Source organism: Citrus clementina, unplaced genomic scaffold (genome assembly GCF_000493195.1).
Source record: "Citrus clementina cultivar Clemenules unplaced genomic scaffold, Citrus_clementina_v1.0 scaffold_2, whole genome shotgun sequence".
In the NCBI taxonomy this organism is placed as follows: domain Eukaryota; kingdom Viridiplantae; phylum Streptophyta; class Magnoliopsida; order Sapindales; family Rutaceae; genus Citrus; species Citrus x clementina.
Window position 1 is genome coordinate 14190181 of NW_006262688.1, and position 72089 is coordinate 14262269.

Here is a 72089-nt window from a genome sequence, read left to right on the forward strand (position 1 = left end):
AAGTATACCACATAAGACGAATAAGAAAGCGTATCAAATATGATTTGTTGGTGATGATTCTAGGAGTATCCATAAATTTGATTACATAGACTCCACAATCAAAACCATTAGGTTACCGAAGAACTCCTTCACCATGTGTGACTCCAAACAGTAAGAAACTCCAGGCTACTGGATATGTAGCTTCCACAACACCATGAAGTATAACATCTAACGAGTGTAACTATTTTCAAGTGAAATTAACATCAACCTTTAATAACATAATACACACAAAAGTCAAAATGCCTTTGAGCAAAAGTTGATCATATTTACAATGGTGTTGGCTTGGATTTCCCGATCTCATATTTGGCACGCATCCAGTAGTGGAACCCAGATCTCAACTTATTTTTCTTTAATTTTGACGAATAGTAGAAACCAATGGTGGCCAACATCATGCATGGAAACAAAGATTTATTTAAGAACATTAATCAATTATACCATACATGACAAAATGATAAGATAATTTAAATGAAGACACACACTACCTATTGGCATTGTTGCAAATCTTACATATAACATTTGCAATATTGGGAAGCTGCCTTGAACCCATCCAAGTGTGCATTTGGTATTTTAGTAAATCGCTAAAAATTTATGACATAAAATTCAAAGAAAATAATAGTTAAATTATCGTAGTTACTTATAAGTAAAATGATATGAACTAAAAAATAGACAAGTGAGAAGCACTAACTGCCTATCTCATTGGTAAGAACCAACTGATTAGTTGCTTATGGCTTTTACAAGACTCACGCCGTGTAAGGTAATCACTCATCATGCAAATAATCTAAACATAAGAACAATTATAGTTCATTTTATTAACTAAAATCAAGCAAACATGAACTTTCATGACAAATATCACCATTCATCAATACAGTAAAATGAAGAACAAACCTCCTCATCAAGTAATGCATCATACAAAAGTGATAACAAGCCTCGGAGTGATATCCTCATGACTTGATTATACAACTATAGTAAAGCACATGATATATTAACACAAATCAAATAACTATGACAATTTATTTGGAAACAACTTGATGTGGGAGCATGAGAGCTTCGTTACTCTAGGCTAGCATTTTTGTCGAATTTGTATTGGAGCATTTTCAATTAATCGACGGTCACTGGCTCATTCATGAAAAAAGGTCCTGCTCGATATTTTGGCTTTGGACCACGTGATACTTAATCATATAGGGACAACTTGTACCACTCTTACTTTCGATTTTTGTATAGCGAGGAGGAACTAAAGACAACGATTTAAATTCTTCAGATTGTTGAAATTTTTTCACTTGCTGCGTGGAAGACTATAAATTTATTAAAGACAAAGAAATAAGCAAGATTAAATGTAAATGGTTTCAGTAAAAGTTAACAAATCATTAGTGCATGCATACCACCTCTTCAAGTTCAAGTACTAATTTAGGCTTCATCATATCCTCCAATACTCTTGCTAGCTTTTCCTTTAGGACAACCTCTTCATCAGTGAATGTGTTGGGGTACACAGCTTTTCGAACTTGAACTTTGACGAGTTGACACTTTTCACGTACTAGAGATAAAAGTGTGACAACTGTAGGGATGGGCGGGTGCATCTCCATATTTGAAGAGGAAATGATTGAACCATTAGCTGCCTTGGCACCATTATAAGTAAAAGATGATTTACTATTATCAGCCATATACTCGTTCTAACTTTTCTACCTTAGTAAGAGAGTCCATTTTCAAGGCTATTTTTTCTAAGACTTTATTACTTCTTTTCATATGTTCCTCCACTCTATTCAATACTGCCAATATGGTATGTAATGAATGCTACATTGCTACTTCACCACTGTCAATTTGTCCATCACTTTGAGCAACTGATGTGCAACAACAGACTTCTTATATTGGAACCTACATAAACTATAAAAAACCATCAATAATATATTCAATTTAATAACATAATTACAAAACAACATACAATTATTTAAGAGAATTGACTATATTGCTCTCAAAATCACTATACTTTTGTTGCTACTTGAGAAATCTTTTTATCCCACTACTAGTCCATGCACTGAGAGGACATCCATTCTTAGTAACAGAAAGAAAGCTAAAACTTAGTTGATGACATGTAGAACAGCTGCAAACAATAACAAAGTTAGTTAATACGTGTTATAGAAAATATAAAATAGTCAATAAAGCAAAAAGTGATGCCCCTCAGGAATAGGGAGCGGGAATTATGCTCCACAGGAATAGGAAACAATAGAATCATGTTCCTTCAAGAATTGGGACTAAGAATTATACTCCCCCAAGAATGAGAGCAGGAATTATGCTCCCTAGGACTAAGGAGTAGCAGAACTATGCTCCGCTAAGAATGGGGAGCAACAGAGCCTTGCTCCCCAAAGAATGGGAAGTAGGAATTATGCTCTCCCAAGAATAGGGTGCAAGAGAGTTATGTTCCCCAGGGAACCGAACCATGGTCCCCTAGAAATGGAGTCCATGAGTGGAGGATGGAAAAAGTCATAGATCTAGGGGGCCCTTGACCCAGTTTTAAATTATGGACCGCATAAGAAAAGCCAAGTCTAAAAAGAGGAGCTATCGTTGAATCAAGCCCAGCAAAATAAAAGTCGACAATGAAAGGACATTGCTTGGTCCAGAAGAAAATTAAATAGAGTTTGACATGGATACAACCTATAAAAAGGTAGAAATATTTTGTAATTAAAATCCTAGAGGATAAAGGAAAGTTAAATAGAGTTTAAGTTAGAAAAGAACTTTATATATAGAAAGTTATAAAAGTAGAGGTCTCTCATAATATAAGGCACCAAAAAAAAAAGTAGCAAATGGAGGAAAAATTGAGTTGTAAGCGTGATCTTAATAAAATATTTATTTTTCTCTACCGTGGACGTAGGCCAAAGGCTAAACCACGTTAATTCTTTGTGTCTTTATTATATCGCCCCATCTAATTTAATTCTCTAGTTGACTAGAAATTTGTGTCAATAGTTTGGCGCCACCTATGGGGAGCGGTAAAAAGACTGTTACTAAGGTTGCTTCAAACCTTCGGTAACCATGAGTCAGCGTAGTTATCGTAGCCACAATAGTAAGTTGCCCCTAGTTCTTAGTCCACTAAGAAGGTAGTATAATAACGCTGGGTCACATCTACCACTCGCACAACAAATGGTTGATTTAATGCAGAATATGGTCAGGGTTCTCCAGTATATAAATAACCAGGAACATAGAGCAAACCCAAATTTGCCTTTGCGGGAATAAGAAGAAAAAGGGTCGTAGAATGACTTGCAAGATGCTTTACAAGATAACAATAATAGCTCACAACGGGTTCGTCAGAAAAGCAACCCTACTAGATCAGCCAAAAGAGCAGAGACTCGTGCAAGTCATACTAATTACCTAAGAGACCTCCGACATGTGCTGGAAGCCAAGTAGGATTTACGCTATAAGCTAAATTCAAAACATCAATATAAGAAGCATAATTCAGAGGCTCTAGTGCTAGTTCTGGGTCGACAAGTCTTGAAGCAGAATTGACAAAGCTTAAAAAATGAGTGGATGGGATGGAGAAAAGTCTTGCAGAACCACTCTTAGAGGAGGTAAAACCACTATTCACTAAGGATATAATAAAGGCCCCATTGCCAATAAAATTTAAGAAGTCCCAAATAAAGTTATATGGAGGGGAATAAGACCCAACTAAGCATCTGGAGACCTTTAGGTCATGGATGAAATTACAAGGGCAACTAAGTGTAAGGCTTTCTCATTAATGCTTATAGGAGCAGCACGTAAGTGGTATAGAAAGCTGAAGCCTGGTTCTATCTCTTCATTTACCTAACTTAGTCAGATGTTTATTAGTCAGTTTGTGGGAGTAAGAGACCATCAGCTTCCCCCAACTCACTTGTTATCAATGAAGTATGGGAATGATGAGTCATTGAAGGACTATATTGTTCGTTTTAACAAAAAGACAGCGTCCTATACATAATTGATAACAAGCATCATCAATCTTCTAGAAAACAACAATCAAATTGAGGGTAGCAGTTCTCAATCATGGCTTTAACCTCGGCACCACCTTTTAAAAATTCTTCATCAAGGATATTCTCAAATCAATAGAAGCTTTGAACTCTTTAACAGTTGAAGCCCCTTCATACTTGGAATTTGGAGGTTCAATTGGCCAAAGGAATTGGACAGTTCTTGAACTTAGGAATGAGACTGAGCTAATTCTTCTTTTACAACATTAAGTTCCAATTTCAATTGCACCACAAGAGCTTTCTCTTCACTTATAAACTTCTCCAACTCATTAATCACTTTCCTAGAAGTTTGGCCCGACTCAAGTAAAGCATTCCTCTCCAGCGTTAAAGACTTTATCTTTTATTTGATATTTGAACAGCACAACCAAGCTATAGGAAAATGAACATAGTTAGAACCCAACTTTATATCAATAATAGTAGCACAAAAGCAATATTACTACTACATGATAAACGTTAGTAAGCATGGCTTCAACAGGATCAGGGTTCTTCATTTGCCTCACATTATTAGCAGAGACAAACTGAGGCCAAGATTGAGGGAAAAAGCTCAAATATGCTTGAGAAAGCTCTTCCCAAGTGAAGTTCTATAAACCATCAAATAAGGGCAGAGTTCCTTGGCTTGGGCCTACTGAAAGAGGTGTAGACATATGAGTGTTAGTGGAATCAGATGCAGAGCCAAAGCCAACAGGTTGTGGATATGAACCCTCATGAGTGAAAGCTGGAAATAAAATTTCTTGTTGCAATCCTGGAGCAATTACAGGTGTTTGGTGCGACCCTTGAGCATGTGCATTAGTGGAAACAGATGTAGAATAAAAGCCAACAGATTGAGAAAATGGAGTTTCATGAGTGCAAGATGGAAACAAAGTTCTGGTTGCAACCTTGGAGCAGTTTAAGGAGTCTGGTGCAACCCTTGAGCAGTTTCAATTTTTTAGGAGGATGATTCCACAAACTGAAAGAATAACTTATCCCTATATTTCCTCATAATCTTTGAAGATGAGTATTTGTCTATCTTCTTCTTTTTCCGTGCGGCGACTTCCCTAAGAGCCATAACTAACAAAAGATAGAAAAAGAAAAGCAAAACAAAGTGTTACAATCTCCTAATAGCATAAAAAATATTATGCTTAAATAAAACTCACTTGAAGATTGAATATTAGTAGAAGTAGAACGGATAAAGCCAAAGGCGGTTAGAAAACCTGGTTGAGAAAGATATTTGTAGGATTACAAGTCTATAAGATCTTTAAAAACTTCATTGATTTGATGTTGCTCAGTAAGATCAATAGAAGTGTAGCCTCATGACACTATAAAAAAAAAAAGACAAAGAAAAAGAGTAAGTACACTAATAAAAAAAAAAGCACATCCTTTAACAATTTCTTATGAAGCTATTTGGAGTTGAAAAATGGGTTTGAACCCGATATCCGGGTACATATTAAGAGAATTTCCTAACTCCCAAACCCTAAGGGCAAAAAGGTAAAAATCTTTCCAAGAATCATCATGAGATTTGCCCTAAATGATTAAAGGGGAAGATTTAACCTAAGCATGAACATAATACCAACCCTTGAAATGGGAGTCTTTATCATCTGAAAGACTTATTAGTTGATAAATTCTCTGAAACTGGCTAAATGTGGGATCTAACAAACCTATCAATTTTCAAACGATGTACATGCCAATTATAGCACATCAGACGTTGGGGGAAAGCTATGTTGGGGCATAGTTCAAGCAAATTAGCATATATCTCAAAAAGGGGTGCAACAACAACCTAACACCATGGCGAAAAAAATCAAGATGAAAGTCAACGGTCTCAAGGGGGGCTAGCTGGAGAGCTCACCAATTTGAGGCTTCTTAAGTTCAACTAAACTTAGAATTTCATACTTGACTCTAAGAGATGGAATGGATTTATTAGAAATTGCATTCTCCACCCTATTGATGGACCGGTTGGGTTGGAGGTTAGTTTAGCCATCAAGGTCAAATGATGCAAGAGAAAAATTTACAGTAAGAGGTATATGGTCGGAGGATATATGACAGTAATCATCATCATCATCTTCAAAGTACTTATGGTAAAGAGAGTTAGAGTTATTTTCAGATTCAGAAGACATCGAAATTGCTAAAAATAAGGAGAATGAAGAGACATTCACTAAGCAAATGAAAACCAAAGGGTTGAAACTCCATGGGGTAGGCGAATGGTGCAAAAGATGGTTTATATAGAAATGAGAAGAGAGAGAAATAACTTGAGCTCTTATGCTTCTGTTGGAACAAGAAGCCAAGAGTTGGGGGAGCAGCAGTTGTAGAAAATATAAAATAGTTAATAAAGCAAAAAGTGATGCCCCCTAGGAATGAGGAGTAGGAACTATACTCCATAGGAATGAGGAGCAACAGAACAACAAAACCATGCTCCTTCTAAGAATGGGGAGCATGAATTATACTCCCTCAAGAATGGGGAGCAGGAGAGTCATGCTCCCAAGGAGCAGAATTATGCTCCCCTAAAAATGGGGGTAGGAATTATGCTTCCTAAGAATAGGGAGCAGTAGAACCATGTTCCCCCAAGAATGTAAGAATAGGGAGCAGGAGAGTTATGCTCCCCAAGGAGCAAAACCATAGTGCCCCAGCAATAAGGTCCAATAATGCAAAAGTCATAGATCCAGGGGCCCTTGACCCAGTTTTAGATTATAGATCACACAGGAAAAGCCAAGTCCAAATAGAGGAGCTATCGTTAAATCAAGGCTAGCAAAATAAATGTCGACAATAGAAGGACATTGCTTGGTCCAGAAAAAAATTAAATAGAGTCTGACACAGATAAAACCTATAAAAGCAGAAATATTTTATAATTAAAATCCTACATGATAAAGGAGAGTTAGATAAAGTTTAAGTTAGAAAAAAACTTTATCTATAGAATGCTATAAAAGCAAATGTTTCTCATAATATAGGGCACCGAAAAAAAAAGTAGTAAAGGGAGAGAGAATTGAGTTGTAAGCGCGATCTTAATAAAATGTTTATTTTTCTTTGCCTATGGACGTAGGCCAAAGGCCAAACTACGTTAATTCTTTGTGTCGTTTTATTATATCAGCCCTATCTAACTTAATTCTCTAGTTGACCAAAAATCTGCGTCAACAATACGAAAATAATGATAAATAATACCATAATCGTTTAACTAACAACAATACAAATATAGTAAATAAACCATATTAGTAAAAATATAATGCATCCGCTCATTGAGGAAACTTGATTTTCATTGAACTTGAAACTCTTTCCCACAAGAAGTTGAAAGACCAATTAGCCCAATTTTTAGCGTGAATGTTATTCACATCTTTTAAGGCATGAAAGTATGATGGGTTGATGTATATGGTTGGAGTTGGACACAAAATAGTTCCAATAGTAAAAAGACTGAATAGAATACATAAATCCTCATCTGCAGAGCTATTTGTCTTTAATTTGTCAACTAGAGTACCTATTAAGATGCCCCTTCTTTCCTGTGCAGTACTTGGCCCATAAGTCAATTATCTCATTATCATCTCCAACAAGCACAATCGGCGTTCCTCTGTCGCCAACACCCATAATGCTTGTAAAAGTTTTTAGGGTAAGCTTGTATTCCATTAGATGAAATGTTATAGACCACCTATCTACGTTACATTGTTTAACTAGTAATCTACATAAATATTGCCGAAGTCGCCCACATCTTAAACCTAAAAAAGTTTCAAAACCAATTTCTCTCACAACATCTTGTTGTTCAATAGATAGAGAAGATATAATGTTGAAGAATTGCAAAATGCTGCATCGAGATAATGATTACCCTTATTAGAATTGTTCCCACTATTGGAATCGATTCATTTAACAATCCGCTAGGGCATCTCGTGTTATTTTCAGCGTTTTCATTATAATTGTTAACAAATTCGGCTTTTTCTTTCGAGCTAAGTTTCAACCTATGTTTTCACGACAAGAAAACTGATGATAGATGACATATATTTTATGATAGATTTTGAGAAAAATGGCATACATCATAAAAGCATGATCGATTTGTGATTAATTTTTTGTCTATTATGTATTCATGACTGATTCGTGATGGACTTGTGATAGAAATAAATTTTGTCAAGAAAATATGATGTCTTTGGAACGATGACATTTTGCACAAAAATTTAAAATATTAAATTTTTAAATTTTTTTAAAAACTTAAAGCGCACCATTTTGGTGCTGAGATAGCCTTTAATCTTTAATTTTTCATAAGTATCAACATACAACTCATAAACATACAGACAGTAGGCTAAGGCTAAAACCCTCGATTCTGACTTCTCTTAATCTCTCATACTAACTTCCTTTTTGCGTTATCTTACTGAAATTCCGGCCATCGTCATCTTGCCATTGTCTTCCTAACATATTGGTTATCGATTGCATTGTGAAATTGACTGAGTGAAGGTGCATTTCATTGTATCGCCATCTTCTTCTCCGCCATCATGTTCCTTGCCATCGTTTATCTATCCTCATCTTGTTATCTTTCTTACCGTCATTTTTTCAAAGCCCTTGGTATGATTTCTATTTTATCTTCATTTTGCATGTTGTTTATTTATATTTTCTTTTCTTTTCCAATATACTGTATTTGTTGAATATCGAGTGAGATGGTTACGTGTGTGCTTGTAAAAATTAATTTAAAAAATGGAATTGCAAATCACCCAGTGAAATATGTTTAGCCCATTTTAAAAAAAACTTTTCGGCATTAATGCTTGAATTATTCGTAGGAGTGAATAAAACTTAATATAATTATAATTTGGGCAAGCCACCAAAAAACACTACTGCTGCCATTTTGAGGAAAAGTCCAAGATTCAATCCTTCAATCCCAAAGGATTATGCAAATGATGAGAGGAAAAGAGTTGGAAGTAGTAAAAAGTAACTGGATTTTGACTATGTTGATGGTATAGCTGATGGTATATAGGAGATTCATCCTGACAGCCTAACAAAAAAGCCACTTTTGAAAAAGGATAAAGCCAAAAAAGTTGTAGTGCAACCTATGAGGAACATAATGAGTGCAATATTCAAGCACCAGAACAGACATCCTATGTTGCAACTATTTGGGAAATTGTGAGAAATATCTGCCTGATGAAAATGATGGTGTTCTGACATATATGATTGATGATAAGGTATTCCAAAGAAATGCTTGTGCTTATATTGGGAAGAAAGATTGCAATGAACTGTTGTCAATGCAAGCACTAAGAGTAAATGTTATTCAAGTATATATGGCGTAAGTGGTTTAATGAGTTTTCTTTATACTATTTTATATCAACTTAGTATACTTTTTTATTTATGCACTTATTTTCTTTTCAGGATGTTGGATTCTACCATTCTACCAACTAGAAAATGAATAAAACCATTTGAATTCATGTGTCCAAGTTTGGTTTTCCCAACAAATCCAAAAGGCGCCAAAATAATTTCGCTCGAAGAGAGTTGAGCATATTCACAACCGCTTGAAAAAAGCCAAAAACGGACAACTCATTCTCATGCCATACAATCCTTCGTAACTTTTAATTTTCATTTAAAACTTTTATAATTGTTTATGAATTTATATTACTTTTACAACTGTTTATTAATTCATGGTTTGTTTTTTTTTTTCAATTGCCTTCTCCTATTGTATCTACCATTGGGTGTTAGCTTTGTTTGATGTGGTGAAAAAAAAAGTGTTTTATGTAGATCTTGTGCAGTCCAATTCTGATACTGATTTAGAACAGCTCCTTAAAATGTATGTGTGCCAGTCCATTTCATATTTTAACTTTTTTCAATATGATTAAGATATAATAGTTTAGTTTTTTTTATAGCATCATGACACTCTTCACAACAGAGGATAGTAAGGAAAAATGGAATTATAATACCAAGATGAGAATTGTAAAGGTAAAAAAAGTAACCGTACAAAAACTATATGTGCCTATTGATTACGTAGCTTAACTAAAATGGATGAGTTTTTGTAAGATTTTTTTTTTTTTTTTTTGCATAAACAGGCTCCGAAACAAAATATCACAAAATTGGAGTGTGGCTATTATGTGTTAAGGTACATGAAGGAAATAATGGCAAATGTTAGTTTGTTAATGAACAATGTAAGTTGACAATGAGATTTCTTAACTTTCTTTTATTCCATATACGTGACATTGATTTTTAAATTTGACCTCTTAATAATCTTGTGATTAACAATTTCATGGAAAGAAAGTATACACTCAGGATGAATTAGAGACATATACGTGACATTATCTTTTAAGTTTGACCTCTTAATAATCTTGTGATTAACAGTTTAATGGAAAGAAATTATACACTCATGATGAATTAGATGAGGTTCATTTAGAGTGGCTAACTGTTTTTCCAACATCCTTATCGCATTAGCAAAACGGTTAGTATGAGTATGAACTATAAATATTAGTTGTTAAAATTTTTTGAAATTGAGTTATAGTGTCAAAGGGAAATTTGTAACCTACCCCCAAATAAATTGATATTTTGCACTGCGTCCCTAACAAATTTGACTTGTTGCACCGCACACCCAAAAAAATTGACATTTTGCACTACGCCCCCAATTCTGTTAATTTTTCAATTATTTCTAACGGCTCCGCTAATTTTTGATTGAATGACAAAAAAGCCCCTCTATGTAAAAAAACAAAATTTTTAGCTCATTTAATTTTTTTAAGGTTTTTTTTCAATTGCAATAAAAAATAAAATTCTTCTTACATGTTCATTGTCACCACTATTATTTTTCCTTTAATTTTTTAAAGATTTATTTTCAATTTTAATAAAAAATTCTTGTTACATGTACATTTGTCACCACTATTATTTTCCTTTAATTTTTTAAAGATTTTTATTTTAATTGCAATAAAAAAAATTTCTTGTTACACATACATTGTCATCACTTTTATTTTTTCTTTAATTTTTTAAATATTTTTATTTCGATTTTAATAAAAAAAATTCTTGTTACATGTACATTTGTCACCACTATTAGTTTCCTTTAATTTTTTAAAGATTTTTATTTTAATTTTAATAAAAAAATTTCTTGTTACATGTACATTGTCATCACTATTATTTTTCCTTTAATTTTTTAAAGATTTTTATTTTAATTGCAATAAAGAGAATTCCTATTAAAATTAATTTAAGGAATAAACTTCTAATTTTACCCCTCCATTGTTAAACTTAACTGAGAAAATAACGAAATTGGGGGCGTGGTGCAAAATGTCAATTTTTTTGGGTGTGCAGTGCAACAAGTCAAATTTGTTGGGAACGCTGTGCAAAATGTCAATTTTTTTGGGGGTAGGTTACAAATTTCCCTAGTGTCAAATTATAGGGTTAATTTTGTCCTGCCCCCAAATGTTTCAACAATATTCACTCCACACCCAAATCCGTTATTTTGACCGTTAGACAAAAGGTAAATTTGGAAATTCATATCCTAAATATTATTTGATAATGATAAATTAAATTTATTTGATAATTTAATTGATAGAATTATTATTAATAACCTTTAAATAAAATTTTTTAATGTAAACATTAATTATTAAATTAACATTTTATCTCATTTTATTTTTCTCTAATTCAAGATAAGGGGTATTTCGAATATTTACTTAAATTTCAAATAGCTCTGTTAAACATAACGGTCAAATTAACGGAATTGAGTGCGGAGTGAGCATTGTCGAAACATATGGGTGCGTGGTGAAAAATGTTGAAACATTTGGGGGCAGGACAAAATTAACCCCAAATTATAATGGTTACTATTAATGATTATAGTGTACATGTTGTGTATTCGACAACAATGGGTATTTTGATTGATTCTGAATAAATTGGTTTGTTGGGTTTGTGTTGGAATGTTGCTGGGTATACGTCTGGAATACCAGTGGTGTATGAAGATGCTAGGTTGGAAGATGTTGGGTTGCTGTTGAATGTGTGTTGGAGTGCTGTTGGGTATGTGGCTATTGGACTATCGGCGCCGAAAGATGTACTGGAAGTTTTGTTGGCTTGGTGGCTAAAATTTGAATTTATTTTCTTGAAGTTTAATTGGATGAATGTTTAAAAAAAAAATTGGGATGTTGATTATGTATTGGTAGTGATGACAATTTTGGATACTAGATGTATTTATTTTGAAATTAACTTGTTGGAATGAATGGATGTTAATTAATACTAATTGCCTTTAGTTTTTTTTTATGATATTCATTTTTATTAATTAATTAAATTTGTAAACGAGAATTCACAAATAAATTATAATCGTAATTTTTAAAAATATATATATAACTTTATGACGGGAAATACTCATCATAAAGTCTGTCATAAGCAATTTCCCGTCAAAATTGAATAATAAATTCACAAATGACAATATAATTTCCCGCCAAAATTTTAAAAAAAGGTCTCAAAAAATTTAAATAAATTCAAATTTTAATTTAATTATTTTTTCACATTAAAATATTGCGTGATTGATATATGACTGTAAAATATTACCGTGAATTCATGATGGAAAATATTCTGTCATAAATTAATGACAGTGACATAGATGATGGATGAACTTTCGGTCATGCTCCCCTTTTTATGACAGTTATTTCCCGTCATCTATTGCTTGTTTTCTTGTAGTGCATGTATACGCCCTTTAACCTACACCCAGAAAAAATATTCATTGATCAGTCTGAAATACTAACTAGGCAATCCAAGAGGGGGGGATGAATTGAGATTTTAAAAATTAAGCTAAGCAAACCACACACAAATCCAACCTAATGCCTTAATAAATTCGAAAACAATAAATTCAATGAAAGCACGATAATACATGAGCAAGGGAAGAGAAAGCAAACTCAAGGATTTTTACGTGGTTCGGCAATCCCCGCCTACGTCCACGCCTCCAAGCACACCGGACTTGAGGATTTCACTATCCAATCCTTTCCAAGGCTTCAAACGTTTACAATTGACTTCCAGGTGTCAATGAACTTTTACAACAAAAGATTCTCTCTCAAATCTCTTCACTCCAAGTGTTTCTCACACTTGTACACTCACAAATTGATAAGAAATGAAAAATACAACAATGAATCTCTCTTTAAGAGTGGATATACAAATTGAAGAACAAAGATGATTTAATAAATGATGAGTTACGAAATTGAAGCTCAATATATGTTGTGTGCACTTGTTTATGCTTGATTGGATTACCAAAAATGAATTAGTTTTGAGTTTATATAGTTTGACCCCAAAACTTTATAAAACTATACTATGGCCCAAAACGTTATGAAAGCTTTTAAATAGGTCCAATTTTAGAATTTTTAAATAATACTTTGTCAATCCCAAAACTTTTTGAAATTATGATTTCACCCAAACTATGTGAAATTATAGAATGACCCAAAATATCTAAATAGTTTCAAATAGGTCCAAATCCGAAATTTTAAAAACAATATCAAAGGTTTTAAAATACTTTCATTTTAGTCAAAAACACTTTAATTCCATAACATCATTTTTCCATTAAATATGAAACCTTTATAATTTGAAAATAATGATTTATTTAAAAAGAAAATAATTTGAGCTTAAAAGATTAATCATTCTTAATCTTGTTTGTTATCATCAAAATCAATATTATGAAAGCATATATGTTAACAATCTCCCCCTTTTTGATGATGACAAATATTTCATGTATTTAAGAATGATTCCACAAATTGCTCCCCCTAAATACAATATTCTCTTACAATTTGCCAATTAACTAAATTAACAGATTTAAATACATAGATTTTTCTCCCCCTTCATCATTAAAAAGAAAACTTAATTGGCAAAGAAAAAGAGTAGTAAATTTTTATAAATTTAAAAACATGTATTCTTCTCCCCCTTCATCATCAAAAAGAAAACTTAAAGGAAAAGAATAAAAGTAGCAAATTTGTTACCCATGTTGTCCGAATAGAAATTTCGACAAAATCTCCTCCTAACAACAAGCATCACCTCAAATACAATATTAGTAATATTACATCCAAATTATTATAGATCATGATAAAAGCCAACTCCATACACAAATAATCACACTAAAATATCATGAACCATTATTCCATCAATTACCAAGTCAACAACTCATAACATAAATTTATCATATAAAACACCCATGTAATCAAATCGTCATTATATCTCAAAATCATCACCATAATCAAATATCATCAAAATCATCACCATAATCAAATATCAATCATTAAAAGAATACTCAAAGTGCATATTATTCTCCTCCTTTTAACAACATCGAAATGATATATTACTTTGTCTCCCCCTTTGGACAATAAAATAGTTCAAAATGCATATTATCATATTATATGCTCCCCCTAAATATATGGCCAGTTTAAAATTTTAACCAAAATGATTTTATCCAAAAACAGATCATATTTGTCTCCCCATATCAATCATCAAAACCTCAAATCAAGCACATTAGTTCAAAATTATCCAAAACGTAAGTAAATAACATAACATATAACTATATCAAATCCATATAATTCAAAACAGACATATAATCCAAAATCACAGCAAACATCCATATAATCCAAATGCAAAATAAAATAAAAATAAAATAGTAAATGTTGGTGTGTTCAAATACAAGTATAAAGGATTTGAAGTGAAAAAGGATAAGATTGATGATTTTAGAGAGATATTGCGTGAGAGAGGAAGCGGTTTTTAGTGAGAGAGTAACTGATTGACTGAATGAAGGAGAAGAGAATGAACAAAATATCAATGCCCGAATCCGGCTTGCCGGATTCCACTAACCGGTTAGCCGGTTAGTGACCAGAATCATAAAAGCCGAAAACGGCTTGCCGGTTTGCTTAAACGGCTGGCCGGTTTTGAGACAGAATGTGGGCTTCACGAATTCGGCTTTCCGGATTGACTTTAACCGAAAATTCGGTTATGTGCCAGAAAGATCTTCACTCGAATCCGATTTTTCGGATTTGAAGAACCGGCTGACCGGTTATGAGGCAAAGAAGAGGCTTAGCAAATCCGGTTTTCCGGATTGAAAATTCGGTTATCTGAATGTTGTCCCGAGAGCAACCAAAGCTAATCTGGTTTAGACTTGAAAAACCTTTTGTCTCTAATTGAATATTGGCTAGCTCTTATACTTGTATTACACTCACCATTTTATTTTTGGCTTTTAAAATTGATTAATTTTAAATCATTTTGAGATTTAAAACTTTTCAATAAGCCATTTAATACATGAGACATAAATGCATACAAGACCAAACATATGAAATCGTTTCAAACAATGATGCAATTTTATAAGTGAATGATGATATAACACAATTAACGACACAAGAATTCACACATATAATTCATTCACCATGTATATATTTTACACAATCATGAAACATATAAGCATTCAAAGATTAATAATTGAAGCATATCATTCATTTATCAAGCTTAGGCATTACATAATCATCAAAATCAAACAAAGCTATCATGATGAGTTGACAAGCTATCATCTTATATATATAACCATGCATCATGATAAAGCACTCAATGTTAAACACAATGATAATTCAATCATGTAAACATACAAGTATACTTTCACAAATTCAAGCTATTATCCATTTATCATGATCCATTCAACAAAATTAATATGGCAAGAATTATTACCAAAATAATTAAATCATCTTGCCTCATCTTTTTCTCCTAGATCATGCTCAAATGATTATCCTCACAAACTTCATCAAGGAACTCTCCATCATTCCTTGTTTGTGGTACCTACAAAAACTATTCAAGTTGTGTGCTTTGATACCCAAATATTCTTGGGTCCTTGAGTGTTAGCAATGGTTCCTTTTGGAACCCAAATACACTTGACTCCATAATATACATTTCTCTTAATTGGACATCTAAAACTCATATGACCATTTCCATTACAATAATGACAAAATAATCTTATGATCACTTGTGGAGGTAGCCTTAACAAAATAATTTTTATAATATTTTTGTTTCAAGTTAGGCTTATACCCAAGTCCTTTTTTCTCAAACACACATTTTTGAGTGCTTAGTAATTTTTCTAAGTTCTTTTGACCACTTGTAAATTTTAACACAATTTCGTTGAGCTCATTACTCTTTTTCTTAAGTACTTCATTTTCTTTCATCAATTCATCAACATGTGATTTTTCATGCTCATATGAAGTACTTTGTTTGCATTTAAATGATGCAATTCTATCATGCAACATTTTATTATCTAACTCTAGTCCTTTAATCTTTTCATTTAATGAACCATTACATTTTTGTAAAGCATCCTTTTCATTTTTCAAGTCATCTACATATGATTCTAGATGCTCATGTGAAGTGCTAGGTTTCTCATTTGATAATGCAACTCTATCATGCAATGTTTTATTCTCTAATTCTAGACATGTAATCTTTGCACTTAGAGATTTATTTTCATTTGTGAGCTTTACCATTTTCTTTTTAAGACATGCATTCTTTTTACCAATTTTTATCCAATTATCATGCAATTCTTTAAAAGCATCATATAATTCATCATAAGTAAAAAGATCATTTACCTCATTAAGTTCATCATCCGATTCATCTCCAATTGCCATGAGAGCTAGATTTGTCATTTCTTGATGCTCTTCATAATCATTTGTTTCCTCATCGCTATCATCCCATGTGGCTACCATTGCTTTCTTCTTGAGCTTGTTGAGAAGAGGGCATTCCGTTCTTATATGGCCATGGTAGAGAAAGAATATGTATCCTTACAAAAATAAATAAAGGATAATTATAAAATTATAAAATTTTATACATAAACACATTTTTATACCATATGTAAAGAGAGATTTAGGTTTAGTTTGATAATGTTGTACCTTTTAAAATAATTTTATTAGTTGTGCTGTAGAAATCATCAGCTGTAAAGAAAATCAGTTAAATATTTAGTAAAATATATTTTAAAAAGTGTTGTGAGTTTTAAAAGTAATTATCTATGTTTAGTAAATTTTACGGTCAAAATGTTCTAATAATGTAAATAAATAAATTGAACGTAATGTTGAATAACATTTATTTAAACATTTATAAACATGTATATAAAATATTTTTTATTGTGTACCTACAATAATTTATAACTAAAAAAAATATTTTATACCACTAATTTTATTTTTTATTTTGTTATCTCAATATTATTGATAATAATGGTAATCTCTTTAAAGTTAATGATTTTATTTCCTAATTAATAAGAATAATTTTAGATTTTTATAATATATATAACGATATATATGGAATTGTATTAAGTACAAAAGTGATTCTCAAAATCTAATTTTGAAAAACTACTTCTTTCCTGCTTTTCAAGATCTGCTATAGGATGAGACGATTTTGCTAAAAGTAATTTCTAAAAAAATTTACCAAACACTAAAATTAGTTTTTAACTTTTCCATATCACTTTTAGGTCTCCCAAAAACAATCCCAAATGGACACTTAGTAGGTTCAAGTAGCCTCACCGAAGGTAAAATAATCAAATTCAATCTATATTAAGAACACCTTAGTAGTTGAAAATGGTTAAGAGACAATAATAGCAATAATAATATTAGGTAATTTTTAGGGATCTCCCATAAGGTTTAGGTACTTGACACTTATATAGAATGTATTGATGTAATTACATATACCTCCCTTGCCGTTAGTATAAAAATACGTATTGCATTAGTATAAAAGGGTAAATGTGTAAAAGTATATTTAAAATCTAAAATAATTTAAAATTAAAGCGATATTGTATTGATGTCTGAGAAATATTGGCTGCTACACCCTGTTAACTAGTGCTATACAATAACCAGTGGAAAAAAAGGAAAAATTCATAACATCCACTTGGCTTTCTCTTTCACACAAGCAAAAGCCAACACCAATTTCATCCTTCTAAAGCTGTGAAGGAGCTCCTTTTGCCCGAAGCTTTTATCAAGATTAAAAATATATTTTAGCATTATTTATGAACGGGATGAGTTTTGATCGTGGCTCAAGTCTTTCATGAAGCGAGTACCAACGGCGAATGGCTTCAGCCGTGACTAGAATTGGAGCAAGAAAGAAGTTAGTTTTCATTTATCTAGTTCAAATATGCGAATCAGATGTAGTTAATTGTTTGTTGATTCTAAGTTACTTACAAATGAAAATGGGTTTTTTGTATTTTGAATTTTTTTTTTCTCTGCATGTTGATTTCTCTTTGTTGATGTCCTCAAGGTCTAAAATTTTTATCGCTTATGCAAACATTTCTTAAGAAGAAAATGAAGAATAGATTTTCTATGGTGATTTGTTGACTTGCAAAAGCCTCCATAAATAGGTGTTGCTGCTCAAAATATTATTGTTTATCTACAACGGTAATAAATGGCAGCTTTAGTTCTATTTTAGTTTTTTTTTTTAAAAATAATGATGGATAATTTGATCTTTTTGGATGTTTTGTGATTCCAACAAATTTTATGACCCATCGGTTCTTAAAGTTTTATTTAATAAGGGGGGTATTTTAGCAACAAGGGGTATTTTTATAATTTTAATAGTCCACTAACAGTCAAACTAACTATAACTAACGGGTAGAAGAAGTATATGTAATTACATCAATACATTCTATTAAACTGTCAAAATAATAATAATTACCCTCATAATAATAATTGGTTCATTGGAATTTAATGAGAATTTAATTGTTTGATGGTTCAAATTTCTTATTTATTCAAAATTGTCGAAATAATGTGAACGTGAATTTTTTGTAGGTAAACATTCATTTAATTTATATATTTTTAATTATATGATCATTTAGTTCCTATATTTTAAAAAAAAATATTTCAAAGCAACTACTAATTTTTTTCACTTCTATCCATGCTTTTTCTTTATTTTTATAATAATGCCCTTGCTACAATACTCTTACCTTCTTTACAATATTAACAAAAAGAAAAAGAAATATTAACTTATTAAATTAACCTTAAAAGTAATATAAAAATTTTATAAATTTTAATCTTGTTATTTTGCTTTTAAGACTAATATGGTAAATTAATTAAATTCTAAAAGATAAATTAATTAATGTCAATAATATTACTTCAAGGATATTATTGTAAAAATAAAAAAATATTTTCAAATATCATTTAAGATATTGAAATTAAACACACTTAAAGACAAAATATAAGAAGATTAAACAAACATTTACCCTTTTTCGTGATTATATTTTCGAAGGTGTCCTGACACCATTTGAGGGGCTCTGATGAGTGATGAGAGGTGAAAATATCACCCACCCCCTTGTAATTTCACAATAGGAATTTGACAAATTCGGCTAGACACCATATTTTAAACAATCTCGACTATCACCTGATTAAATGAGAAAGTTCACCTTGTGTGTCTCACACTGCCGGAATAATACATAAAAGCCATTGCAGGGCAAAATACTAGGGAAAGTTGGCAAAGATAAGTTACACATGACACCCACTTCAAGTGAAAAAAAGAAAAATAATAATGATAAACTATTTTAACTAACATGACCAGAGGAGGGAAAGGGGCTTCCCTTTTTTGCAAGCAGTGACCTGATCCAACACTATCTCTTTCAGCTGCTTCTCAACGTCTTCTATAGATTGACAGGCATCTATTATCTGCAAGCAGTGTCTTACATTTAGCTATGAGTATGGCGACCGTATCCGTTATCTCCTACTAAAAGCAAATTGGATAATTGAAAACAAGCTCAATGGTATAGCAGGGTTGAGTAGCTCAGAAAGAATATCCACTCAGCAGTAAAGTACATGGGAAAACATTGGAAATTGATTTCAAATTCCAAAAATCAGAAACAATTAAGCAAAAATTTAGTTCCAAGTGAAAAAAATGGTTCAGTGCAGTGGAACTAAGGCATCATTATCCAGAAAAAAAAATGCGGACTATGAGGCCTCACTATTGCCATGTAACGGCTAAACAAACCAAGGAAAATGTTACCTTCCAGGAGGAATCACGAAGCATCTGATAGCATTGAGCTACTTTCCTTTGAAACTCTAGATGTTCATATCTCTCACCACCATAGCCTCCTCTTTCTGCAGCTTTCTAATAATTTGGAAGTGACACCAACATTTTAAAGTTTATCATGAAGAAGGTGAAAACTATAGAAATAGGATAAAAAAATGCATGTTTAAAGAAGCAACTTAACGAGCTGAGTAAATAACAAAATTGTCTATTAAAATATTGAGGTAAATGTTCGTTCATTTGAAAAACAATATTGAAGTATCCCTTAGCAAAAAAGGATGATTCAATTGCCATTAGTTTGTGAACACTAGTGATGTTGCCCCCAAGATGTTTGTTTTGCCAACTCTTTTCTGACTACCCATTCACCTACCTACTTGTTTACAGAGGACCATATATTGCTATATATCCTTATGCAAATCTATAAACCTATATAAATTATCACAACAGCTAGATAGATGGTTTCCCATTTTTCTTCTTAAATAATTAAGAAGAAAATGCAAGGTTGTGCATAAAAGGCCAGGAATGCATACAGGTGAGTGAACCATATAAAAAGGACAAAAAATCCTCTAGTTTCAGCAGGGTGTTACTGTCAGGTACTAATATAAATGACCTAATTATGAATAGATTGTCACGCGTTTCTAACAAAATGGAAAACCAGAAAATTAAACACAGAAATTTCTTAAGGTCAACTGATCATTAAGCAGGATAGTTCCTTGCCTGCCTCGAACAATATTTCAGGAAAACCTAAGATCTAGCTGTTGGTTGGTAACAAATCAGTAAAAGCAATATACAACCAGAGCAAGGTGCCTAGCCAAACGCAATTGGCATCTATGAAACTTATATTAAACAACTGACCTCCGGAGGTATGTCAAGATAAAGTACCGAATCTGGAGCCAGCAACCCAATCTCTGGTGCCTGCAAAAAAAGACCTCACTATATACATATACATATATTGTTTAATAAGCAGGAGACCTCACCAAATTCATTAATGAACAGCAAATAACAAAAATTTCACTGTCAAAGCATTTTTTAGCAAGTATTCACCTTACACCATTCAATATCGATTCCTTTAGCAGATGAGAAAGCCACCCCAGAATAAGAATAACGGTCAACAATGAGGGTAGTTCCAGCTTTCAGTTTAGCTTCCATCATTGACCTGCAAAAGCATTGGATAACTTTTTACTTATTTCATTTAAAAACCAAAAGAGAACACACAAACTTGCTCAAAAATAAGTGAAATCATAAGATTTCCCCTCATGATTATCAGCCTATCAGTTTATCCAGATAACTTTTTACGTAGTTGATTTAAAAACCAAAGGAGAACACACAAACTTGCACAAAAGATAAGTGAAATCATAAGATTTCCCTTCATATGATTATCAGCCTATCAGTTTATCCAAAGTCTTAGGAACCCAGACTAACCATCAAGCCTAAAGGGCTTACTCTAACAATTAAGATCCAAATGACTCAAGTGCTCAACCATACCACTATGTCCCACAACCATCATACAGAGCTACAGGAACTTGGCGATGTTATTACAACAGCCACTATGCCTACCTTGGAACAAAACTCCACTCACCTGCAACCCAAAATAAATGGTGTATGTTTATTATCTTGATAACGCATCAGGCACTCAGGTTCCCTGGTCATGCTGTGCATTGCTGCAACATGTCATGTAAAGTTCCACAATGAACAGTAAGGAAAACCAGACACTTCATCTCAAAGTTTATATTCCCATATCCTCTATAAAAGCCTACTCAATGGGTCCATTGCAACTCCATAGCATGGTCCAGTCCAGGAAGAAACCACAGAATCAAGAATCTCAATTCAGAATTTTGCACACCCACCTAATATTTCTCATCTAAGTCATACTCAATGTGTCAGTCCTACCTAAGCATAGGAATAGCAGAATGTTATCCCAGTCCAAAATCCACACATAAGGAAATTAGGATGGGATTTACGAATCTCTAGATCCATGTGTTAAGCTAGAAGTTTAAGCTTCAGGAATTAGAGGTTTATCGATAAGTAAATGAAGTGAAACATACATGTTTGATTAAATTAGTTTCTCAAATCAACTCAGGAAAGATGACTCTGAAATTGCCCAAATCCCCCAAAGCTGGGTATGAGTATAGTGCATTTGATCTATCACATAGAACAATCAGACGCCCTAAATTACTAAACAGCCAAGCAAACTCAGGTTACATTCAAAGCAAGACAGAGCAAATCTCATATGGCAATAATTCAGACCTTTTCTCCCAGCGGTTTGCACTAAAGAGCAGATGGATTGTGTGATCATCCAAGTGTGACTCATTCGAAAGATATGCAGATATCATTTGCCCTACGCTAGTAGTTCTGTCAGGAAATCGCCATAACTCAACCGAATGGCCCAAACCCTCCAAGTATGAGAGCAGTCGACTACATTGAGAAGTCTTCCCACATCGATCTAAACCTTCCAGAACTACTAATGCACCTCTTGAATCAATATTACCAATTCTCAGGCTACTACTACTTTCCATCCGAAATGGTGTACAGGAACACTTTGGCAGACAATTCAAGTGAAACTTTGACCGCCGCACAAATAAAGCTCCAAAATTTCTAGAATTCAACAACTATATTATTAGAAAACAAGACCCGAGTATGACATATTTCAACAGCAATTAACATCAATTTAGTTCCACAGCTGAAACTGAGTCAGAAAACCATAAAAAAATATTTTTGATCTATATTAAAAGAATCAAATTATATTTCATCATTTTAGAACATCTACAAGTAACTTAACTTTCCATCAGCTGATTTTTATAGAACTACATTGTTTAGAAGATCTACGTTCTTCATTTCTGAACAAACACAATACACCACGCCAACACAAATTGTGAATCAAAGCTCTAGGAATAGAAAAAATATATAAAAAATGCTAAAAAAGAGAATATACTTACAAAGCCTTAGAAAGTGTAAAAGAGCAAGCATGTGTCATGTGCCTTTCCGAAACTACAATAAATCAAGAAAATTGGAAATCAATAGTTTCATAACCAAACGATTTAGCCCCTAAACTGGGTTTTATTTATTGTACTTATAATATAAATAATAACTATTGAAAAAAATAACTACCTACTACTGCTAATAATAAATTTTAAAAAATAATAATAACTAACAAATCGAACCATTGACAGGGACAGGGGACAGGTTTTGTCCAGTTTAACATTGAACATTCATAATTTTTTCATTTTCTTATAAAAAAAAGTATTGGAAAATCAAACAAATTATAATTTTCAAATTTCACTAACAAGTCTACTACAAACGATTAATTATACTAATTAACAATCTGCAGATGAAAATTTCATTGTCCCTGAAAATTGAAACAGCGTAATAGCAGGAAGCCTGTGTCCAACAATTTTCAATTTACAAAAGGCAAGTACGAAAAATCATTCAGTCAAAAGAAAAAACAAAAATGAGTAAAATCACCATAAATTAATTCAAGTAATAGCACAGATTCTCCTATTCTTTCAAAGACATAATCAAATTAGAAGACAAGTTTCGAACTTCTCCTTACTTTTTGTTTCCTGCCGTTTCTCAGCAGCTAAGCTAGCAGCAATTAAACTCAAACAAAGGCTTGTTGACTCAATAATGAGTTCGTGACTGACCTGACCCAAACACAAAAGCAAGACAATGATGCCCTGAAATTCTGCTGAGATCTGCAAAACCTAGAACCTCATTTTTAGGGCTTTTCAATCGGACAAACACGAAGAAGATTGCAAAGGACACAGCTTTGAAAAGAGAGGGTAAAGTAGTTGGTTCAGTTGTATTTTAATACCCTTTAGGGTATTTTTCACAAACCTTCTTGTGGTTTGATAAAATCACTCAATTAAAAAACCATATAGGTTTTTAACAACCACCTTCCATGACCATAGGGATGGCAAATGGGCTGAGCCGTCAAGCCCTTTTTCAGATTTATAGTCTCATCTTATAATGTTATGACATTTATATCAATCAAACCAATAGAAATCTGATTGTAGTATATTATAATTTTTCTCATTTACGTGAATAGATAATTATAACATAATTTCAAAAAATTAACTTAACAAGTAACAACAGCTTGTCAATTCCTTTTCACAAAATTCAGAATAAATCCAGTTCATCAATCACTGAATAATTCACTTCTAAGTTATAAAACAAAAAATGAACCAATAAGTTAAAAAAAAAAAAGTAGCAGCTTAATTTAACAGAGCTGATCGGGGCTTTTAAAAGTTTAACTCCTTTATGTTACAGATGGCAGTAGCCAGCGGAACAATGTCAAGATTAATAGTGGTCGCCGGTGTCAGGAGAGAAGGCAGAGCCGCAGCAGTCACCAGATTGACGTGTGTTGGCCGGCGTTTGGCTGTTTGGAAAAGTTTTGTACGGAAGGCGACTGTCGGCTGGTCTGGGAGAGTATAATTTTCATTTTAGATTTTGCAAATTACAAGTTTACGTTTACTTTTTAATTTAATTTAATTTTTCATAAGGGCTGAGCCAAAGCTCATGCTTTTTTGTAGGCCCAACCCGGGCTTAGGGTGTGTTTGGGATTGAGGTAATATAGCTTTTAAGCTACAGTTGCTTAGTATTCAAGTAATGAGCTTTGATTTCACTTGTTTCAGCTTGCGCTTTAGAAATAGCTTCCGCACAAAATAAGAAAGGGCCCCTCCAACGCACAAATGGTTGAGAGTTCACGTTCTCATCATCTTTGGTAATGCCAAGTCCATCACGCAAAAATTAATAATATGTAGTAAATATATATTTTAAATAATAATTTTGACAAAATTATTAAAGATATAATAGATTTTCCATGATACAAGTGAAAAACCACATCCACATAACTTTCAAGTTACAGCAGCTAGTGTTTACCAAATATTTTAGTACTGTAACTTTAAAGATACAGCTGCTCAACCTCAATCTCAAACACACCATTAGCCTTGGACGAGTATTGAAATTTGAGGTTAAGAGGCTCGCGCTTGGGCCATTTTGCCATACTTACGGTAGTGACAGACAATTTAACAAATAGATATAGACGTATATATAAACATTTATTATTGAGGATTATGAATATTAAGTTATTGCATTCAATCTACACACTAGTGGGTAGGAAGGAAAATTACGAGATATTAGTAGTAAATTGTTAAGGATTGTGATTAAGTTAATTAGTTCTTATAGCTCTTTGAGTAGCTGAGTTGTTCTTTATTTTATAACCGTTACACTCTGTCTCAACTTAATTACAAAATAAATAAAAAATAATTAGGAAAGGATGTTTAAAAATTAAAAAAAAAAAAACCTTAAAATGGACAAACGAAATAATAACAAAAAACACAAAATTTACATGATTAAGCTTCCTTAGATATATCTCTACGAGGACAGACACACTCTATTAATAGGGTTGGCAAAAATCCAGATCCGGATCCGGATTACAAATCTATATCCGGATCCGGATTTACAAATCTATATCCGGATCCGGATTTACAAATCTATATCCGGATCCTGCATCCGGATCCGTAAATTTTAATATTCACAACGGATGCACGCGGATATTCCGGATATCCGGATCCGCAAAATTAAATTAAATAATTTAAAACATTATTTAAAAATTCAACAATTTAAGTAATAAATTCAAATAAAATTCAATTATAATCAACAATTACCAATTTAACATGAATAAAATACAACATCATCATAAAACCCGCAAAATTCAAGTACACAACCATTAAAATCCGCAAATAAAAAACACTACAAATCAGAAACTACATTTATGCATTTATGCTTATACGTATTAATTCACTTAAAATCAGAAATTGATTTGCTGGAAATTCGTGCCCACCTTTTGTGTTAACAGCGACCAACAGTGGAAAGAATGGACAAGGCAGCCAAATACAGAGTGTTTCACGCGAGCCAAGATGCAGCGGGTTGCCGACGTTTGATGACGGCGAAGTGCACTGAGCGAGGCGAGGCAGGGCAGCCGGCGCTCAACCTTCGACGACAACAACGCGTGCTCAGCTCAGGCGAGGCATTCGGTGTTCGATGACAGCGACTGCAAGCCGGACGGCGTTCAAGGGTTAGGGATTTAGGGTGGTTTTCGATTTCAAGCGCTTGTGAGTGGTGGAGGTGTGAGGCGTGAACGGTTTGGTGAGTGAGTGATGCTGTTGCTGTCTGCGCTTTTCGATTTAGGGATACTGGATTTGTTTTTGTTTTTTTTTCAATTATAACTTATATATCTTTAAAAAAAAAAATAGATTAAATTAATATTATAATTAAAATATCTGGATCCGGATATCCGATTTTTCCAATACACTTGCATCCGGATGCGGATCCGCTATAATACTTAAACTCCTGATCCACATTTTTTAAAGTGCAGATCCGAATTTTTTCAAATTCAGATCTTTTGGATCTTTACGGATCCATGTCGGATCCAAATTTTTTTTACCATCTCTATTATTATTATTAAAAAAATAAAAATATATAAAAAAATCTTTCACCAACTATAAATAGTGCTCATAAATTAGAAATATCAAAAATATTTCATCCACTTTATATGATAAATTTAGCTTAGTTTTCCAATTTTGCGAAAATCTCTGTCATCTTTTGAAAGTCGTGTCAAATTCTTAAAAATCTCACTTGAAATAATTGAAAAAAAGGGTTTTTTTTTTTTTTTTTTCTTTAGAGACCTCCTATAGTTTTTAATTAATATTACACAAATCGGACTATAATTAAACAAAATTCTAAAAGGTATAATTATTGTTCAGGGTTCACTGGTTGTCTGGTTCTTACTTCTTACCATGGATCGCAGACCGCGTACAAGCTCACAATCGCCACGTGACACGAAAGCCGCAAAGCAGCTTTTGCTGGTAGAGTTTAAATTACACCCGTACCCACGGATCAGATAAATTTAAACCAATCAAATCTAATTGCGTTCAATGCTTTTCCACTCGACACAAATTGCACCCAACCACATTCAAGTAGCCGCCGCTATGCTTTTCCACATCAAGCGTTAATTTGTCTAGAAGCTCTCTTTTGCAAATTACAATCATATCCGTCAAATCCAAATCTAACGGCCAAACGATAACTAATCCAATCCGTCCAATTCTCTGGATGTGGGAATCGAACGGTCCACATCTGTCGAACCGTGGCTGTAAAAGGAAGGCGTTCGCCTTTAAGTAATGGGACTGGAGAGGAGCGAAGTGTAAACGCTCATTCTCTCTCTAAAATTTGCTTCTTTCTCTCGGTTTCAAAGTTAAAGCTTCGTCATTTATCTAATAAGTCTTCACCTCTCCTGTTCGATTCGGCCCAGTTCGTGTTACCCAACCACTTCAGGTCTCTCACCAAGTTAGTTTTTAAAATTTCTACGGCTCGGTTCGCCCCAGTTTGCGTATGCACTAAGTATTGATTTAGGGTTGTGTGATTCAGAGATGGTTGCAATTCCAGTTTCCAAGCTATTTTTACCATAAACTGAAGTTCCTAAGAGCAAGAAATTTTGCTACTATGGAGAATTGTTTTGGCTCTGGTCGCAAGTAGTAGATGGTAATTGACTTGAGGCTTTGGGTAATTTCAAGATTTAATATTTTTTGTCTTGTACGCGTTCTTACATATAATTTAATGTTTTTCCATTCGGTCTCTTGTTTTTTGTTGTTATTGCTCAATTTTAAGTATTCAGATTGAGTTTTGGATCTTGAATTCTTATGTTCTTGAAGCCCAGTAAGTGTTCTTGCAGTGAAACAGTATGTGTTCTATTGGGGTTTAATATTACCAAAGCCCGAAAATTTACATTTAGAACTATAGGAAATTAGAAATTTATCTGTAAAATGAAATTTAATTGACCTAATTTTCATTTCGAACTGAATTTGTGAAAACATGAAAGAAAGGATGTGTCTTGAATTAGTGAATTTGTTGAACATAATGGTTAAATCAAGTTTATTGAGTTAGTTGTGTTACTGGTCAGTAGTTTGACAGTTGTTGCTAATATTACTTTTAATGTTAACTGAAATCCGGAGGGAATAATGTCCTCCTATGATTAAAATGTGCAGAGTTTGGTTATTACTGGTTAGACCAACATTTGTTGTCCTCTTGATATCTGGACCTTAAGATAAAGCTCTGGCAAAGATGATGGGGAAGAATGATAGGTTCTCAGGGGGGTATTACCGTAGTAATGCGTTTGAGACCACTGGTGAATCGGAGGGGTCTGGTAGCTCGGGACGGATTGATGCTGAGATCACTGCTTCTGAAGATTCAAGTGCACCAACAAGAAAATGCATTAATTTAAATCCTGACAAATGGGATGCCTTTGGTGTCCCTTTACAAGTCCTTTCTCTTCCAAATCTGTCGCGGTCTGAAAGAAAAGATCTAGTGCATAAGTTGACATCAGATCTGGAACAGATAAGGATACTTCAAAAGAAAGTTGGGGTGCAGAGAACAAATGGGGTTACAGTGTCTTCTTCTAGTGATATTCTTAGTTGTAGCAATGGACCAAATAGACCTCAAGTACAGAACTCCAGAAAATCGTTGGTGATGACTTGTGGGCCAGGGAAGAAAGTAAATCCTGTGAGTAATAACAGTCGCGGATGGAATCGGGGTACTTCAGGAAGGTTTGAATCTGCAGGAAAACCAACTTCAACTACAGGCACTGGAAATGTAATTTTGATGAAGCAGTGCGAGACATTGTTGAAACGATTAATGTCTCATCAGTATGGTTGGGTTTTCAACACCCCTGTTGATGTAGTTAAGATGAACATTCCAGATTATTATACTATTATAAAGCATCCAATGGATTTTGGAACAATTAAAGAGAAGATGGCATCAAATGCATATTCAAGCCCATTAGAATTTCTTGCTGATGTGAGGCTTACATTTAGCAATGCAATGACGTATAATCCACCGGGGAATGATTTCCACATCATGGCAGATACTCTTCGTAAGTTTTTTGAAGCAAGGTGGAAAGCTATTGAGAAAAAATTACCAGTAACCAAGCCCCAATCCCTTCCAGAAAAGTCTGCCCCACGTGCTAATGTTGAAACAGCTAAGGCAATCCCTCCCGCAAAAAGGAAAAAAATTGAAATAATGTGTCAGGAAATTGTGCCGACGGCTGTTAAACCAGTAATGACAGATCAAGAAAAGCACAATTTGGGCAGGGAACTGGAGTCTTTGTTGGCAGAAATGCCCGTTCATATCATTGATTTCTTGAGAGAACATAGTTCCAATGGAAGAGAAACTGGTGAGGACGAAATTGAGATTGATATTGATGATCTGAGTAATGATACTTTGTTGACATTGCGGAAGCTTTTAGATGACTATTTAGAAGAAAAACAAAAGAACCAAGCAAATGTTGAACCTTGTGAAATAGAGGTAGACCACTTTGCTGACCACCCTAATTTTGAATTTCTGTTTTCTCTTGCATGTGTCAAGGTATTACATATTCTGTGTTTTTATCTGTTGCAGCTGTTGAACGAATCTGGACTAAGCAATTCATCCATGCAACAGGGCAAAGGTTATTTTCTAGTTCATTTGATGTCTTAGGGTTGTATTCGGTATTGTTGTCCAATTGCTGCTTTCATGTGAAAAAAGGAGAATGAAAATCTATGTGATCGGTGTCATTTTCAAAAATAACCTTGAAAACAAGAAAAAGTAGAACATGTTTGATAGGAATATTTTAAATAATTATCATTGGATTAATTTTCATCAACTAAACATTAAGTAATAGTTGATCATTTTAATTATTTAATGAATTTGATTATTTTAATTTTAAGAATACATTAGGTAGTCTTCTTAATTTTACTTGGATCAAGAAAAATGATAAACTATACATATTTGATTTTAATTAATATATCAAAACATAAATATTATAATGTATTAAAAAAAAGGAAAGACTATTGTGAGGGAGATTGTTTTTTCAAGATATAACAACAACAACAACAATAATAATAATAGATCTGTGCAGTTTGCTTGTACAACGAAAGATAGACATCTATTCTTGCTTAAGCTTGTCTCCAGGGATGTTGCTGTTGAAGCTTGTGACATAGGGCCTTTGCTTATTTGCTTGAGTTATCGGCTGCTTGATTTGGCTTCTTTTTTCTGTTGGCTTCCTTCTTTGTTTAGCTTCTTTATTGGATTCTCTCTTATTGCCTTGCTTCACTTGAATTGATGATGAGTGGTTGAAGAAGTTATGTTTGAGTGGCTGTTGGCTTGGCTTCTTTACTGATTTTTGAAAGTCAGCTTTGCTTTCTATACTTCAGTTTGCCTTGGCTTCATTCTTTGGCTTCCTAGCTTCTTTATAGCTTGCTTTTTCTTCTTCTCGTTACTTCTTGTTCGATCTTATCCTTCCAATTGAAGCAGCCTTGTCCTCAATTATAATTCATTTTGGTCGTTTTGAATGGAATCGGTGTGTACTTGTTGTATTCTATACTCAAGTGAGCGTAGAGACTTTTACTTAAATATATTAAATCACGTGTACTGGGCCAACCCACTTGGGCTTTTTAACTAAATATTATTATCCCCCACATTTCCCCCTTATTAGGTTGTCCTTTGACTTTTTGTCAAAGTGCAATTTCGGCTTTATCTTCTCAACATGTCAATATCCCTTGATGCTTTATAGCAGTTGCCAGATGTTCGATATTTGATTATTTCATAGAAACAGCCGCAAAAATATCTGTTTAATTTTTATTGTCGATAATTGGCTCCTGTTTTTTGTAGCTTTGGGAAAGTACATGTGAACAATAAGAAATCTTGCTATTAGAAGTCATGAAAGACTATCAAATTAATATAGTTTTATAATAACAATTTGTTCAAAAGATTCTTTTGTCTGAAGATTTTTCCATGGCTTTTTAATGTTTTTCAGCGATGGTGTGCCTGAATTTTTTTTTTTTGGGATGCCTGAGGATTTTCTCGGGGCCGTTGTGCCTGAATATTATATCAGGGCTCTATATATTATTATTGATTATGATGTTATTATTATTATTATTATTATTTTGAGATATGGTTGAAGAAAGTTGTCATTTTGGAAAACAAAGAAAACAAGAAAAAGTTATTTTCATAATTCCTTTTTTAAAAGTGTAATATGAATTTTATATTTCCTAATTGAAAGATGATCTAACAAACACGTATTTGGTGCTTCATGAATCCAAAAACCAGAAAATAAGATTTGAAAACAATACCGAATGCACCCTTAGTGCTCAAGTTATTTAGGATCTCTTTGTGACTTGTTTTTCCCATCTTGCATTTAGGCAATGACTTACCTGATGAGGATATTGATATTGGTGGAAATGAGCCTCCTGTCTCAAGCTACCCTCCCATGGAGATTGAGAAGGATACAGCCATTAAAAGCAGTAAACGTGTGAGCCCAGGCAGCTCCAGTGGTAAACTCTTCGTGGATGCTACAATTTATCTTTTGTTTGATCTTTAATATTCTCTTTCCACCTAAGGCATGTAGCGACCTAGATCTTGAAGTTCTTTATTATTATTTGGTATTGGGATCAGAAGAATATGTATAATCGGTTTTGACTTTTGAGTACCAAAGATGCTGATATATTATAACAAGCTGATGTGATTAGCAAAGGGTCTGTATATACTTTTTAACTTCATTATTTATCCTCCTGTGTTGCCTATTTAGCTATTATAGTTGAACCTATGGGCTAAATCAATTGGTTCATTTGTTTGATTGTTTTCATATCAAGGTGATATCTGATATGTGTTGTTATCAACTAATCCTACTGTTTGTACGTCACTCTATATGTGTGTGTTCGCGTGCACGCGCATGTGTGTGTTGTGTTGTCAAGCATCATTATAATGTTAGTTTCTCTGAATTGAATTATTTATTGATTTCCCGTTGTATCTTTTGTATGCTTCACAGGTTCAGAATCTAGTAGTTCTTCTGACAGTGAATCTGATGATGTTAAAGCGTCAAGTCCCGTTAGCGCATCAAAGGTGTGTGCTCATTTGATCTAGCTGTCAATGATAAATAATTGGAATTATATGTTCCTCTTGCTTTGGTTTTTTAAATTGACTGCTATGGTTTACTGGATGCCCATCTTGTTCGCAATGGTTTTCAACCATCATTCTATTTACCCAGTTTCTCTTTCAGGTGCCAAAAGTCTCGGGTCATAAAGATAAATTAGATGAAAAGACTGGCAGTGGTGATCCTCTAGATGTAAATCGTGAGTATTCTGTTATCAGATCTGTCCTTTTGGATTAGGTACCAGCAATTAAGAACTGTGTAGTGTCCTTATAACAGTAATGAAAAAGAACTTACTGGCTGGAATTTTTTCTTTTGCTTTATGACGTCCCACTGGTTGTAGATGGCTATTATATGCTTGCTCTACCTTAGCATAATCTAAGCTGAAATGATTTACAGTTGAAGCTATAGCATTCCCCATCTTTGTGAGAATTTATTTATCTGTGGTCCTTTTCAGAGTCGGTGAGTGGATTGGATCAGCTTGAACATACTTCCCAGCAGAAACCAAGTTCTGTAGAGTCAGATTTTCGTCAAGATGGTAAGTTGACAAATTGATAGTTTATCTGCTATTAATTTGGAGCTGCATCACATGGTTCATCCCTGAAAAATTTAGGGGAAAGTGCGCCAAATGAGAGGCAGGTGTCTCCTGACAAACTTTATCGAGCTACCCTTTTGAAGAATCGATTTGCTGATACCATTTTAAAAGCAAAAGAAAAGACACTTTCTCAGGTTGGTTTCGATTTTGGCCCTACTTGCAAAGTTATTTTAATGTCTTGTTCATTTTGTGAGCATTTCAACTGAATGTGATCTGGTGCAATTTGATTTGGCTGATATCAGGGGGACAAGGGGGATCCTGAAAAACTTCGTCGGGAGCGAGAGGAACTTGAACTGCAGAAACGGAAAGGTTTGACCTTTACCATTAACCTTACATATGCTAATTTTCTGTGAATTGCTGAATTTCGTAAGGGTAGAGCTTCCCCACCTTTTTCTTCCTGAAAGTTTTAGTAGTGCATCATTAAGTAATGGTTTTCGCTTTTATTTTTCCTGTGCAGAAAAAGCACGGTTACAAGCAGAAGCCAAAGCTGCTGAAGAGGCTCGAAGACAAGCTGAAGCAGATGCTGCCGTTGAGGCTAGACGAAAGAGGGAGGTTGAAAGAGAGGCTGCACGGCAGGCATTGCTGAAGGTAAACAGTGTACAAATGGGTTCTCACCTATTCCTCCCACGCTTCTTGTTTTGGTTTTCAACAGAACATTTTTCTGGTGTTTGTACAGATGGAAAAGACCGTTGAAATCAATGAGAATTCTCGTTTCCTCGAAGACTTAGAAATGCTTAGAACTGCCCCTGCCGAACAGTTACCAAGCTCTGTCGATGAGACAAGCCCAGACCACTCTCAGGATGGCTTGGGTAGCTTCAAGTTTGGAGGTAGTAACCCGTTGGAACAACTAGGTTTATACATGAAAGAGGATGATGAAGAGGAAGATGCTGAACCACCAAGTGTTCCAAATCCTCTAAATGATGTAGAGGAAGGAGAGATTGACTAGTTCTATGCTCATGTAACATTGCACTAGTCAAAAAGGAGCTACACCACAGTACTTAATCAAAAAGGGAAAAATAAAATGCAAAAAAGAAACTGCAAGAAACCTGGTTCGGGCATTCATCAGTTCCATTCTATAGCTTTCCAAAGGGGACGGGGAAGCATGGGACTGCTGAAAGGTTAGGAAATTACATATACACAGGCAAAAGGAGGAGAAGCATATGACAATCAATTTTGGGTTATTTTATACTCTTAAGCTTCAGAGTGTGATGTGGCCTAACGTGTGAGGGGCAGGCAGATCAGTAAGGTAAAGCGTTCTCAATCATTAGGTGCAGCAAGAATGCGGGCCACAACTGTGCTTTGAATGAATTATATGAAATGCTGATGTTGTGAAAAGAAAGTGTACATGAAAATGTAACTAGGAGTTGCTAGTCTAGCGAAGCTCAAGTTTAGTACATATATTATCATCCATCATAATGCACCGTTTAAAATTAAAATTGTAGAAACAAATGACCACCCGAGATTGCAGCCCCCCGCAGCTCAATTCCTAAACTATGACAACTCATAGGCCACACCACAAAGATTTTCCTAGCCAGGCTTCACCAATGCAAAGGAAATTGTACAGCGTCTTGCGTTCTGGATGCACCTCCTAAACCTTCGACTTCTTTTTAGGCTTGTCTTCATCTTCATCATCAACCATATGATCTATCTTTCCTCCTGAATAGCTTTCCCAGTAAATCGTGAAGGGGAATCTTGTCTTTAATTGTTAATCCAAATCATTTGTTTTTCATAGCTCTTTAGCTAAGGGCGGAGCCAGGAATTTTTATTAACCTGTGCAAATTTATGAATTTATTTTATATATTTGTGTGAATGTGCAGAGAAGTAAAGAAAAAACACACGTTGAGCGATGCAGCATAAAAAACTCTTAATAGAGTTCATGTACTCAGCAAAATAAAAGACAACTGGGCAACAAGTGGGTTTATAATATAAATTTTTAAAATTGTAGTATAAAACATTATTATCAATAATTATGAATAACTTTCATAATGAATAACTTGATGTAATAAAAAGAAAAATACACTTCTGTATGGTGGCACTCTATACATGAATTAATAATTATGAATAACTTTCATATAGTCATAAAAAATTATGATCCTAATTTAGCCTAACTACAATTAAGAATAAATTTCACATTATTATAAGTTATAATTTTTTAAAATCTCATCTTTAAAAAATTGCCTTTGTATTGTAATAATTATTTGTATATTACATAAATTATAAAGTGATGATAGATTTACAAGTTCTTGTATAAAATATTGTGGCTTAAATTCGTTAGTTAGATTAAAATACAAAATAATAAAAATAAATTATGTAGGCCAACAATTATTTAATCTAAGAAGTTGAATTACGTTATGTACAAGAGTTTGTAGCGCTATCTTTACTAAAACAAAATATATGCTATGTTATATTAAAGGTTTAAGATGGAATAAAGTTTTTTTTTTCTAAAATTATTTAGGACAGTGGTTTGCGTTGTTACTCTATCTCTGAACTTGCAGGTACGTAAATTACTTGGCATAATGGATACCTTCTTGTTGAAGTCAAAATATTTCTAATTTATCTATTAATTAATTATTAATTGCATACTTTATCTTTATAACACTTGCACTAAGATTAACCAAGTGAAAACAATGATTTTTGTCGCTAAACCTCTATAAAGTTATAACTTCCTCATAATAATATATTAATTTGGTTCTAACATTATAACTATAAAAAAACTTTTCGTGTGGAAAGTATAATTACAAAGGAAATAAATCATTAAATTATGAAAATATTCTTAATTGTAACTATAAGTTATTCTGTACCTTTTAGTCTCCCAACTATTTCAATTTATTAAATACATATATAGTTTAATCATTTTATAAATTAAGTCTCTAACTCTAATTTAAGAAAAATAAAAGGATTGGAGGATCGGGATTTTCTCAATGACCTCATCTTCTATCGAGCAAATTTGATTCATGTGATTCGTAATTAATAAATTAAAAAAATATAATTAAATCTTAAACATATAATATTATTAAAAGATAGATGGCACAATATTTTAAAAAAATCAAAGAGTTCAGATTAAGAGAGGATCCTAATCAAAGAATAAATTGGAGACATATATGAAAATGAAATAAAAACTAGTTATTATATATGAGAATTAGAAAAAAAAAAAAAAAACAAGGGGCACTAATGAATTTTCCCAAGGTCCCGCCAATGTCTTTAGCAGTATCTATATCAATGTAGTGCTCGGAAACATACAATTTTAATAATTGGCTGTGGCTGATCATTCCATGGTACCGACGAAATGACCCTACAGCTTCCACAAGAATTGGCTCAGGATTAGGCTTCATGAATTATTAGGCTTGATAAGTCGGTCTTTCATCCAGGTCCTGGTTGTTAATTAGATGAAAAATCTAGCACTGGTGATTAAGAACTTTGATTGTATTGTCTTTATAACAGTCTCTTGCTTTCGTCAAGTCCCACTAATGTCAAAAAGCTATTGTGATATGAGCTTCCCCTACCTTAGCACAGTCTAAATTGAAATGATTTTATGGCTGACGCTGTAGATTTGTTACATTATGAATCAATTAGAGGGAGAGATGCAAGTTGCAACTCTGTGATTTTGTTTTTAAAATATGCAACAATGTAAATTAAAGTCAAAATAAATTCACCAAATTTTTGCTACTAAGTTGATGCTTTCTCTGCGGATCATATTATATTACATTGACCAATTCCTTGGCTCTCATTTCAACTAAGGTTGGAGATCCATTATCAGACTAAGTGAAGCTGACTCAATAATTAACATTTCTTGTTATATCAGAAAGAAAATCAGATCAAATGAAAAAGGTAGTTCTGCTCACAAAAATCCAACCTTCCTCTTGTTTGATTTTATATAAAGGTGGATAAATCAACCAAAATTATTGTCCACTTTCTATATCCAAATTTATCATTGAATTTTCTTTTTTCTTTTGCTCTTATGTTGTAAATGATTGTAATTAATATAATATGATACTTGAAATCTATTATGTGCACAGTATTTATTAATAGATATAGATATATTTTATGTAGTGTAAAGATGTATCTAGATCATCTCAATCACCATTACATGAAAAATGTTCAAATCTAATTAGATTATAAGAAAAAAAGAAAAAATAAGTTAAATATCTACATATACATGTGGTGTGGGTGTGAGACTACATGAGAAAATAATTTAATTTTTTTAAAGCATTAATAAATTTGTGACACAAAAAAGTAAAAGAAAAAGCTGAATAATAATGAAAATAATGAGCGTGTTCTTTTGCTTAAGGTCAATCAATCGTAGAGATAGAGAGAGAGAGAGAGAGAGAGAGGAAGAGAGAGAGCTCTCTCTTCCGAGCTCTCGACTCCTCGGGAACTACGATTCTTGTCAGTTCTACATTCAATCTTTCCTTCCACTTTCACCCACTGGTCACCCACCAACTCTCTGGACTGGCTCTTTAAAAGCGAAACCCTAATAATAATAATCATAACTCGACGGTTGACAGTTACAGTCACAATGGAACCCCAGTTCTTTATTTTGTTCTTGTTAATGTTCTTCACAATCTACCTCGTCGCTTACTTCGTCGTATTCCGAAGCTGGAGCCCCAAGATCCGACCCGAAGCGTCCAGCTGCCTGATCTCCATCTTCCACGGGACCCCCGCGGTCGTCTTGGCCACCTACGCTCTGCTCTCCAACAAATCCCGCGGCTTCTCCTCGCCCAACACCCCTCTCGAGAACCTCGTCCTCGACTTTAGCATCGCCTACTTCGCTACCGATCTCCTCCACTACCTCGTCTTCTTCCCCGGCGACGTCCTCTTCATCGCCCACCACCTCGCCACCCTCTTCGTCTTCCTCACCTGCAGGTGCCTCGTCTCCCACGGCGCCTACGCCTTGCTCTCCCTCCTCATCCTCGCCGAAGTCACCAGCGCCTGCCAGAACGCCTGGACCCTCGCCTGCGCCAGGAGCCACGACTCCGAGTTCGCCGGTAAAGTTTATCACATACTCTCGCCGCCCTTTTATGCGTTTTACAGCGTTGTTAGGGGCGTTCTGGGGCCCATGTTTGTGTATGAGATGTGCGTGTTTTATATGAGTGGGGCCGCTGATCCTGTGATTCCCAAATGGGTTTGGATTTCCTGGTTGATTGTGGTGGCCTCGGCTATCTCTGTTAGCATTTTGTGGGTTTCTAATTTGTGGATTCAGTTATTTAGAGAAAGGAGAGGTCTTTTTTATAAGAAAGTTACATAAATATACATATATGTATTTTTCTACTCATGATTTGTCAATTTGGTTTCTATTTTGATATAATTTGCCAATTTAGTAGTATCTCTGTCCGATGGGTGTTTTTGTTTTTATTTGTTTTCTTTTTGTATTGTAGTTACTGGTGCATGCACGATTGTAATTCGTGGGAAATTTTGTTTCTTCTTTTTATTATTTCAATCAAGGAAACTGACTCTTAAAGAGTTTTGGTTCTTTGTCTTACCGTTACTTGTAGCCAGTCAGGCCTTAGGTACTATCTGCGTTGGTGCCTCCCTTAGTTGATCATCCTTCAGCCATTGTAGTGTGCTTGATTTGATTTGAGTTGGGCGTTCATGCCAATTATATATTCCGTCAGATCTTCGATTGGCCAACTATGGAATCATGCAAAGGGAGTAAACAAATGTGGCTCAATTGATGGTATTTTATATAATACAACTTATGTAGTCTATTTTCTAGCTGCTTAGAAGAGGCTAAGCCCTATTGGTATAATTTGTGAACTGGCAGAACTGGCCCAGAATTTTCTAGTTCTACAAATTTGGTAGCACAGTTGGGTCTGTTTGTTCTTCTTTCATAGCTTGTGAGTGAGTCTCCAATACCAGCACCCAGCTGCCCAGAGTGGCAGGCTGACTGACATTTTCAGATTCTTGTGCTAACATACTCTTAGCTGAAAAAATGTAGGTGAATATTAGATTTCCACACATTTGGGGGAATTGATTACGTGGTGGGAATAGTTGGCCTGGTGAAGGTTAATAACACCATTAACTGGCTCATAAAATTATTTTTGTTCTGTAATGGTGCATCAGCTTTAGCATATCCCTCTGCATATTAGAACTACATAGTTGAAGACTTGGTCGATTTGTGAAAGATTAGCTCGGCTGTAAAAGAAACTTTATATGATCAATTTTTCTTTTTTTGGGGGTGGTCTACTATATGACAGGTTCTCCTTCTCTTATTGATTCTGAATGAAGTCCCACTTTGATCAGTTTTGAGATTGATTAATGGTTCCGATAGTTTAGTATTCTCTTTCATTATTCTGTAGGAATAGGGAATGGTTTTCATGCAATGTTCTTTGCCAATAATACTCGATACTGGAACAGTCTCCTAAACATTAGGAACCCGGTTTACAACTGGAAATTGAATCAACGAACACAATACATTAGTGTAACAATAGTTAGGCAGTTCACAAAAAAACAGAGATAACATATGCCACATGCATCTTAGCCTACAATCAAGGGATTTTTGGCTGAGTGCCATTTTTGACGCTTGGATAAAGGTAGTATGATATGGGGCACAGACATTGAAAAGCTTGAAAGAAGTTTGTAATACGATCATGCAGTTAAATGGACATACATAATAGTCTTCAGAAGATGTTCCTCCATTTTTTCAGCTTCCTGCTCCACAGATGAGCAATTTAATCAAAGATTTGAGAGACATCCTATTGTTGTATACATAATTTCTGCTGGAATTATAATCGGCATCGGTCCCTTGCAGCATGCAGCGCTAACAGGAGCAATTAATTAATCGTCTTATTTCACAAATGTAAACATACACACTAGTTCAACACATGCATGCTTGGACCATGCATAAAGCACAGAGGAGAAAGGACAATCACATTAAGAGTAGAACTTGTAGTGCTTTGCATTTCTGATGATAGTCCTTAAGCCTCCAATAGGTGATAGAATGTATCATCAACAGGAGATAAGTCTTCAGAATCACATAATAGTCTTCAGAAGATGTTCCATTTTTTCAGCTTCCTGCTCCACAGATGAGCAATTTAATCAAAGATTTGAGAGACATCCTATTGTTGTATACATAATTTCTGCTGGAATTATAATCGGCATCAGTCTCTTGCAGCATGCAGCGCTAACAGGAACAATTAATTAATCGTCTTATTTCACAAATGTAAACATACACACTAGTTCAACACATGCATGCTTGGACCATGCATAAAACACAGGCGAAAGGACAATCACATTAAGAGTAGAACTTGTAGTGCTTTGCACTTTTGATGATATTCCTTAAGCCTCCAATAGGTGATAGAATCATCAACAGGAGACCGAGTATGATGCAGATCTGAAAATTAAGAGGCAAAACTAGGTTAGTGTAATATCTTTAAAGCACACGAGGATACATTGAGTGAGATCATTTGATAGTTCATTAATATTCAAAGTGAAACATACCCAGTTTGTACACCAAGATAAGCTGAACTTCTTGGGTTTGTAGATGGCAAGCCACATGATGCAAGGTAGCTGAAAAGTGTTGAAGAGAGATATCAGTATTTGCCATGATAGTAATTCTACAGAACCACAATTTTTTAAGAACAGTGTATTGATTTCATCTGGGGGAGGGCAAGGAATTTTGACTTACAAAATATGTTGTTGGGGCAAAAGCAAATCCTCCAAAGAATCCAAGAAGACCACCAAAGAAAGGAAAGGTTATAGCTACAAACATGGTGAAAGCTGAAAGAAAGAGATCGTTTCTTAAGAAAACACAACCACTATGTGAGATAATTAACACAAGAACATGGTGAAGAGAGGGATTTACGTACCAACATATAAATTGCGGGTGATGAAGCGAAGCAATCCGCTGGGTTTGAAATGCAATTTGGTTACCATCACAGTTTCTATCATGTCAAAAACTGGCATGGCATACAGCTGCAGACAGAAAAAGTTCACTGAATTCAATAAAACCTTACGGTCATCAGGGAGCAGAAAACAAAGACTCAAACAAACCTAACCTGATAGCTGCCGATAACATGAACGACAACAAACATGTTTGCAGCCACAATAAGCCATGTCGGTTTGTCTAGTGAAATGAGGATGTTGTCTTCAACAATATTGCCAAACACATAATAACCAACAAGTGCAACTGGGAAGTAGCAAAGTGCCACAACTATATAGGCAATGACAACTCCCCTCCACATTGGTCCCTTGGATGGCTTCTCTGGTGTAGAAGGAATTGTTGCTTGAATCTCCAGGACTACGTTGTGGCCCGCATAGGCAAAAGCTACGTCTCCTAAGGCAGTAAAGAAGTCAAAGACTGTCCCTGATGTCGTTGTGGCTTTGTAGCCGTATTCCACGTTTGGCTGCTTTCCCTTGTGGACAGAAGCTGACCAAGCTATGGTAGAATAACTGCATGATAACCATGATATCATTCGAAATTCAAAATTTAAAGCTGTTAAAACTTAAATACTGCTGTTAATACCGGCTTAATTAACATCCTACTGGCTTGTGAAAGTAGCATATAAACAGCACACCTTAGAGACATGACTGCTGCAGCCAAAGAAACACCAGAGATGGAGTTAAAGTTAGGGAGGTGAGCGAGAACGAAGTGAACAGACGCGAATATCATGATGAAGTAGGTTGTTTTAATTGGCTTGCGGCCGTTGCAGACTAAATCATGAACCTTCTGTAGAGATTTTCCACCAGTAACCATATAGACAATGTCCACACCAACTTCACAGATGAGCTGTTGAGGCACTACTATATAAAGGCCAAGCTTTTCACCGAAGGCATGCTGACCCAGCTCATGATATCGATCAAACCGTTTTCCAGGAACCATTTCATGCATCTCTACCATTTGCCATAGAGTGTAAAAAGTGATTGTCCACGATAAAATCAGAATCACTACACCAGGGCCCCTGGAATTTAATACAGAAAACTTCGTTCAAAAAATCGGTAAATAAAAATCCTAATACTTTTTGTGTAATTGTGTTTGGACTTTGGACCCTGTAAAACTAACGTATGCAGGAACTGTTGCATTAGCAAATAAGATTTACTGGCGGAATTAGTTATTGATGATGATCGCAAATTCTGTTAGGCTGACGGATAATTTTATTTTCAATTTTTTTTTTCTCTCACAAGTACGATATTTAAGAGCTGAGGTCTGATCCTTTTGCGCTGAACGTACCATCCAAGGTTTGACATGGCATATGGAAGACTGAGGACACCGGCTCCAACCATGGCAGTAACATTGTGGAAAGCTGAGTACCACCATTTTGCGTTCCTCGAAGAAGTGATAGGAAGCCAATCATCAATCGCCTTCTGCTTCTTCAGTTTCTCATCTACCTGAAAATGCTAATTAATATCACACGTCAGTCAAGTTAATGACTAACAATTTCTCAGAAATTAGCTTAAAGACAATCACCAACCAGCATAACATCACGAGCCTTATAATTTTGGAACAAACGTTGAGTGTTTCAATGTTTTGTCCAAAAGGGTAATCAAGCGTGGTCTTGGGAGTATTAGAGGGGAGAAAGAGGGACTTACATCGTGGGAGACATGCTCTTCTTGCCCACCAGTTTGAACTTGATCACCCATGATTCTGTCCTCTGAAAATTTCTAGACAGGGGCGAACTGAAGCCTATGACAAAGTTGAAGATGATTGTATATGCAAGCAATATAAACTAGGAAACATCGAAGCTTGTCAATGAGATCTCCGTTTCTCATGCTCAAGACAAAAACATATAATTGACAAAATCCATATAATAATTCCCACTTGTAAGTTCTGTTTGTCAGCACTATGCCAACGGCATTCAGGTTGAACTTGATTGAGGCTGAATACATTCTTTAATTTGTAATTACCCTCAAATACGCCAAATGCAGGCATTGAAACAGTGAAATAATTTAGTCCCACATTTAGCTACAGACATAGTTATTGGTTGAATACTGTGGCCGGCCTTTTGCAACAGTTAAAATTGTGTGTAAGTTTCATTAGTTAGTTGCACACCTCCTCTTGATTTCTCTATATATTTCCAGACTGCCCATCTATCTGATGAGTGATGAAACAACACTTGACTGGTAATGAGTTTACAGAAGAGTATGCTGATGATATAAAGTGATATGGTGATTGAATTGGTCATTCGTTGTATTTCATATTTTCTTGCACTTACGGGTTAAAATAGCATCTTCCGACTATAACCGTGCTGCCAACATGAAGGAGCACTGCTGACTGGTGTCATCATAGTCGCGGCATCAGATTGTGAGGTATCAAAGCTTTTATCGTTTCTTTTCTCACTTGATTTTACTATTAATTTACAAGGAAACTAAGAGTATAGATAATTTATTTCCGTTTCTAGTATGTCTCTAGGAAGCGGTATCCTAGTCCTACAGGATTTTGCCACAGCAGGCAAGCGAAGATGCTAACGCAGTCTCCACATCTACTTATTGGTGAGCAATAAAAATTTTGTTCATCGTTCCCCGGATTTTACATGATGTCTTTAGTTATTTGATTTTCCCTGGACACACAACATTTTGCTTCCTCGCCGTCAACTTGGTTTACTTTTTTTCCTGACAGTGTCCTTCAAATGTTTATTTTATACCAACAGAAGAAATGAGATAAAGATGTATATACAGCAGATTGGCACCCGAAATGCATGTCGAGTAGGGGAAAGTGAAACAGTCACAATGAACATTCAAAGATAGGAAGAACAGAAATTCAGCACTTTCTTTAACCAATAAAATCATTAAGAATACACCCTCTCGTATATGCAAGCACAAACTCTCTTTTTATTTTGTGTAGTTCAAAAAAAGAAAGAAAAAAGGAAAAAGAAATAATTAAAAGTAAAGGCCTCTAGGAAATTCCATTTTCCTTAGTTCTGTGGCAAGAATCCCAAACTTCCACAGGCAAGCAGCAAGCCAGTACTCCATAGACAACATATCTGAGTCCGGATATACTTTCTAGAATCCTATCCGGATGTTAGTCTTGCCCACATCATCTGCATGTTTGCTTTCATCATTATCAATTCATGCCTCACGATCACCCACTTTCTCTAGTATTGCGGGTAGATTACCTAAGAGTAGAACTTGTAGTCCTTGGCTTGAAGAATGATTTGTCTCAGTCCTCCGATAGGTGATAAGATCATCAAACATAAGCCAAGTACAATGCAGATCTGAAAACCAATGAAGTCATGTGAGATCAACTGAACTTATATACTAGAATTAAACGAAGTAACACTAGAGGTTATGAAGATAATCACTTGAGACTTACCCAGTTAATGCACCAAGATAAGCTGTACTTCCTTGGCTTGTAGATGGCTAGCCAAATGATGCATGGCAGCTGAAAATTAATTAAAACAAAACGTTAGATACGGAGACTTGGTATAATATATCAGTTGTTGAACGGTGCCAAAAAAAAAAAAAGAGAGAAAGGAAAAAGTTTTTGAACTCTGCAGAGGGAGAATCTGGCTTACAAAATATGTTGTTGGGGCAAAAGCAAATCCTCCAAAAAAACCAAGTAAACCTCCAAAGAAAGGAAAGGTAATGCCAATGAACATTGTGGATGCTGCAATGAATAAATGTTACATTAAATTAATTCATAACAGATCTCATGTAGAAATATCAAAATCTTGTTTTAATATAACATGACAGTGTAGAGGGGAGTGCTTACCAACATAAAGATTGCGTACAACAAAGCGAAGCAATCTGGTGGGACTGAAATTCAATTTCTTCACCAATAAAGTTTCAATCATGTCAAACACAGGCATTGCATAGATCTGTATTAATGCAAATAAATGAGAACTGATAAGTAAACTGACAATAATAGTCAATCTGAGGTACTTTATTAACGCAAATACAAGAAACCTTCAGAAAGTTCGATTCATACCTGATAGCTTCCAATAACATGAACAACAACAAAGAAGTTAGCCATTACAATAAGCCATGTTGGTTTTTCCAAGGAAAGGAGGATGTTATCTTCAACTTTATTGCCAAACATCCAATATCCAATGAGTGCAACAGGGAAGTAGCACAATGCAACGACTATATAGGCAACAACAACTCCTCTCCACATAGGCCCCTTGGATGGCTTCTCGGGTGTAGATGGGATTGTTGCTTGGATCTCCAAGACAACATTGTGCCCGGCATATGCAAAAGCCACATCACCCAAGGCACTAAAGAAGTTAAAGACTGTCCCTGCTGCAGTCTTAGCTTTGTATCCATACGCCACATCTGGCTGAACACCCTTGCGGACTGAAGCTGACCAAGCAATTGTAGAGTAACTGTATATATATGAACGTAAAAATCAAAATTTCTGTTAGAAACTCAAACTCCATAGTTAACATGTGCAATGGCAAGTAAAATCCAAGAGAGAGCAATTGTACCTCAAGGACATAACTGCAGCTGCCAAAGAGACACCGGCAATGGAATTGAAGTTGGGGAGATGGGAGAGTACAAAGTGAACAGAGGCAAAGATCATGATGAAGTAACTAAGTTTTATTTCTTTGCATGGTTCTTTGCATAAAAGTTCATGGACCTTATGCAGTGATTTGCCTCCCGTAACCATATAGACAATGCACACACCGACTTCAACAATAAGCTGTTGTGGCACCACGATATAGAGACCAAGTTTTTCACCAAAAGCATGCTGCCCCAGTTCATGGTATCTGTCAAACCGTTTTCCCGGCACCATCTCGTGCATCTCAACCATTTGCCACAAGGTGTACAGAGTGATGATCCACGACAATATCAGAATGGCAACACCAGGACCCCTGAGATGAAAGAATAAGCAAAGTTATGTTAATTCAAAAGAACTGATAAATAAATATAGTTGCTTCAGCTGTATGAGTTAAACATAAACACACCATCCAAGTTGAGCCATGGCATAAGGGAGACTGAGGACACCAGCTCCAACCATGGCCGTAACATTGTGAAAAGCTGAGTACCACCATTTTGCATTCCTTGAGGAAGTAATTGGAAGCCAGTCATCAATTGCTTTCTGCTTTGCTGCTTGTTCTTCACTCTGCAATTTATATCGTCGTCATAACAAAATGTTTTTTATTAGCTTAGAAAGAAAAACGCATTACCAATTCAGCTATTTTGCACTTTATAATTTAAAATTTAATAATAGAACATGCCTTTATTAGAACTTACAGGGAAAGTCATGATATTTCTTCATAATCTAGATTCATACAAAGTAAGTGAATATAGATTATCTATTTAGAATCAAATTTAACCAGAATTTCGATGTGTCCATTACTTATAGCTAATCTGATTAATTTTATTTTTTATTTTTTAAACACACATATAGTGTCCAATTAGGAAATCCTGACCATATTAAAGTTTGGGATAAGTTAGAAGACAAAAAAGACAAAAAATAAAGATTTTAAGATAATTTTTTTTTTTTATCTTTTAACTTATCCCTCACTTTAATATGGTAAGAAAATATAACCATATTAAAGTTCGGAATAGATTAAAAGATAAAAAAAACAAAAAAAAAACACAGATTTTGGATAAATTTTTTCTTTAATATGATAAGAAATTCATGATTATAATATTTCTATACATACATATAAAACAACTCTTACTATATCTATTCATAGCCAATTAATTTAAAAAATAAAAGCAAATGATCAAAGAACAATTTTAAAAAATATATATATATTTGATCGGAGAATAATTTTTAAAGTTGCTTGCAAATTAGAGATAAGCGTTATGAGTCAAAATATAGAAATTGCGAGACTTATATGTCACATGCAAGATGGTATGCCCTAGACTTCATATACATAAATAAAAGCAAATGGGAACCCATTTTGAGTGGCACAAACGTAATCTTCAGATTTAAATATTAATAAATGGAAACGTAAAAAACAAAATTAAATATATATAAATAAATCCGTCAGTTTTAAAATTTTTTTAAAAATTAAAAATCAGCCAATTGGTTTATTGGTCTCAGATTCAAAGCTACACAAAAGACAAAGGCCTCTTTTTTTCTCCCGTCAACAGGATTTAAGGCTGGCCTATCAAAACGATTGAAGGTCGGCTAGAACAGTGTTGAAAAATTGGTGCCGTAACCAGAAGGTTAACTTTTTTATTTTTTTTTAAATTGATCATACAAAGGTAATATGAAAAGGGCTCAATTCGATCTTGTGAAGTAATTAAATATATATATAATTTACTTTTATTTTTTAAAACAGGAATAATGGCAATATAAAACCAAAAAAAAAATTAAAAGAGACAACAGGAACAAGAGAGCAAATTTTACGTGCACAATAATTTAATTAACAAGTTTTAAGATCATGCGGCTAATGAACGGAAAGAACCCAGTTCATGAATCATGACGGAAATTTAAAACACGCCCGGAAAATTTTTTTCTTTAAAAGAAAAAATTAAGGAAGACAGAGCTCCAAAAGTTTTGGAAAAGTGATGCCAAACAGAATCAAAATCTATAAAAGTAAAAAGACAAGAGAGAGAGAGAGAGATACTGACGGTGGCATGGTTGTAATTCTGATCAGTTGTTGCTGGCCCTTGAGTCCCCATGACTTTTTTCTTTCTCTCTCCTTTCTTTTTTTTATTTAATATTTGTACTTCAAGAAAGAAAAAAGAGTTAAAATTTGCAGAGAAGAAAGCTAAGCGAAAGGGGAGACGAAGCGAATGCAGTTAACGCAGGTGAATGAAGGAACTCACGAACTGGGGGCCTGTATTTATAGACTTGTGCCGTGGGCTGAGGAGCCGGACATGTGACGTTTTTTAAGTTGAGTGTTGACTTCGGTAAGTTCTTTGAAACTACCGCCCGATCGGGGACTTTGTAAATTTTCAATACCAATTGTAATATTGCTGGACTTTCTTTCTAGGACAAATTCTTTATATATATATATATACATAACACAAAATAATATTAATTATCCAAATAATTTGTAATAAGAGTTCGTGTATATTATGGTTTGACTTTGATAGTCCGAAGATATCGTCTTACCCTCTTGTTTGATGATAAAAAAATCAACAGAAATTCGAATTTATTACGGTATCACAATCTCATGTATCCAGTAAATGATAAAAACAAAATTAATCTAATCTCCCTTTATTGACTTTGTGAGCTGTCGCCTCGAAAATTCCATGAAACTATCTCATCATCTGATTTGATTTTATTATGCTGAAATAGTAACTTAAATATAAAACCACAGAAGTTTATTAAATTTGTAAGATTTTTGTTTCTTCTATCTTTAAAGAAAGTTTAAATAAAAGAGAAAACTACTGGTAAATTGATTATAAAAACATTACCCATATGGGTGAAGATTTTTTCTACTCCACTATTTGTATAAAAACATACCACATGAAAATATAATACCAAATCTACCCCCTTTTTTTAATTTTGATACTTAAAAAAAAAAAAAAGCTCAGTCAAAAAGGAAAGCATAGTAGGGTAAGAAAACTTCCCAAGTTTCACAGAACTCTAATGCATGAAGGAAAGAGTATCAGGAAACTACTGCACCACAAGAAATCCTACAAATAGTTTGATTAGCAACGGCTAGAAAGAAAGTTTGGGTGAAAAAAAAAAAGATGGAAGGTTTGCAGCAGAGTAGAGTGGGAGAAACTGACTTACCATCACATTACTCACATTGGTTAATAACATCTAGGTTCTTAAGTTTTCATAAATAAAGATCTGAGTTGTTCATTTTTATCAAATAGATCGTGATCCCTGTTGAAATTGCTGTGTTTACCCTTGTCATATTTCTACTTTAAAGGGCATTTTAATAATTTCAATATTGGCTTTTTATTTTTTGTGTTTGTGTGTAAAGATGGCCAATAGGCCAGACGGCTCATAGCATGGCACATGTCTATACACACGACGCGGCACAACGCGAGCATATTTTGGTGAGGCACGCGGCACGACACAGCACTCACGCGGGCTAGGCTAGGCTTAGAATTTTAGGCACGGGGGATTTAAGAGCATGACATGATTAGTGATGGGTTAAAACACATAACGTGAAAAAACCCGCAATAAATACGTTTGACTTTTTAATGAAAATAAATTTAAAATTTTATGATTTTACAAATAATTTGAAATTGAATCTTTTAAATTCATTTAATTCTTAGTTTAAAAAAACTATAATTGATTTATGTTTATAATTTGTTAAATAAATAATTGATATCATGATTTAAATACAATTTTTATAAATATCATGATTTTATAAATATATATTAATATTGTTGTGAACTATGATCTATGACTTTATATAAGTCTAAGATAACAATTAAGTTATCTCTTAACAAAAATTTATTATTATTGTTGTTGTTAAGTATTAAAAAAGAATTCTAATACCATAAGGTCAAATTTAGTAATAAATATTACATTATCTTATTATTATTCGTTTATTATTATTGAGTATGGACTTGAGTTTTAAATTTTCGATTACATTAAATTTGAATAGAGGCACATGGACTCACAAAAGTACATAGAATTGGAAAAAGTGCACCGACAACTTGACATGTGCTCTTAAAAAAAAAATTTATCAGGCTTTTTGTCTTAGGCACGACATGGCACGAGTGAGCACAGCATGTGTGCCAGGTTAGACCTAAGCAAAAAAAAAAAAAAAAAATTGAAACAGCATGAAATACATAGTGGGCTGAGCACGGCACGACACGAACATGAGCACACACAGGCCTTCCATTGCCGCCCTGGCCCATTGGCCATCTTTATGTTTACGTGGACATTGAATAGGGGTTAAGTTACTTACAATAAATCAATAATTGTTATTGACTACAAGTTGAAAACAACATGACAATACTACAAGTTGAAAACAACTTGGAATTGTCATGGCCAAAAGAAGAAGATAACATCACCTTGTTATTTATTAGGTAATCTTTGCTTTATGTTAATAAATTATTATTTTTTAGGTTAATGAATAATTATATATTACCATTTGCCAGCTTGAGCCAGATATATACGTTTCTAAATTAGTAATTTTCTAAATTATTTATTTACAAAAATTTACGGCAAATAAAAATATATTTTCAAGACGTGGTCACAATATTTTCCTTAAAGAGCCTGGAAAATTTTCATTTCCTTGATCCAGTTGACAAACTTAAACCCATATAGCATTTATTGAAATCACTCTTCATTTGGAAGGATTAAATTTTTAACAACCGGATTTCAAAAACAAATCACTGTGTAATGTATATAACACATATATATTAACGAAACATTTATCAATTATAGATTCAATTTTAATTTTTTCTTTCACCTTTGATAATGCTCGATCCTGTTTGATAATGACTTTTCCAAATTTATTTGGAATGTTACAAGGGAAAATAAATATTCTTCCAATGCAATCATTAATAACAAAATTAGCAAAATTTTTTACTGGATAATATGAATGTAGAATTCTTTTGTTTACAATGGCCGGTCGAGAACATAATTAAAAATTATTTTTTAAAACCTTTATCAGATATTAATTAACGATCATTTTTTTTTATTTTGGAAAAGTTCTTAAAAGGGCAATTAGATATTCAGAAAATAGAAATATGATTTTTAAGGAAAAGTATTGTTGAAAAAAATACGTTTAATTAGCTGTACATGATCTTCTTCTGATTTGTTTCTTTATTTGGCTTTTTCTGGGTAAATATTTTGAACTCAAAATGATTTATAGAAAGTTATTCATATATCATTGGGAACACGGTATAAGGTTTACAAGAGTATCGTTCTTTACTAACTAAAGCACTATTAGATAATGAGATTTTATCGACTATCTGACTATTTGGTGACGTCCAAGATGTGGTGTATATATATACACGGTATCCACTACAACAAAAACAAACTTTAGCAACGAATAGTTTAATTGCTAAATGCTATAGCGACGAAAAAATTTCCATTGCCCTTTCGTCGCTATATGAGCATTGCCTTAGGTCTTTAGTATCAAATTTTCAAACTTGATTGCTAAATGCGTATGTTTAGTGACGAAATAATTTTCGTAGCTAAAAGTATTTTTAAGCGACAAATTTTATTTTGCCGTTAAAAAAACTTAAAAGTTCTTTTACCGATGAATAATGTTTCATCGCTAAATGAGTACTTTTAGCGACGAATAATAATTTTTGTTGTTAAAATGTATTGTTTTTCTACTACTTAATTGTTATTACTATTGTTCCAATAAAGAAAATTGTTACAAATCAATATAAATTTCTTGATTATAAATGAAAATCTAATCTATTTGCTTCATTACTGATTTATATTATAGGTAGGGGTCCCGCCTAATCTCTAACCTTGGGCTTTAAAAAAATGAATATAAATTTCTTGATTTTCTTCATCTTGATATAATTTATCTTCAATATTCAATTTAAATAAACACAAAAGAAATTAGTTAAGACCAAATGCTTTCTAAGACAAAATATTAATATAAGTTGTAATAAATAAGGTAAATTAAAAAAAAATTACACCATGTTAAAAATAAAAGACAAAAGAAGTAGAGATTAAATTAGAAAATGAGAATTATATATTTAGAGATGAGAGAATTAAAAAATAAAAGTAAGGGAATAAGAGAATAAGAGAATGAGCAAAAAAAAAAGAATGAAATAAATGATATATAAATAGGGTACTAGAGTTTTTAGCAGCGAAATTTAAAATTCATTACTAAAACTTAATTTTGGCAGAAAATAATCAGCCAAAATTTATTAAATTTTCACATTTTTTTTAGAAATGTACATTTAGCGATGAAATCTAAATTTCATTGTCAAAAGTACACATTTAGTTGCGAAATTTAGTTTTATCGCTAAAGATCTTAAATGTTGGTGGAAAATCATCTGCCAAAATTTTTTAAATTTTCACATTTTTTAGCCATGAAATACAAATGTTGTTGCTAAAAGTGCAGATTTAGCGACAAAATTTAATTTTCGTTGTGAAAAGTACACATTTTGGTGGAAAATTAACCACTTTAAATCTTTAAATCGCTAAAAATACTCATTTAGGGACGAAAGTTAAATTTCATCGCAAAATGTCTCAAATTTTGACATTATTTTAAATATTTAAATGAATATTTATAGCGAAGAATTGAAATTTCATCGCCAAAATACACATCTAGCGACAAAGTATAATTTTCATCACAAAAGGTCTAAAATTTTGGCATTATTTTAAAATTTTTAATAATATTTTTAGTAACGAAATTTAGATTTCATCGCTAAAAGTACACATTTAGTGAAGAAATTTTGTCGCAAAAATTTTAAAATTTTGGCATTATTTTTATATGTAAATGAATATTTTCAATGATAAAATTTATATTTCATCATTAAAAGTATATATTTAACGACGAAATTTAGATTTCATTGCCGAAAGTACATGTGTAGTGATGAAATCTAAATTTCATTGCAAAAGGTCTAAAATTTTGACTTAAACAAATATTTTCAGCAACGAAATTAAAATTTCATCGTTAAAAATACATATTTAGTGATGAAAAAGAAATTCGTCCCTAAAAATTCACTGCTAAAAACTTGAAATAGGTATTAATTTTTTCTTATATATTTGGGTGACGAAATTATTTTATGTCACTAAAACATACATAAGGCGACAAAAGAAATTTCGTCGTTAAAAAGTTGGATGCTAAATACCTAAACTCTTATGGTGATCTTATTCATACCCACAATTTAAATTCTTTATCGAGAACTGTTTGGGGATAAATAGAGTATTGAAAATGAAGCGCCACGTGTCGATGCAAAGTGTTGTGCAAATTTTAATGTACTCACAAGCGTACGAATCTATTGTAGTATAGATTAATGGTGACGAGTGTCAATCCCACGAGGAGGTGGATTTTAATTGTGTACAATTAATTTTGTAAATGGGTGATTGGATTTATGGTGGAAATGATTTGGAATATGCTAAAACTTAAATTAAAATGGTGAGAATAAATTCTAAAATTGGTATTGAAATGGCGAGAATAAATTGAAGAGAATTCTATTGAAATGACGTACTTGGGTATCTGGATCCGTATCAACATGCATCATGGGCTAAATAATCCGTATTAATGCCAATTAAATCATAGGGGGGGAATCCACACCTCATGAACCACGCTCTAATCAATATGGTGCTAAGGGCTTATCGTGCCAAATAATAATAACCTTGTACTAGAGGGCCGGTGAAACCAAGGCGGTACTAGACAAGATTAGTATTATTTGTCGATGAGAAGTCAAAACATCCACAAAAACTAGAGGGGAAGAGAAAATAAATTTACCAAATAAAGCCTATGACACATGTTGATACTTCACCTTCAACTCAAGCTTGAAAGAAAATTAGCCACTCATAATTGAATTAGGGGCAAAATGGGAATTTATTAAAATACGAAGAAAATATAAGATGGAGAAGGAATTACAGAAAATGGATCCCAAAAATGGATTCAGAGATATCAAATTAGGGGGGGAGGCCCTCTTTTTATAGATACATGGAGTAAATTATGGCCATCGGATTAAAAACAGTTTGGACGCTCAGGATTGCGTCACGTCATCAGTCAACAGTCCACGGTTTGACCACGCGGATGAACAGTAACACGGTTTGACCCGGATGAACAGTAACGCGGTTTGATTGAAAATAATCCTGTGTGATGCATGCACCCTACGCGAGATTTTTCGTCCACTGATATGCTGCCACGTCACCATCAACAGTACATAAGAATTTTAGTCCAACAGGATCATGACACCTCATCAGTCAATGCCACATCATCAGTCAATGCCACGTCATCGGTCCGTCTATGTGAACAGTGCTGTGAACAGCCTTTCCTGCTACGCCTGCAAAATTACAACAGAATTACAGAGGTACGCGGGACCACTCCACTACGCCCAGCACGTGAATACGCCACAAACTTGCTCTCCACTGATATTTTTGAAACGTCTAAGCTGCCATACGCATGAAAATAAGAATATTCCTGACATGACAGCAGGGAATGCCACTAAAATAGCGCCAGGTGGCACGGCGACCGGAGTACACCATATAAATACTCAGGTTTGAATTTTATCAAGGAAGTGAACAACTCACCAGAAAAAAACTATGGTTTCTTTAACCTCAAAACCTCTATTACCGAGAGCTTGCAAGCTCTCAAACCTGAGATAACCCAGCTCTGACTTGAGCGTCAGAGTGTGGTCGCCGGCCACCCCCAGCTCCACCTCTGACCACTTTTTGGTTGTTTCGCAGGTTTAAGGCGAGTTTCACCAGTTCTCCGCATCTAAAGTCAGATTCCCTCCATAACCATCGTCATCTCAATCCTCCTTCACTCCACAAAAAGCCTAAACAGCTCGCACGTGCCGAACAAGCGAGGTACCCCGCTCCCCGACAAAAATATAAATTTATTACTCTTGGGTTGGTTTTGTGGTTTTGATTCATTAACCCAAAATCAGCCGCAAACAAGAACTATAAATTTTTTTATGCGAAATAAATTGTTCGCTAAGTATTATAATTGAACCAATATGATTCAATGGTTTAAAAATTGTATAAGAATTTGTGGGTTAGAATTAAGAAGGACCCTCGAAGATAATCACAAAATTTTAAAAATGTCGCAATTGTTGTTGTACAATTGGTGAAATTAAAGTTGAATTATTTTGGCAACGATTACTACCTTTGCTTACAGTGGCAGGCAGCGGATTTTTCAAACCACCAATATTTGTTACAACCAATCAAATTATTGGTTTCATATTTCTTCGATTTTGTTCTCAATTAATTTCAACATTATGCATATCAAATGCTGCAGGCCGCTAGCTGATACGTCTCCCTTTTATTGACTTTGTAGACTTACGTTATTAGATATATTTTTCTTTCTTTTCAGTTAACGTAAAACTTAATTTCAGATGTGTAATATTCATCCAAAAGATACAAAATGACCAAAACTTAAACTTAAATCGGAGTTTATATTTTTTTTCTTTCTCTCTTTAGGTATAATTCAAGTGGTCATGAATGAGTTTAATTAAACTCAAGAATTTGGAGCACCGACAACATTATTAGATACCTTGATGCTGAAGCATTCGCGGTGCCCTAATTCCTAGTGTATACAGGATTTTATGGATATATATATGGCGGTGAGATTACAAATTAAGAGTCTGAGTCAGGCTTATGCATGAGACTTGTAATAAATTTTCCTCCACCAAATCTTGAACCAGTTGAAGATAAACATAACTCTTATGTTAGAGAAATTTTAGAATACATCAAATATACCATATTAACCATGCAACTCATGTTGAGAGCGAGTTTCTCTTAATTTGTGTGTTTGATAGCTATAAATTTATTGCTCTGGGATAAAAATTTTATTTGTAAATGTATATTTTATTTGTTTAATTATCTAGAAAGAATGATATTTTTATGGAAAACTATCTCTCAAACACCTTAAGAATATAGAGAGTACAAATAGGTACTACAAGTTTTTGATAATATCTTAAAATCACCTCAAGTTTCAGTTTTATACCAACCAGCCATTTTTATGTTAACTCCATTAACTACAATTAAATAATCTAAGATAAAAGATTATTTTAACCTTAGATTTATTTAAGGAAGTAAAACAATATCTTAGAAGACTCTAGCAGTAAAACAGTAATCTATTTTAAATTATTTAATGGCTACTAATGAAGTTAACATAAAATTAGCTATTTGATATAAAACTCATGGTGGTTACTTACATTATTGATATTCTTGAGGTGGTTGAAGGATAAATTCCCTATTTTTGTCCTTCTTAGAATTTTTAAGTTCCCTCGTAGATTATCCAAGAACTCTATAAATTTTGATAATTATATAAGAAACTCAATCAAAGTTTTATTCAACCTATAGAATTGCGGAATTTCTCTATTTTGTTTTGATTGAAGATAAAAAGAGCTCGTTCTTTATTTGGTTTATTTTCATTTATAAGGAGGCTCTAAAGACACAAACTCTTATTTGTTTCATCTACATATATCCAAATTTTACTTGCAAAAGTATTTGTCTCATAAAGTCAAAATAATTTCCACTTTGTGTGTGTGTGTGTATGTGTGTGTATTATTGTATGCTATCAAGAGTCCACATTTATAAAATATTAACACAAGTCAAACTACTTCTTCAAACTATCCATGTATATTCCCAATTTATTAAGGAGTAAAAAAATGAAGTGATAGAATTTTTTAAAATTTTTTGTTTTAATTTTCGAATAGAATCTTACATATTTAATTTTCAAATAGAATCTTACATATACTAGAATGTAAGATCATAGTGCAATTTGACATAGATTTTTTTTATTTAAAAAAAGATAGTTATTGTCACTTTCGGTACTTGAACAATTCCACGAGTTGCAGAAAACTTGTTTGCTAGAATCCTTTAGAATCTTTCCCTGAGTTGTTACTATCAATAATCTTGAGGGTTATAAAAACATGAAATAAAGATTGATTTCTCTAAAATATTGTTAACTATATGTTTTGTTGAAAAAAGTAGGAAGAAAGGAGAGGAATGGAAATGAGAGAAGAGGAGAGAGAATGAAGCTCATTCTCAATTTTGTTGTTTGGTTTGATATATGTGAAGTCATCTCTTCTTTCTTTATTTATTTCTCCTTTTGTCTTTTCCTCTCCTTTCATTTCCTTTTATTTCCTAAAATCAAACATATTCGGAAAACTAAACTTTTGAGTTGATCTCATTAATTTTTGGGCTGCACTGTAAATATAGGGCTAGGAAAACAAACCGACCATGTCTGATCTGATCCGAATATTTTGGGTTCGGATTGAATGCAGATTGTGAGTCAAATCTAGTCGGATTGTTTTTTGTTAATATGATTGAACAATATTCGAATCGGATTAAACCTGATTCGATCTGACAATCCGATTGGATTTTAAAAAAATAAAATCATAAAAACAAAAATCAAAATAAAAAACTTAATTTCTCTGATTCTTTTTTTTTTTAAAGGGAAAGTAACACTTTCATTGCTTCAACTTTGTGAATACATCCATAATGGCCTGCGAGATTTCATTTTCTCATATAACCGTCTCCTTAAAATCTATGGCAAACTTTGCCAAATGATAAGCCTCTAAGTTACATGTTTTAGGAATGTGCTCAATCCTTACAAAATTTAACTACTTACATTTGCTTTGGATCTCTGAAATTATGGCTTGTTTGTTGTTGACTAGATTAGTCACTTCCAAACAATCTGATTCTACAATTATCGAGTGCATCTTTGCTTTTGCTGCAATCTGAACACCCAATTTCACTACTTTGGCTTCCAAGTATCTTGCTTCTCCTCTGAAAGGCACAATTTTGACAGCTGCCATTACTATTTTTCCATTAATCCTCTGACCACAGCTCCCAATCTAGCTGTTTGTGATTCTTCATGAATGGTTGCATCAACATTTATCTTATAAGTTCCATTGGGAGGAGGTTCTCACTATTTTTTAACTTGCTCAGACTTTGACTTAAGGGCAGTGTCTCCATCCTCTCTCACTCTCTTAAAGGCTCCTACACCAGCTTCTGCTTTGGCAGCAAACACCAAAGATTTCACCTTTTTGCCTTCAAAGATCTTCTTGTTTCTTGCATTCCAGGCAGCGCACCAATAAGCTATTAATAGCTCTATCTGAGATTTGGACAGCTTCTTATACAAATCCTGCATCATATTCAAAATATCCTGACTTATGCCGCCATGAAGCTCTATTGTGAAATAGGCTTGTCTCCAAATCTTCTGGGCATTTTTGCAATGTAACAATGAGTGAGCTATGGTTTCCATATCCTTAATGCGTATTCGGCAGATTGAGGATGGCAAGATCTTTTTTATCCACAGGTTCTCTGCAGTGGGGAGAAGATTTCTAACAGCTCTCCACAGAAAAATTTTAATTTTCTCCAACAACTTTAGGGTCCATAAATCCTTCCAACATTTCAAAACATTACCTGAGTAACTTAGAGTGTTAGGATACTTTAATTGAACATGATACTTTAATTGAAAGGCAATTTGATAACTATTTTTAACCGAATATTGCCCTTTTTTGTCAAAATGCCACAACACTTCATCATCTTTAGCTTCCCTTGGCAATGGAATTTTAATAATTGCTTCTGCACCCTCTTCCCTGAAATGTTAACGGATCAAGCCTTCCTTCCATTGATTCTCTAAGCTAATTATTTCAGCCACTCTAGCATCTTCATGTAAACTTGATGGGAAGATTGGTTTAAAAGTCATTGGCCTAGGAATCCAATTGTCTTTAAAAATATGTACTCTATCTTCATTTCCAATTCTCCACATAATTCTTATTTTCTGTAGAATATGTCTGCCCCATAATATGCTTCTCCATATGAAAGAAGGGTTGCAGCCAGCCTTGGCATGGAGAAACTCAAATTGCTTGTAATATCTTGCTTGCATAACTTTGGCTACTAGTGAGTTTGGATACTGCAACAATCTTCATCCTTGCTTAGCAACCAAGGCTTGATTAAAGCTAGTGAGATATCTGAAACCTAAGCCCTCTATGCTTTTTGCAAAGCTCAACTTCTCTTATCTTGCCCAATGGATACCTCTTCTGTCTTCTTTGAAGCCCCACCAAAATTTGGCTATTGCCCTCTGAATATCATCACACAAACCCGAGGGAATCCTAAACACACTCATGGCATAAGTTATAGCTTGTGCCACTGTCTTTATGAGCACCTTCTTGCCTTCGCTAGAGAAAAACCTATGCTGTTACTTCAAAATTTTGCTTACTACTCTAAGCTTCACTTCATGAAAGAAGTCTATTTTTTTCCTCCTCACCATAGAAGGAAGACCAAGATACTTCTCATGTCTAGATACCCCTTTGAGCTGGAAAATATCTTTTATGACAGCTATTTATTTTTATAAAATCTTGTCGCTAAAGAATATGAAGGACTTGTCATAGTTGAAAACTTATCCTGATGCTGAAGCATAGCATTCAAAGATGGCTTTAAGGTTTGTCCCCTTTCCTAATCCAATCGGCTCTTGATCGATGCTTTCAATACATCTTCTCAACAATGAGTAAATTGTTGAGCTTTTGTTATATTATTCTTATCTCCTCCCCACCTTCATAATGCTTATAATTTTGGTTAATCTCTTTTAGCTGCTTCATCAGCTTTTCCATTTCTTTTTGTCTAGCCCCAAATTCCTCCTTACTTCAAAGCTTTAAAGCAATTAATGAGCTCTTGGCTGTTTTATGAAAAACTTGAACCAGATTTCCAACTTTCCACTCTTGGTAACTTGCCCATTCTTACCTCACTATATCATTGCATGCATCATAAGCATTTCACATATCTTTATAATGCACTTGCGAGAAGGTTCTATTTGCATATTTCGGCACCACACTCTTCTCTTTTACTTCCACAACGATTGGAGAACGATCCGAGGCCCATGTTATCAAATTATTAAACGTTGAATCATGGAAATTCTTCCCCCAATCTTTGTTGTAAAAGAACCTATCTAATCTTTCTTCAATGAGGTGTGGTCCAAACCTTCTATTCGACCACGTAAAAGGGTAACATGTGCAACCTGCATCCACCAAATTGCAATCATCTATAGGCTTTCTGAAATCTACCACCATATTCACATTTCTATTTTTTCCACTAGTTTTTTTCCCTAAATATGCAGGATTTCATTGAAATCGCAAAAGCACAACCAAGGATAAGAGAACAACCCAGCCAATCTTCTTGCCACTTCCATTATGAACCACCGCATCTATATGATGACTACTGTAACACATGATTTCTAATTGCACATCAACATCCCAAACAAGAGCTACTCCTCCGTACATTCCATTTCTTCTGATCCCAAAGCCATTTTCAAAATGTAGATTTTTATGTTCTTCGTGAATTTGCAAGACCTTAACTTTGTCTCACACAAGATCAAAATTTGGGGCCTGTGCATTTGGAGAATTTTTCTCAATTCTAGGCGCGTTCAGGGGTTCCCCAAACCCCAAACGTTTTAACTTAATACTTTCATGGTTGTTGGCGGGGTTGGTCACCAGCCTCCGCCAATATTTCCTCATGCATTTCCCCTGAGTTCTCCATTATTACCTCATTTGTTGCTTTTCCGTTCAGCATAAGCTCGGTTTGGAGGGAGCTAATTTATGAATGCTAAATCAAACGTTTTATTAGGCTCATCACTTTTATTTTCTTTTCCTCTAGGCTCTTATGTCTAATTTCACCACTTAACCTTTTATTTCTAGTTAGCCCATCAAGGCTCCCCGTCTTAACTCTCGTGGTTCTTACTTATAGCTTCTATTTTTTGCCTTTTGTCCTTCTCATGTTTTGATTAGTCTCATTATCCACTTCTTTTGTGTCAAAGTGGCCTTGAAAGATTTCTTGCTTTTGTTGGTTTAGGCCCATTAAGCCCACCTTATCTGGTTCCCCTTCATTTTGGTTTTCCTTCTCTTTTCAATTTTCAATTCTTGTTTCTATGTCCTTGTTTCAAGGAAGTGTCTCTACACCAGCTGTATCAATTTGCTCCACACCGTTGATTGTCTGTTGTTGCAGTTCTCCCTCCTTTTGCATTAATGAGATCTCACCTACCCCTGCCACATTGCTTAATGTCATTGGGCTGATTTCTTCATTTTGCTTAAGCCGATTCAAATATGACCCGTTTTCTTCATCCGGGTTTTGTTGCAAATTGTGTTGGGTCTGGTGTGTTGTAGTGGAGAAGATTGTGTTGGCCTGATTCTGCACTTGATTCCTTTTTTTCTCTATTTTTGGTTTTGTTTTGCCTTACTCTTTCTGTGGGAGTGATTGCCTTCATCCAACCACCAAAAGCAAGTTTTTCTTTTGGTTGTCCTTTATACTTCAGGCATTCTTTGTTTTGATGCCCTGGCATTCTCTATATTGATGCCCTAACATCCCATAGCAAAATTAGAAATCCGAAAATTTTTCATATAAAATTGCTATTGGAATCTTTTGTTTCTTCTTTCGGTTTGAGAAATATGTTTTTCCTTAGTGGGAGAGTAATGTCTATAGAGATTCGAGCTCTAACAAAAGTTCTAATACATTCTCCATCTTCATCCGTTTCTACCTCCTCCACTGTGCCTACTTTCTCCCCTAGCTCATGAATGGCTTCCTTATGCATGCACATTATAGGCACATTATGGAATTGTACCCAAAATGTTGCATGGGTAAAAGATTGCTTTTGGATATCTCCTATTCCACTTGGCTCTGACAAAATTATCAGCGCTCTGTCAAAATGATAAGGGCCTCCCATTAACACCCTTCTCTTATCTTCTTCTGTATCGAACTTAAATAAGAACACATTGCTTCCCATGCTCTCTATTTTCACCTCTTTAATTAACCTCCACACTTGTCTTATGGCATATCTCAGACCCTCCAAGTTTACTCCTCTTGTTAAAATTATTTTGCCCACTAAACAATTTCCCATAATCTTTACTCCTTGAGCCCTCATCTTGCCAATCACTGCTACCATGTCTTCTTCTTCTTCTTTTAGCGTTATAGCTTGACATTTCTGAATAAGTTCTTATGTATCCATGTTGAATTAACCACCTTCCTCAGAAGAAATAACTACCCCACCAACCACACTTAAAAGGAAAACTTGTTTATTTAAGAACTTAGTAATTTAAGTGAACACCCAATATGTGGGTAATATAAAGAATCATAAAGAGTCATATGTCTTTCATTCCTGGTTTCTCTTTCCGAGAGAGACCCGTTTGGAAGAAAGAGACCCACAAGTCGTGGTTTTGCTGCGATATTCTAGCTAATTTCTCTTATTCTTTACATCCCCACACACAAAACAGAAGAAAAGCTGCCACCACTTTCATAACTCCAAAATCAAAACTCCAATAAGCAATTCTAAAAGCCCACTGCACCACTACCAGTCGCCGCCACCAAGCAGCCACTGTCCACTGCAAAATTATTATTATTATTTTTGATTTGTCGAAATGATATGTATTCAGCATTGGATTGTTCAATTTGGCATGTTCAAATTATAACTTAGATATAAAGTTCCTTTACTTGTTCAATTGGGCATGTTCTAATTGATTCCAAATTTCCAACTTATCAAATCCATGATTGTGATATGGTGATTATAAAAAAAAATCTCTCTTCAACCTTGCAGATCCGATCTGATCTGAACTCTCTCGAGTTTTTAATATGATCTAATCAAATCTAAATTTAATTTTGATAGGATTAGATTGAATTATAAGTTTGGATTGTGTTCGGATGACATTTTCCTGACCCGATTGACCCAAAATGCAATTGGATTTATCCGAACACGATCTAAACTTAAATTTCCCACCCCCCCCCCCCCCCCCACACATATTCAGATGTCATTAACTTTTTAAAAAATACATATTTCAATACACCATCAAACAAAAAAATGCTATATATCTCCAATATTTTAAAATATGTATTTTTTTTTTTTGTATTTTAGTGCTTCTGAGGATGTTATGGATGAACTGAGATAAAAATAAGGGTAAAAGCTCAGTTGGTCCATATATTATAAGGTTAGTGCATGTTTAATCTTTATATTTTTAAAAATACCTCAAAACATCTCTGTCATTAAAATATTAACACTCTTGCCATTGTTTTTCATTCCTTTTGCCTCACTTTTACAATATTATTCTCTTACAATAATGTTTCTTTTTTGGATATTAATAAAAAATTAAATTACTAATTTAACCCAAAAAATAAAATAAAAATAATATATATTAATTTTTTAGAAGCTCATGTATGTCCAAAGAAATTAATATTGTAAAAAAAATTAGTTATCAAATTTTTTGAAAATTAATATATTAACTCCTCAACAAAGTGTTCAATAAAAATTAATATATATTCTTTTTATTTTAATTTCATTTTTTGGGTCAAATTGGTAATTTAATTTTTTTATTAAGGTCCAAGAAAAAAAACATTATTGTTAGAGGGTAATATTGTAAAAGTAAGTCCAAAGAAACAAAAAAAATAATGGCAGGGGCATCAATAATTTGAAAACGGTGATGTTTTTGAATATTTATAAAAATATAGGAACAAAATGAAAATTAATGTCAAGATATAGAAACTAAACGAGCTTTACCCCATAAGAAAAAAACACATAAACGAGCTTTACCCCATAAGAAAAAAAACACATACTTTAATACAGTGTATTGAAATTTTTATTTATTTTTTTATCTTTTAACTCGTAGCTGACTTTAATATGATCAGAAATCTCTAATTATTTGCTCACATGTGTGTGTATACTTGAAATGTTCCGATAAGTGATCTATGACCATATTAAAGTCATGATTATGAATAAACTAAAAGATTAAAAAAAATATAAACTTTAATGCATTGTACTTTATTTTCTAGTATATTGAAATTTGTTATTTTTATCTTGTAATTTATCCAAATTTTAATATGATCCGGGATTTATGTTTGAAAACCCACTCGCGTGTGTGTATAAGATTATTGCAACCATTTAAAAAAAATAAAATAAAAGGATTCTTCATAATCTCAATTTATTTTTTTTGTCCTTTTCCTACAATTATACATCCTGGATTCTCAAGTGCCAATCGAATTAAAGTAATTCTTGTTTCTTTCAACAAAGAGGAGAATAATGGAGCGGCAGTATGTGATGGTGACAATTATTTAAATAATTTACACTTCCATTGATTCCTCCTTAAAATTAGATATATGCCCATATATATATAATATAAATAAAATGTAACTAGCAACAGTATTATAAAGTCAATTGTTTCCTCTTGGATACATGTACATCTCATAAAGTCAGTTGGTCCCTAAAAATAATAATAATTGCTTTGCAATCTTTCATCACAATAATGGTGGTAACTCTTGATGAATTTTGAAGAAACCCTAGGTTGCTTGTTGTTCGACTGGTAATGGTCGAAACATGCAGAGCATGTGGATTGACACTATCCTCTCGAGCATTGCACATGATTTATACACTGGGTAGGTAAAATAAACGATTCGACAAGTTGGATTCGATTTTAAAATTAAAAAAGATCGGTTTATATAAAAAAAAATTAAGAAATATAAAAGAATTATGATTTTAAAAAAAATGGAAACCAAACTAATTTAGATCGTTTCAGTTTAGATTATTATTTCTAGTTCATTTTTTAGGTCAGAATCGAATAGAGATGTCCAACGAGTCAGACAGCAAGTGGCACGACACGAGCACGTTTTGGTAGGACACACAGCACGGCATGACACGCACGTAAATCATGTCGAGCTTAGAATTTTAAGCACGTGAACCTTAAAAGCACTACAAGAAAAGGCCCACAATAAGTACATTTCACTTTTTAAAAAAGTAAACTTAAAATTTTATTATTTTATAAATAACTTGCAATTAAATCTTTTTAATATATTTTATTAGCGTAATTTTTTTAAATTCTCTTAATTCTCAGTTTCAAAAAAAAATTCTCTAATCGATTTATGTTTATAATTTATTAAATTAATAACTGATATCATGATTTTAATAAATAAAATTATAAATATTATGATTTTATAAATATGTATTAATATTGTTATGGATTATAATCTATAACTCTATGTAAGTCCAAGTTAACAAGTAAGTTAATCTTTAAGAAAAATTTATTATTGTTGTTATTGTTATTAAGTATTAAGAAGAAATTTTAATATCGCAGGGCCTAACTTAGTAATTAATATTACATTCTCTTACTATTATTAGTTTATTATTATTGAATATAGACTTAATTTTTGAATTTTTGATTCTATTGACTTTTTTTTTTTGACATATTGATTCTATTGAATTTAACTAAGGGCAATAGGCCCCAAAAAATACATAGGTTTGAAAAAAAACTACAGTAACAACTTGGCATACCTTCTTTAAAAAAAATTTTTTTATCATGCTTTTTTTTCTTAGGTACAGCATGACATGGCCTACAGCACAATATGTGTATTGCCGGCTAGGCCTAAAAAAAAAAAGTATGGCATGACACGAAACACATACTGAGCAAGGCACAACACGAGAACGAGCATAAATGAGCCCGTTGGGCATCTCTAGAATCAAGCCAAATCTCACCGTTGCCCACTCGTAATTTATATATGCAGAATGTTGACTTAAATGATTTTTTTTTTTTAATGAATGTTGACTTAAGTGTCATAATATCGGTACATTAAAATATTATCAAAATGAATACAAATGATCGAAAGAAAATTCATAATATTATTATTGAAATATTGTGCTCATTAGACATAGAATTGCTTTTTTACACCTGTTATATATCTTAACTCATACACATTATATGACACATGATATATAACTTTACTGGACAATCGAATTAACATTTGCCCTAGCTAATAAGATATTCAATCTTGACTAGGGAATGGCCTGATTTATGTTTATTTATTTATTTATACGCCAAGTGTTCAAAACAGATTAGGTTAGATTTGGTTGTGTGAAAGTAATCAGCAAGATCGTGCCATGAGCAAAGAATTTTCTACTAACTAATTAGTAATTAGCATGTTGCTTAATGCTCATTGACCGCCGAAAATATTTTCTAAAGCATTCATCCATCCAAACTTTAATCAATTTCCAAATGCTTTTGTCATTGATTTCCAGTTTTTAAGTCGTATTTCGATCCACTATTGATAAGGGGAAAGTCAAAATAGAAATATCAAATGGAGAATTAATTAAATTTATAAAAGTTGAAGATTCTTAGCCATTACTTACAAGAAATACTATTGTTTGAATTCAAGCATATATTATTATATTGCTGGCCGTTATTAATTTGTTGTAGAATTCATTGATTACGATTTACAAGACTATTCAATAGTAGCTCACAGAAAAAGCAGGAGGCTCCCCAGTCCTCTTTGTGGGATTTTTGTTTTCTCTTATTCGGTCCATTGTTTACTGTACATTGTTGCATTTTGTGGGATGTTTTTGGGCAGTCAATATTCCCCAGCAACTGAACCTGTATTTTGCAGCCCCCTGAAATAAGTAACGTTCACATTTCACCAACCTCAATGTGAACTAAGCAGAGTTTTTTTTTTTTTTTTTTTTGAAACACACAAATATCGTAAGTAACATCACATATATTTTGTACAGCAACATCGACATTCTAGTTACATGGTGGTGTTACAGTAAACAAATCAGTCAAGTCATTTTGTGTACTCATAGAGCGAAGTAAAAGTTATCATCCATCAAATTAATTGGAAGATTTTTTAAATTCAGTGATGGCGTTATTCATGTTTATATTATCTAATAACAATCAATCAATCAAACAAAGTAATCAATATTCATTGAAGTTGAATTAAAACGTAGACGTACATATCGATCAACGAGTAAGATATCATGAAAGAAATTTATCAAATGGTTTCAAAAATTCAAAACTTACTAAATGTTTTTAATTAAATTAGAGTTCGTTATATCCTTAAATCTTATAAAGTAATTCTTGTTCTCTAACTCAATTAACTTTAGAGAAATATAAAAATATTGTATGAACGAGTTCATACCCTTCAAAACTTACACCTTTATTCACTCCGTTCATTGAAGAAAAATTTCATTTTCGTCTGAAAAAAGAAAAAAGGTGGATGCCGAGAAGTCCAAATGCCGACAAATGATGATACGGTCGAGTACAAGTGGGGGGCCTTTAATTTACACATAAGGCTTAGCTTTGTGGAATTGATAATATCTGCTAATGCTAGCTAGTGGATTTACAAGTCGATTCAATCAAGCTGTAGCCGCCAAATTTGATTTCACTTCCCAATCTCAAATACTTCAAAAGCACACACAAAACTGAGTTGATGAGAAAGTTGACTTCTCTTAGTTATATATATTAGTCTCTTTAATTTCTTTTGGACAAAGGTATAATGGCCCCCGGAAATCCAAATCTCACTCCCTCAGAAGAATCTCATTTTTCGTGTCGACAAATTTTAGGAAAACAAAGATGGTCAATGCTATATGTGCTTTAGATTGAGGCTCCACATATACACGCACAACACATTATTCATCACTTTCTTATTGTTGACATAAAATTGTTTAATATGGGGCGGTCGTCTTGGAATTGCACACGGCATATACATTATATAATTTATACTAAAACATGCGTTTATACTTTGATCAATAGTTTTTGTGTTCTTCCACTCAAATTACGTAAATCAAATGTTTGTGGAAAATAAAATTGCATTTAGATAAACTCTCAAATGTATATTCGCTATTTTTTTTTCATGTACATCTCTTTAATCAATTAATTTCATAAGGTTAAATTCAGGTGTAATAGTAAGATTTTTTTTAATGTTGTTCTAAGTTAATATTTAAAATATACAAAATTTATGTACTAATTATCTTATCTTGTCTATTATTTATACTCTCTTTTTTTTAATATGAACACGCAATTAATTTTTAATACATTATAAAGATAGACAATTTAATAATATTAAAAGTTAATTTTATAAAACTACACGACTTAATAACATGTCTACCTTAAAAAAAAGACATACACACTAAAAAAAATTATATATATATAATACATCATCGTGATACCATATAACTTATTGATTTAAAAAAGAAACTATGAAGCTTAGCTGCACAAGTGAAACGTTATCACTCATTTACAATGAGGCCAATACTACGTTACGTTAATCGTAACGTACGCCACACACAACAACAATAAAGGATCCAACTATAAATACTATTGCTATGTGTGGATGTACGTTACGATTCACATAACGTAGGGGACTCCTTACGATGAAAAGATATTTTACTTAAAAAAAAAAAGAGAGAAACGTCACTTCAATTGAAAAAGTTTTTGTTTGATTGCATGCTGACATTAATTGGTAATTTAATTTTTTTTTAAATTGCGACTATTCAAATTAATGCACTACAACCCCACTAAAAGAAAATGCCATGCTAGGGTGTGGAAATTTTAGCACAATAATACAACAACGACTTGGACTAAGGAGTTTCAAGTCAACACCATGTGCCATGAATCGTGTACGTTTTACTTTTACATCTCAATTTCTTTCAATTTAGTCCGCTATTACAACGACGCGTGTGTGCCCACCATACTTTTCCAAAACTGGCCTTCTGCTTTTATAATTTGAAAACTCCCATTTCATATTATTATTAATATTATTTTTTTAAAGATAAAAATATAAGAATCATAAAATATTTAAATATGACTAGTCGTTGTATTTTTTTGTTTTGTTTTTGATAAGCGTTGTAAATTAAATATGATAAATATAGTATCAATTTCCGAGTGATCCATTCAAATCACTCAATTACTTTCATCTTCATCTTTATAAATGTGAGTCTAACTAATCGGTAATTGTAACGAAATGGTGATTTTCAAATAATCTTTATCTTATATACAAATCTATTTTGTTGGCTAATTGCGATGAAATTAATATATACTGATTTGCACAAGTTATTGATTTTTATGGCCAATAAATAAAATATCTATATATATATATATATATATATTGATTTTACGTAATTAAACACAACAAAACTAGCAAACCGAAACCGTTTGAGGAACTTGATTGCAATTCAACGTGAGGGAAGCAAAGAAAAAACAAAAAAAAGGATGGCTAGACTTGTATTGTACGTTCCAAATATAAATTAAAATAAAATATCTGTTTGATGGCTCATTTTTCTTAGATAATTAAAATAAATTAATCAAGGCTTGGTGTGTAGAATAATAAAAATAGAATTAGAACATGACAATTGACACTATGTATATATGTGTACCTCCATGGGGGGAATTTTAGGACCTTTACCAGTCACCAGGATCCCCGGATTCCTTTTTTTCCCGGGAAAATATATTTTCATTTTTTCTGTACAAAGATTTTAGCTAAATATTTTTCCTTTTGGGATGCCATTATTTTTTTTTTTTTTTTTGGGGGGGGGGGGGGGGAAAGAAATTGTATTATTTTAAATAATCCTAAAGAACATAATCATGCATTTGGTGCTCGTGAATTTCATGGAACTTAATTGAGCCTTGAATGTAATTACGTGTCAGTGTCATGATTATAATGGGAGTTTTCTTTTCTTCTTCCTTTTCTATTATTATTTTCTTATTTTTTAATATTGTTATTATTATTATTTTACAGAAACGAACAACATCCAATCATTTTGAAGAGAATGTCGATGAGTTTGCTCAATCACTACTATTTTTGCATATAAAAGAATTTGCATGGAAGCTTCGCCAAAATGCAAACTGATAGTTGCATTTCATTTGCCTAGTTGTAACGGTGCTCTTTTTTTTTTTCTGCAAATACGTTATTAAATCATATGCTTTAATATGATCAGTTTCAAGTTATATTAAATTATGTGGTTTAATAAATTCATTATTTAATTAATTATAAAATTATATAAATTAATAACATGTTCGCTTAAAAAAAACGATCGCATCTAAAAATTTTTTTTTACATATTTTTTATTTTTCATTTTCTAAAACATCTTTATTTTCAACAAATCGAGGAAAATAAATAAATTTTAACATAGTAATAGAAGAAAAAAAGCACGGTCTTTAATGTAATAAATTTTATATTTTTTTAATATATCCTCAGTTCTCACAAAAAAATAATCAGGAAAAATAATAAATACACCCCCAACGTTTAGGCAAAGGGATAAAAATCCCCCTAACGTTTCAAAAAAGACATTTACACCCTAATTTATTATAATTTTACCATTATACCTTTCTAGCATATAAATTTTTTAAATTAAATTATCCAATTTGTCTATATATTGTTAATAAAATTGTAAATAGACAAATTAGATATTATAAAAAAAATTAAATATACCCTCATTGCCCAATTCCTCTATTTAAATTTTTATCAATAACTAATTTTCAAAAAAGACATCTATACACCTAAAAAAATTGTAAATAAATTATAATTTTAAAAATAAAATTGGTTATTAATAATCAATTTTATTTAAACTTTAAACTTGTATATTTAACAATTCCCTACATGTCAATCATTTAAACTTGTACATTTATAACCAATTTTCTATGTTATTTATTATGGTATTAATAACCAATTTTATTTTTAAAATTATAATTTATTTATGATTTTTTTTAAGTGTGTAGATGTCTTTTTTGAAAATTGGTTATTGCTAAAAATTTAAATAGAAGAATGAGGCAATGAGGGTATATTTATAATTTTATTAACAATATATAGACAAATTAGATAATCTAATTATTTTTTTATATGCTAGAAGGGTATAATAGTAAAATTATAATAAATTAAGGTGTAAATGTCTTTTTTGAAACATTAGGAGGATTTTTGTCTCTTTACCTAAATGTTAGGGGTGTGCTTATTTTTTTCCCAAATAATCATATGTGTGTGTAGTGCGGATTGTCATATTTTTTTAATATGCGAATTCAAAGTATATCCCATGTGATGCCACAAGAGAAAGACCATATATATATATATATATATATATTAAATTAAAACTATTATATGCAGAGTTATTCAATGATGCGACAATTATACTTATTAAATTTAAAGGAAGTCGCGTACGCAAGTAGGTATGGCCAAAATAAGTAAATAACTGAGGATGTTTGACAAATTTTTTTAAAACAAAATGTGGTTAAAGATGCTGTTAAAAAATTAATAACATAATCATGAATTTTAAATAAAATAAAAACAAAAGTGATCGAAAAGCATGTGTGTGTCTTTTAATAAGAACATTTGGTATGTGTTTGGTTGGAAAGCATTAAAGAAAATGCTCGAAGATTATATATACTTTTACTCCACAAAAAATAAAATTTAAATCATATATATATATATATATATATTAAATTTTTTTCAAGACATATATATACCTACCGTGTTATCATATTGTTGTTTATAATTAGGGGTTCGATTCAGCATTTGGACTGAACATCAGTTGGTTCACTAGTAAAGTATTGTCATCCAAAATTAAACCATTAAAATGTGTAATTGGTTCAATCAAACAACTGATGACACATGCAATCAAACTATTGATGTTGATTCTAATTAGATGAAATTTTCACCATCTTAAACCTTAAACATTAAAATTAAACCAGCTAAAACTCTATATTAGGTCTGAGTGAATTGGATTGAGAAACGGAATTGTGTTTAAAGGGCCCATGGTATGCCTTTGGCAACCATTGGATCTTGCAAAGTTTGGTGGATAGAGCAGGCCGGTGGGCTGTGGGCTATGGGCTGTGGCTCTTTTATCTTGTCGTTTTAGTTTTCTCTCTTTATAAAAGAACTTCGATCGGAGCTTCACGAATACTGCTACATGTACATATATAGAATTTTATTTATTTATTTTGTTGTTTGGAGCATGTACAGGTATAGTTGGGATATCATATCATAAACAGTTTGTATTTAAAATGTTTTGGATTTATTATTCACCATTAACTTGATGATCTTATGGTGCAATTATAAGTTATATACAAACTATTTATTCTAACTGTATGTACGCATAGTTGCAGACATAAAGTTAGGACAAGAAGTTTTGTATATAACTAATGCGACATTAATACAAAATTTATCGTTTGGATTAAAAATGATAAGCATAATAACTAATTATAATTTGATTCTACATATAAGATAATGCCTACATCATTTGTTCATTAGTTGAGATATAAATTTTTTATTCCAAGTTTATAAACCCAACATTTTGTAATCTCAAACATCTTTAAGACGTCAACTCATGAGTGAAGTTGGTCAAGCACAAAATAACCCTTGTCGTTTGGTGAATCTAACCAAAACTCCTTTGCTTTTTTTTTTTTTTTGAAAGAAAAGTATAACTTTCAATCATTCAACTTGGTGAATAAATACAAAAGATGGGCTGGTATGTTATCCACCCAACATATACAATCATTGTAGTCTAAAACTAACTTTGCAAGAATGTGAGCAAATTCGTTACAGGCTCATGGTGTGTGTTGAATATTGACATGTTTCAATCTCTTCATCGTCTCTTGGATCTCAGATACTACCTAAAAAATTTCTGCCTTTGACTTTTTCCTTGCTGAGACCAAGTCTACTACTTCCTTTGAATCAGTCTCAACAATTAACGGTAAGCATCCTTTGTCTTCAGCTACTTCCAGCCCGAACTTAGTTGCTTCAGCTTCTGGATAGTCAACTTTATCAAAGCATTTTGTAGGCTTTATAACTACTGCTACAAGTTTGCCTTCTGCATTTCTGATCACAATACCCAAGCCTACTCTTTGTTGGTCTATGTTTACAGCTGCATCAACGTTTACCTTAAACCAACCTGCAGGGGGGCTCTTCCAATGCTTCTGGAATGCCGAATTCTGATATGCTATTTCTTGCATTTGTGGCATTTGAATTCTTCTATAGGACTGAACAATTGCCTCAGCTTCAGCTACTGATAACTGTGAGTCTTCTTTTTTGTTCTTGAAAATAAACAGATTCCTTGTGTGCCATATGCTCCAACATAAGGCAACTATCAGCTCCATTTCAGTCTTGTTTCGTTGTTCAGCCACAACTGATGGTAGACTTAAAACATCTCTATACTTTAGAGTCTTCAGTTCATTTGCAAAAGATGTGAGTTTCCAAATCTTCCGCGAGGCTTTACATTCAAACAGGGAGTGAAAGGTTGACTCTTCATAACTCATGCGTCTCTGACACCAAGGGGTTTGCAATACTCTTTTCTTCCATAAATTCTCTGCTGTAGGTAACACGTTATTTGCTGCCCTCCATATAAAAATTTTCACTTTCTCTGGAATCTGCAGATACCAAATCAAGCTCCAAGAACTTTTGCCTTCCTCCGAACTACTGGGCTTGTTTGGGAACCTCCTTTGTAGAGCTAGT

At 33.2% G+C, this 72089-nt stretch overlaps 5 protein-coding genes across 9 annotated transcripts; 2 read left to right on the forward strand and 3 right to left on the reverse strand.

Annotated features, from left to right (window-relative positions):
• Positions 1-19103: 19103 nt before the first annotated feature.
• Positions 19104-26103, reverse strand: LOC18052248 (thymidylate kinase). Of its 4 annotated transcripts, none has more exons than XM_006447083.2 (7): positions 25735-26103; positions 22829-22880; positions 22140-22487; positions 20937-21048; positions 20748-20807; positions 19869-19973; positions 19104-19534 (listed from the first exon to the last, which is right to left on the reverse strand). In XM_006447083.2, exons 2-7 carry the CDS (start codon positions 22864-22866, stop codon positions 19418-19420), a joined length of 780 nt encoding a protein of 259 aa, XP_006447146.1. In that variant the 5' UTR covers positions 22867-22880; positions 25735-26103; the 3' UTR covers positions 19104-19417. The 4 variants fall into 4 exon arrangements, with proteins under 4 accessions (XP_006447146.1, XP_006447144.1, XP_006447143.1 ...); XM_006447081.2 differs by lacking the exon at positions 25735-26103 and adding an exon at positions 23534-24355; XM_006447080.2 differs by lacking the exon at positions 25735-26103 and adding an exon at positions 23443-24355.
• A 966-nt stretch (positions 26104-27069) lies between these two features.
• LOC18052249 (transcription factor GTE8) lies at positions 27070-34244 on the forward strand. Of its 2 annotated transcripts, none has more exons than XM_006447085.2 (11): positions 27070-27452; positions 27935-29249; positions 29343-29391; positions 31124-31255; positions 31750-31823; positions 31981-32053; positions 32309-32389; positions 32465-32580; positions 32689-32755; positions 32904-33034; positions 33123-34244. In XM_006447085.2, exons 2-11 carry the CDS (start codon positions 28011-28013, stop codon positions 33390-33392), a joined length of 2232 nt encoding a protein of 743 aa, XP_006447148.1. In that variant the 5' UTR covers positions 27070-27452; positions 27935-28010; the 3' UTR covers positions 33393-34244. The 2 variants fall into 2 exon arrangements, with proteins under 2 accessions (XP_006447148.1, XP_006447149.1); XM_006447086.2 differs by having other exon boundaries at positions 27070-27431.
• Positions 34245-36659: 2415 nt separating this feature from the next.
• LOC18052250 (TLC domain-containing protein At5g14285) lies at positions 36660-37694 on the forward strand. The gene has a single exon (XM_006447087.2). The coding sequence runs from the start codon at positions 36963-36965 to the stop codon at positions 37689-37691; it is 729 nt and encodes a 242-aa protein (XP_006447150.1). The 5' UTR covers positions 36660-36962; the 3' UTR covers positions 37692-37694.
• A 1922-nt stretch (positions 37695-39616) lies between these two features.
• Positions 39617-42064, reverse strand: LOC18053577 (lysine histidine transporter 1). The gene is made up of 8 exons (XM_024191621.1): positions 41972-42064; positions 41613-41779; positions 40960-41343; positions 40441-40834; positions 40252-40357; positions 40071-40162; positions 39884-39952; positions 39617-39776 (listed from the first exon to the last, which is right to left on the reverse strand). The coding sequence occupies exons 1-8, from the start codon at positions 42020-42022 to the stop codon at positions 39678-39680; spliced, it is 1362 nt and encodes a 453-aa protein (XP_024047389.1). The 5' UTR covers positions 42023-42064; the 3' UTR covers positions 39617-39677.
• A 1059-nt stretch (positions 42065-43123) lies between these two features.
• Positions 43124-47101, reverse strand: LOC18053579 (lysine histidine transporter 1). Its single transcript, XM_006447090.2, has 8 exons — positions 46907-47101; positions 45283-45440; positions 44803-45189; positions 44307-44700; positions 44091-44196; positions 43894-43985; positions 43692-43760; positions 43124-43593 (listed from the first exon to the last, which is right to left on the reverse strand). The coding sequence occupies exons 1-8, from the start codon at positions 46955-46957 to the stop codon at positions 43495-43497; spliced, it is 1356 nt and encodes a 451-aa protein (XP_006447153.1). The 5' UTR covers positions 46958-47101; the 3' UTR covers positions 43124-43494.
• Between the last annotated feature and the right edge of the window lie 24988 nt (positions 47102-72089).

Coding starts and splice junctions, on each gene's coding strand:
- LOC18053579 (XM_006447090.2), bottom strand. CDS start 46,957: ATGGGGACTCAAGGGCCAGCAACAACTGATCAGAATTACAACCATGCC. Junction 45,441..46,906: donor AGAATTACAACCATGCCACC/GTCAGTATCTCT, acceptor TATAAATTGCAG/AGTGAAGAACAAGCAGCAAA. Junction 43,986..44,090: donor TGTACGCAATCTTTATGTTG/GTAAGCACTCCC, acceptor TATTCATTGCAG/CATCCACAATGTTCATTGGC.
- LOC18052248 (XM_006447083.2), bottom strand. CDS start 22,866: ATGACACATGCTTGCTCTTTTACACTTTCTAAGGCTTT. Junction 22,488..22,828: donor TTTACACTTTCTAAGGCTTT/GTAAGTATATTC, acceptor GTTGAATTCTAG/AAATTTTGGAGCTTTATTTG. Junction 20,808..20,936: donor TCGATATTGAATGGTGTAAG/GTGAATACTTGC, acceptor CTTTTTTTGCAG/GCACCAGAGATTGGGTTGCT.
- LOC18052250 (XM_006447087.2), top strand. CDS start 36,963: ATGGAACCCCAGTTCTTTATTTTGTTCTTGTTAATGTTCTTCACAATC.
- LOC18053577 (XM_024191621.1), bottom strand. CDS start 42,022: ATGGGTGATCAAGTTCAAACTGGTGGGCAAGAAGAGCATGTCTCCCAC. Junction 39,953..40,070: donor TTGCCCCAACAACATATTTT/GTAAGTCAAAAT, acceptor AACACTTTTCAG/CTACCTTGCATCATGTGGCT. Junction 39,777..39,883: donor TATCTTGGTGTACAAACTGG/GTATGTTTCACT, acceptor CTTAATTTTCAG/ATCTGCATCATACTCGGTCT.
- LOC18052249 (XM_006447085.2), top strand. CDS start 28,011: ATGATGGGGAAGAATGATAGGTTCTCAGGGGGGTATTACCGTAGTAAT. Junction 29,250..29,342: donor TTGAACCTTGTGAAATAGAG/GTAGACCACTTT, acceptor TATCTGTTGCAG/CTGTTGAACGAATCTGGACT. Junction 32,054..32,308: donor TGATCCTCTAGATGTAAATC/GTGAGTATTCTG, acceptor GGTCCTTTTCAG/AGTCGGTGAGTGGATTGGAT.